The 72,089-nt window shown below is 36.9% G+C and overlaps 1 protein-coding gene and 2 long non-coding RNA genes across 4 annotated transcripts; 1 reads left to right on the top strand and 2 right to left on the bottom strand.

Moving 5' to 3' along the window:
• Positions 1 to 10,698: 10,698 nt before the first annotated feature.
• On the top strand, positions 10,699 to 15,653 carry LOC127181730 (uncharacterized). Its single transcript, XR_007829803.1, has 4 exons — positions 10,699 to 10,834; positions 14,288 to 14,359; positions 14,708 to 14,839; positions 14,932 to 15,653. It is a non-coding gene; the product is annotated as an uncharacterized LOC127181730 (long non-coding RNA).
• Positions 15,654 to 15,836: 183 nt separating this feature from the next.
• On the bottom strand, positions 15,837 to 18,868 carry LOC127181731 (uncharacterized). Of its 2 annotated transcripts, none has more exons than XR_007829804.1 (3): positions 18,701 to 18,868; positions 16,835 to 16,941; positions 15,837 to 16,072 (listed from the first exon to the last, which is right to left on the bottom strand). It is a non-coding gene; the product is annotated as an uncharacterized LOC127181731 (long non-coding RNA). The 2 variants fall into 2 exon arrangements; XR_007829805.1 differs by lacking the exon at positions 18,701 to 18,868 and adding an exon at positions 17,703 to 17,764.
• Positions 18,869 to 25,425: 6,557 nt separating this feature from the next.
• Positions 25,426 to 49,733, bottom strand: oprd1a (opioid receptor, delta 1a). The gene is made up of 3 exons (XM_051136626.1): positions 49,123 to 49,733; positions 29,769 to 30,124; positions 25,426 to 29,660 (listed from the first exon to the last, which is right to left on the bottom strand). Exons 1-3 carry the CDS (start codon positions 49,359 to 49,361, stop codon positions 29,131 to 29,133), a joined length of 1,125 nt encoding a protein of 374 aa, XP_050992583.1. The 5' UTR covers positions 49,362 to 49,733; the 3' UTR covers positions 25,426 to 29,130.
• Positions 49,734 to 72,089: the final 22,356 nt, after the last annotated feature.

Genomic DNA, 72,089 nt, shown 5'->3' on the forward strand with positions numbered 1-72,089 from the left:
AAATTTTCTTAAGTGTTAATTGCACTAAGCAATTAAATGCTATTTACACTAAGTGAAAATAGCAATGGATTCTATTTACACTATGGTAAAATAACAGAATTTTCTGCAATTTATACTTCTTATTGCAAATAGTGGCAATTATCTGCACCTCACTACTGTAGTACATTTATAACTTATAATTTTAATTCAAATTATTAAATAGACGCCACCTTATTGGGACAATAAAGCCCTCCCTACACCTACCCTAACCCTCCCCAATACTTTTTTCTCAACTAATCGATTATTTCCTTCATTTTTTTTTAAATAAATGCTTTTCCGACATGATATGACATTTAAAAAGGGAGAAAAAAAGTTTGTCAAAAGGCGGATTTGAACTCTGGTCGATTGCGTCAAAAAGACTACGGCATGCGACTGGAGCTGTTGACTAACAATTGTCTTTTGTAGTGCTGACTAGTTCAGTCACCCGTCGTTGGGTGGAGTTAATGTAAATAGCCTCTGCCAACAAGGCTATTTGCACTTAGTGTAAATAGACACTCCAAATTTTATTACCTGTACATTTATATATTATGATGCATATTACTGAATATAAAATGACATACGTTATGATATATAAGTGACAATATTGTCACATTTTTCAGTATATGAAAAGCGTCAGTTCCTTATGTATTATTCAATATATTGGATATATTAACACAATATATTATTCAGCATATTTTCAATATACAATAAATATTATAATATATAAGAAAATATATTTTTTGTGTGTAAGGGTTCTGAGGTGATAAAGTCACTTTTCATGATAAACAGAGCCAAATTTCAGTGCTTATTCTCTTTCAACTCAAATCATTCATGTATGCTCATGGCCAAATCAAATAAGGTGGCATTTTAGTTTCATCAAACATGAGCTGGTGAGTCAGGTAACTTTGTAAAATGTGCCGTGAGATTCTTGCGCTCTGTTCCACTCAGTTACGCTGCATCCAGCTGCTTTCTAATGTAGGCGCGTGTGCTGTGTGAACATCTTATTATTCATTCATTCTCTGCTGCTCTGTGGTTGGCGAGGTTTGGAGCGGCGTTGACTTTGAGCTCGCCAAAACATGAAAGGTGGCATTTCAAGCTTGAATTACTCAGATAGTAGGGAAATTCCTTGTCACGGAGTTTACTTTTTGACACGTAGGCATGAATAATAGTGTTTTTATTTGATGAATTAATCTAAATATTTATGAAATGTCTTATACTACAATCTAGTTTACATGGGAAGGTGTTCTTTAGGGAATTTGGCAGTGTGAGCACATAAGTATGACTATGCATTAATCATAGCAGGTTCTCACTCATGAGAACAGAAATTTTTCATGAATATGGGCCTGTCTTTCTCCTGAGAGATAAGTTCGCTTTCAGCCAAACTACCCGCTGGATGTCTTTGAGGATGCATTCCTTAGTCTTGCTGTCTTTCATATTTGGTCTGATACGCACATGCATGTGCCAGTTTCTGAGTGTGGCATGTTTTGTTTTGGTCTCCTTATCCCTGTTATACAGCAGCTCAACATTTCTTTCCTTTTATTCTCTCTTTCTCCCTTGTGTCTTCCGCAGCTGCGTAACCCTCATGAATGATGCATCCTGCTGCTTTCTGATAAGAGACCTGCTGTGGATCCAGCAGTGTGAACACGGCTAAGTTAAAAAACCTGGTCGTCAGGAGCTGCTTTCATGTTTCTTGTTTCCATTTGGCTCTTTTCTCTTCAGTTGTCTCTTCAGCTTTGGACGATAAAATATTACTGCACATGATTATTAATTAGGTTTATAGTATAACTGTGCTACAATTGCCAGATGTTTGTTGTAAAAAAGATTTATTTATTTATTTATTTTTTATCTCAGATGAACCTCCTGGTCAAATAAAGGGAAAAAAAATTGAGATTCATGTTTTATTTGATTTATTAATCTTATCATGAAGTACTTTATGGATAGAATTACTGATCTGTTTTATTTGAAATAAATAATGCTTATGTAATCACTTTATTATTTACATCCCAAACACATTTTTTGTCTTATTTAAAATAGATGGTGAAAATATTCTGTCATCAATCTGAGTGTTTGCGATGGGGCTTCAAGGAGTTTTTGAGAAAAGCTAATAATTAGTGAAATCATAGAAATGTAAAATTAAAGTATTCACACACACACACACACACACACACACACACACATAAAATAGGGCTGCACAAACCATTTTATGGTGCTAAAGAAATGAAAGCACCTAAGCATATGGGTTTGGAATCACATTAATGTTAGGAAATATTTATTTTTGGTTAAACTATTCTGAAAACATCATTTAATGGTGTCTATTGAATTCTAAATGATCAAGATTCCCACTAGGGTTCTTGCCTCAATCGAGCGCACACATTAATGCTCTGTTTGTTTTATTATGCAAAACAACATTTTAATATACTCATCATGTCACTCTCTTTATCTTACAGTGCACAGGTCTTCCTCAGTACTCTTAGTTACCATGGTGAAGCCTAGTCTTCCCAGCACTGCAGACCTGTACGCTGTTCCTCAAGAGAGCACACCAGTGAAGAGGAGTGTGTCTGTGGATTACATAGAGGTTTAACAGTCTAACGTGTGTCATGTGGCCAGGGATGAAGAAGCCACTTGAATGAGGAGCAATACATTCTCATACAACAGAACATCAGTCCAGTAATTGAACTGATATTCTAGAGTGACCTGGAGTGAGGATATCCATGAGGGGGGGGATGATCTCTGTAAACCCGTGAATTATGCAAGTTCATTGAGTTTAGAACAGCTCTATGATTTTTACCTGATCTTGGATCAGTTTCATCAATTTGTAGACATTTTTAACGAGACATTTGTGTAATTAAAAGGATGAGAAGCAGTTATAAGTCTCGTACCGGCCTCTATATTAGAGCTGTAATTGCCTTAAAGGGGTCATCAGATGCCCATTTTCCACAAGTTGATATGATTCTTCAGGGTCTTAATGAAAAGTCTATAATATACTTTGGTTAAACATTCTTAACGGTTGTGTAAAACAACACCCTTTTTACCTTGCCAAAATAAGCTCTGCAAAAAATCATCTCATTCTGGTTGTGGCTGCTTTAAATGCAAATGAGCTCTGCTCGCCCCGCCCCTCTCTTCTCTCTGTGGAGTGACGAGCATGTTTACTTTAGCCGCATTTAGCCGCTAAACTTGCTAAGTAGCACATTATTAGGAAAGGCGATCGCAAAGATTCATAAAAAAAACCCTTATACTCATTTCTGCTGTAAGTGAAGCTGGATCACGAATGATTCACACGAACATAGACGGATATATGTAGATCGGGAGGTGCATTCCCTTCACAAACAAACGTAACCTACTGCTTTCTCAGCGGCTCAGATGTCGGGAGTAAATGACGACCACTATGTTCATTATTACATCCAGCAACACAACACCTCAATCGCTCAATTGGAGATATTCTTGTCTAACTTACATCCCTGCTCCGGCATCGAAACAAAGAGGGCGGACTGTTACAACTGATCTGAGGTAAGACACTCATGTCAATCAACTATCGTGGGAGCGGCCTCTGTCGGTGTGACGCCGACAGGCATCTGAGAACGGCTCGATTTGAAAAAGGGGATATTATTCTTACAGATTAATTTAAAACCACTGCATGGATTTTTATCATTTTAGGGTAGATTTGTACATACACTGCCACCACACATTAATGTTCAAACAACATGTAAAAGTGAACTTAGCATCCGATGACCCCTTTAAAAGTTAGGCCTGACAGGGCCCGAGCCCAACAGAATTCGGCCCGAGCCCGACAAGTACATTTTGATTGACAGCTTTTTAAAAGACCGAACCTGTTTACAGCCCGACATTATTCAAATGTGTGCAAGCACACAGCTCTTTTGCCTTTTGTCAAGAATCAGTCATTTATACATGTTTTAACATAAGTTATTCATGACTAACATAGGCTATAGGCCACTTGGAAGTTGGAACACTCTAAATAGGCCTAGGCATACATCCTACTCAACACGCCAATAAAGATGAATCTTAACAAATTAAATTAAGATAAATTCTAAATTAAGATGGGTATTTGGCAATAATGAAATTAAGATGAAGGCTCCGTGGGATTAGGCTACATGTTTTTGTGGAGGAAAATTAGTGAATCCACTGTAGATGGCTTCAGTGCAGTCCTGTATTCACTGATGGTGCTTCCAGCTGCACTACTGGCTCATTATTCTCATTATGCACATGGTCAAAACTTTTCCACACCTCAGACTTTGCTTTAGTTGCTGGTGCAACCAAAACGTAATCGCCAGAGACAACCCTCTGTTTCACCTCCTCAGCATCCATTTCGTATCTTTCTCGTGCTAATCGTAACGCATCACATTTACCGTGAAAGCCAGAGCGCAGGCCCGAGCCCGTGTAAAATTATATAAATTAAGCCTGAACCCGTCGGGTCCTGTCGGGTTACGTTGGTTTCGGCAAAGATCTTCAGCTCTGCTCTATATACCAGCTCTCCATAAAACAAACAAAACAAGCCCTGCAAATTAAAATACAATATTTTAAAAGCAACAGAGTATACAGAGACTTAATATATAATGTTATCTCAATATCTTTAAAAAGCTGTTTTTAGGCATGTTTTAGCTTGAGTTTTTGTTGAATATACACACTTTTGACCAGCAGGCGTCACCAGCGTGTGGCGTTTCAAGCGCTTCGAACCAGTGAATCATTTTGCGAAGCAACTGGTTCAATTGATTTGAAGCTTCGAAAAGGTTTGTTTTAAGGTTTGTTTGTTTGTGTATTAAACAGAGCAAACAGAAGTCAAAACAGGCAAGGTTTAACATCAGCAAACAATAACATACAAGGTGTGACAAAAGATATATTAAGAAAATGGCCAGGGCAGGCAGCAAACATTTACAAAAATGCAAGGATACCATCCAGGATCAAATCACAGACAAGGCAAGGGAAACAACGAAAACAAAGGAAACACTCAGTAATGTCCACAATGCTAAACAATACTTCACAATCAGAGTGTGAGAGAGTGGAGCTTAAATAGTCCTCCTGATTGGAAACAGGTGAGTCTGTAATCAGTTCCTTGGGAGAGGATTATGGGAAATGCAGTTTTCAAGACTAATTAATTTATGCACTGGAGTGGTGTGGATTATTGTGATGTTTTTATCAGCTGTTTGGACTCTCATTCTGATGGCACCCACTCACTGCAGAGGTTTCATTGGTGAGCAAGTGATATAATACTACATTTCTCAAAATCTGATCTGATGAAACAAATTCATCTATAATTTGCAGCAAATTTTAATTTTTGGGGGAACAATCCATTAAATTTACTCGTCATATACTTCTCCAGGTTTGCATTTCTGTTTGTGTTTTGTCAAAATCACATTGCTCCTTGGTTTGAATAAATAACCTGCAAGTGTTCATTAACGATGACCTTGACTTGCAGATACTAGGCAATGCTGCTATACTAATCAGTCATTACTAATCAGAAAAGAACTATTAACTCACTTTAACATCAGATTTTGATTTCACAATAACATTTCACAATAAGGTTCAGCTTAGTTGAGATATTGGTCATACATTGTATGTAGGCAGCAGTAGTGTAACATTCTTACAATACAATCTCTGTGACATTTACAGTGCCTGATAACAGGTCCCTAAATGCGATGAAGATAATGTCTCACAGCTGACGCAAATGTGCATTCAAATCCTTATGATCACCTGTACTTACAGACATGCATGGTACTGAACTGTTCTGAATGTGTGAAGAAATGAAAGCTGTGCAATCAGCCTCTCCATTAAAAAAAAGGCCTGATTTTAACAATCAAACTAATCAGGTTCAAGGACTAAATCAGTATTGAAAGAATATGTATGCCAAGCTACTTCTTATGTCCAAAGTATACTTTGGTATTTACGCATACACATTTTTTTTCACATGGTAAATTTCATCATCAGCATAGTACATCCAAGCTGTGCTCACACAACCAGATTTTTCTATCCTGTGTGCTCAGCTCACACATAGCCCCAAAATGGAAGGCACCAATAATCTGATGAATTTTTGATTTCAATTTAGATGTATACTTAGCTGCTCCATGATATCCCACTATCCTGTACATGTGATTCCACTACAGCTGAACTGAGAGAGAAAATGTTTCAGAAATTGCAGATGATGGGCAGTTTGTGTAAGTTTGTGTGAATCTGATAGACATTTTATGGGATTTACAGAGATTTAATGCAAATTCAGTTGAATTTCTACCCTGCACAGATAATTTCTAGAATCTGCACACTAGCAGGACTATTGCGGTCATACTATTCCATATGAGCAGTAGGTAAGATTGATGATATTACGGGGGTAAATATATTTGATCTATGGTGTTAAAGTTTAACTAGCAAACACTAAATCTAATGGGTTTATACAGTAGCTAGCAGGTATGCTAAATAAGATAGCTAAGTTCACTGACAATTATGAGGCTAGCTATGATGGTTCTAGCTAGCTTATGCCATTTCTTCAGCTAGCCAGTTTTGTGTTATCAGAAGAACATGGTTATAGTTTGATTTAGCAAGCTGATTAAGAAATGTTCCTCTATTCATTTTGTCTACTTCTATTGATTTGTCCAGCATCAGCTGTAAAGTATTTATTCCATTCCAGAATACTCCAATCAGTGCATGGCACTGCATTTTTCCATTTTTTCCCCCCTAATCTTATTCTACAGAACAATGCCACATGCCCCAGACTTTTTATATTTATGTTTGTGTATGATACACTTTGTATAAATAACCCCAAATTGCCTATCAATTCCCTTTAATTCCCTTAAATTCCAAGTTTGAGTTCCAAATCAACAAAAAATATTTTCCATGAAATCTGACACAACAGATCAAGATTTAAATTAACATTATAGGTTTATCATAGTGAATTGGGCCAAAAAGACATATTTTTTTTTTAATGACTATCACTATTACTATTACTAATCTCACTTGTTGATTCTTCTTCTTCTTCCGTACAAACTTCTGCTATTAACTCGTCCCACACTGTTAGCCATAGACCCATTAACAAGTGTGGCTTATTGGGGAGAGGTATGCTATGACTTTATAAGCTAATAGCATGCTAGCATCATGCTAATGATATGTAAACTATATTAGCATAATAGTAACCATATTAGCATGTTGTTAAAAAGTTAATTGTGTTATATTCATGTTAACAACACGTGGATCATGTTAGGACAGGGGTAGAGAGCTGCTGTCCTGCAGAGTTAAGCATCAACCTTAATGGAGACCTATTATGCCCCTTTTTACAATATGTAAATATGTAGTCTTAGGTGTCCCCAGAATGCGTCTGGGTGTGAAGTTTCATTTCAAAATACCCCACAGATTACTTCTTATCATTTTGAAAATGCCTATTTTGAGTGGAAGTAGGAACACGCTGTTTTCTTGCATGTCTCTTTAAATGCAAATGAGCTGCTGCTACCCAAACTGTTTTCCATAATAGAGCTGTGCCTTAACAGTTTGTACATCAGATACTCTGACCAAAAAAAAAAAAAAAAAAAAAAAAAAACACACATCCAAAGCACAAGCAAAACGGCTGTCACACGTCATGTGAGATTGTGAGTACTAAACTAATTGCGCTTAAACTGTCAAATACACACAAGTTTGTTAAAAACACACAGGAGTTACAAAAATTAGCTGAAAGTAAACAGCTGGGAAAGAAATTGTATGTTTATGTTAGATCTGTATGACAGCAGTGTAATATTCAGTAAATAAATCAATAAATCCACTGCTCTCTTGTCTCCTCTGAGGCTGGGACTCCAAATAGTTTTGTGCTTGTCTATGCAGCCAAAGACAGAACAGTTAGCATGTTTTGTTCAAATTTTTACCATGGCGTTAAAACTGGAACACCATGTGTTGCTCGCATCATGCTAATCATTTAGCATCTTCTTGAAAACATGCTAGTATCATATAATCATGTTAACAACATGCTAATTGTCAGGTCAGTGAACTACAATTCACAGCAAGCACCTCAGACTTCAAATATGCCCACCAGGACTCCATATCCCAGAATACTTGGGAGTGCTCTAAATCACCTGACTTCTGATTAGATGCACATGCAAGCAATTCACACTGATTAGACACCCCATATAAAGAGACTCTCAATTCCATATGCTTGTGAGGTACCAACTCTTTACCTGGTGTTGTAACTTGTCTATGCCTTTTGGATACGTTGTGTTCTATGTTCTCCTGATGTTTTTTGGACTAAGATCTTTGGATTATTGCTCTCAGCTTCCTGTTCATCTATTGCCTGACTACTGCCTGCTGTGTTGGATTATGTCCTTTGGATTTGGACTATTTTGGATTGCTTTATTCTCAATAAAGAGATCATACCTACAATTGCATCTGTCTACTGATCCATCCCTGACCCTAATCATGTTAGGATGTTGCTAGTATCATGCTAATCATGTTAACATCTTGAAAACATGTTAGCAACATGCTAACTGTGTTAACTTCATGTTAACAACATGCTTGTCTTGTTAATATGTTGCTAGCATCATGCTAATATGATCAGCATATTGTTAAAATGATGTTAGCACAATTAGGTTAATGCCTAGTGCTGAGTTCTGCCATGGCAAGCACCAAAATTTACATATCTAGTTATTATTCTTTTTTAACATACAGTTATGGTACTTAATCCATAAAATCTTCTGTAGTGTGGTTAAATCAACTATTTTTTATTAACTGTTCTGTATGTGAAAGGATAGTATATGGGGTAAAAAGCCTTTTTAGAGCCTTTAGGTTCTTAAAAAAATATACATGTACTTAAAATGTAACACCAAAGTATACACTGTCTGTGTATATCAATGTGCAATCAAAAGAGTTATTCTGCCTTTTAGATGCAATATACACCGGTTCCAACATGCAATGTTATATGCTTTATCGCAAATGATCCTAGAGCAAAAACCATTTTCAACACATGATGTCAAATCAGCTATTTGACGTTTGTGTACTGATGCTATAAATGTAGCAGTCCTAATGCTGTCACATAATAGACCAGCAGGGACTGTGTGGACCTTGGGAGCAAAAGCACTTAATGGAGCATGCAGCAGCACTAAGAGGGCTTGAGGGTCGAGGGAATGAGCTAAGTCATTTTGCAGTTCAGTTCTGCTTGTCTTAGTGGATACCTCTGTAGTGGACTTTCTGAAATGAGTAAAGTTCAAAGTTTTCACTCTTACCTCTTTTTTTTTTTTTTTAATCCAATGTAAATTGATACTCCACTTAAAACATTTCCCAGGTAAACTAAACGTAATAATATTTGTAACACTATATAGAAATAAATTAGTATTTTACACATTGCTGTAACAGAATTGTGAAATTGAATTTCAGCTTACTTTTATTAAAACAAAATATAAATATTTTTACGCATTATTACATGTATTTTAAAACATGAAGTGAGCTGCAGTTCAGCTAATTCTTTTTAATTTACTTTTTCTTTTTGGATCATCAAACCTTGGTAAACACTGCAGGTGTCCTGATAGGTACAGAGATTTATCTTTAATTTCAGCAAGCTGAGTGCTCACTTAAAACCCTCACCCAACATTAGTTCAAGTTTGATTGGAAATAACAGAAAGCGGTGATATCTAAGTGGCTGAGTTGTTTACATACTTTGTAATTAGTCTGTGCATTACAACACTTTGAGTAATTCAGGTTGAGCGCTCACGAACATGACAGGCAGAATTTATCCTGTAAACAGCTTAAAACACCTTAAAAAAAACGCACACTAGATTTGGTCAGGAACTGATTTTTAATAGTATGCATGTGTGCAGTATGAATGAAATCTGGATGTGCTACATCTGCCATGTTGGCTTTGTCACATGCCATGATAACTACAATGCAAGAAAGTAAGTAGACGACTGGTAGCTCGAACGATTCATCCAGTTAAGATATGCTATATACCATATATTTGAGCAACGTTTATATAATTTGCTGTGATACTGAGGATTATGAAAATGTAGCAAATTAGCTCAAAAGGGAATGCATATAAATAATTACAATTAATTATGATTAATTAAATTTTTTTATACCAGCTGCCGGTAGTAACTGTAGCAGAATTAAATTCCCATCAACTAATCTGTTTGTCCAGTGAACATTCAGTATAATTTCATATCAACTCTAAAGGTCATTGCACACTGAAGCCCGAAATTTTCATATGCGTTTTTTTCATATTCGTCTTTTTCATATTCGTCATTCTAAAAATTCATCACACACAGAAACCTTGCAGACTGAGTCTGATGCGTATTAATTCATCCATTGTGAAAAAAATTCGCAAAACAATACACAATGGAATCTTCAAGCAGTGAGGATAATTTTGTTGTTCACGCTCTTCTTAAAAGAGAAAAAGAAAGGACATATTGGGTCCATCCAATTATAAGATATAGAGAGGAAGGAGAGAATACTTTTTGTGTCCACCTCCTTATGGGGCTGCGGGAATATCCTAGGCGATTCAAAGTTTACTTTAGGACGTCAGTAGACTTTGATGCTTTGCTAACGTTACAGGAGCCACATAATATAAAGAAGACCACTAATTTCTGTGAACTCAGGACCTTTACTGTGCTTTGTGCTGTGAGACAAAGTGGATAAACTTGTCAGACGCAATTCTGGATTTTGGTGTTTGCTTGTATGGTGGCTACCTGAGCACTTATCTGAGGGCAGAAAGGAAAATGATTGGTTTATAGATTTAACCAATGAAATTGAAGCAGAGGCGGGGTCAGGAAATTTGGACGTGTGGAGGGAACACTTCAGACAGAAACGTTATTAATGCTTCGTGGGAGGCATTTGCTGCAAGGTAAGTGAATTTACCATGTATTTTATTTAAAAAAAAATAATAAATCAACATAACTCTAACGTTTACTGAGATAATTAGCCGGCAAAGACGCACAGAACAAATAATCATGACTACATATCATATCCTATGCATTTTCATTCAACTGCTTTATCAGTCGATCGCACCAAAGCTGCTTATGGGGTAGATTGAGTAAAACATGCTTTTACAATACTACCGCGCTGTCTGTGATACCGATATGAGCGACAACAGAACTCGTTCAAATCTCCGTGAGATTTAATTAGTCAGTTAGCGCTAGTATTAACATTAGCGCTGCTCTCAGGGCAGGAGTAAAAATAACAGTACTAAACTGAATTATGCGCTGCTCTCCGGGCAGGAGTATTCAATAGGTTCGTATTACTGTTATTTTTTACTAAACTATGCCTTGCTCTTGGGCCAGGAGTACTCCATAGGTTTGTATTCCTGTTATTTTTACTAAACTATGCGCTGCTCTCAGGGCAGGAGTACTCAATAGGTTCATATTACTGTTATTTTTACTAAACTATGCGCTGCTCTCAGGGCAGGAGTAAAAATAACAGTACTAAACTGAATTATGCGCTGCTCTTGGGCAGGAGTATTCAATAGGTTCGTATTACTGTTATTTTTTACTAAACTATGCCTTGCTCTTGGGCCAGGAGTACTCCATAGGTTTGTATTCCTGTTATTTTTACTAAACTATGCACTGCTCTCAGGGCAGGAGTAAAAAATAACAGTACTGTTATTTTTACTAAACTATGCGCTGCTCTCAGGGCAGGAGCAGGGTATTACTGTTATTTTTACTAAATAGGTCTCAGGGCAGGAGTACTCAATAGGTTTGTATACTGTTATTTTTACTAAACTATGCGCTGCTCTCAGGGCAGGAGTAAAAATAACAGTACTAAACTGAATTATGCGCTGCTCTCAGGGCAGGAGTACTCAATAGGTTTGTATTACTGTTATTTTTACTAAACTATGTGCTGCTCTCAGGGCAGGAGTAAAAATAACAGTACTAAACTGAATTATGCGCTGCTCTCAGGGCAGGAGTACTCAATAGGTTGTATTGTTATTTTTGTTATTTTTTAAACTAGTGCTGCTCTCAGGGCAGGAGTAAAAATAGGTCAGTATTACTGTTATTTTTACTAAACTATGTGCTGCTCTCAGGGCAGGAGTAAAAATAACAGTATTAAACTGTTATTTTTATGCGCTGCTCTCAGGGCAGGAGTACTCAATAGGTTCAGGTATTACTGTTATTTTTACTAAACTATGCGCTGCTCTCAGGGCAGGAGTAAAAATAACAGTACTAAACTGAATTATGCGCTGCTCTCAGGGCAGGAGTACTCAATAGGTTCGTATTACTGTTATTTTTACTAAACTATGTGCTGCTCTCAGGGCAGGAGTAAAAATAACAGTACTAAACTGAATTATATGCTGCTAGGGCAGGAGTACTCAATAGGTTCGTATTACTGTTATTTTTACTAAACTATGCGCTGCTCTCAGGGCAGGAGTAAAAATAACAGTACTAAACTGAATTATGCGCTGCTCTCAGGGCAGGAGTACTCAATAGGTTCGTATTACTGTTATTTTTACTAAACTATAGTATTACTGCTGCTCTCAGGGCAGGAGTAAAAATATTACTGTTATTTAAACTAAACTATGCGCTGCTCTCAGGGCAGGAGTAAAAATAACAGTATTTAAACTGAATTATGCGCTGCTCTCAGGGCAGGAGTACTCAATAGGTTTGTATTACTGTTATTTTTACTAAACTATGCGCTGCTCTCAGGGCAGGAGTAAAAATAACAGTACTAAACTGAATTATGCGCTGCTCTCAGGGCAGGAGTACTCAATAGGTCTGTATTACTGTTATTTTTACTAAACTATGCGCTGCTCTCAGGGCAGGAGTAAAAATAACAGTACTAAACTGAATTATGCGCTGCTCTCAGGGCAGGAGTACTCAATAGGTTCGTATTACTGTTATTTTTACTAAACTATGCGCTGCTCTCAGGGCAGGAGTAAAAATAACAGTACTAAACTGAATTATGCGCTGCTCTCAGGGCAGGAGTACTCAATAGGTTGTATTACTGTTATTTTTACTAAACTATGCGCTGCTGCTCAGGGCAGGGTAAAAAATAACAGTACTAAACTGAATTATGCGCTGCTCTCAGGGCAGGAGTACTCAATAGGTTTGTATTACTGTTATTTTTACTAAACTATGCGCTGCTCTCAGGGCAGGAGTACTAAGTAATATTACTGTTATTTTTACTAAACTATGCGCTGCTCTCAGGGCAGGAGTACTCAAAATATTACTGTTATTTTTACTAAACTATGCGCTGCTCTCAGGGCAGGAGTAAAAATAACAGTATTTAAACTGAATTATGCGCTGCTCTCAGGGCAGGAGTACTCAATAGGTTCGTATTACTGTTATTTTTACTAAACTATGTGCTGCTCTCAGGGCAGGAGTAAAAATAACAGTATCTAAACTGAATTATGCGCTGCTCTCAGGGCAGGAGTACTCAATAGGTTCGTATTACTGTTATTTTTACTAAACTATGCGCTGCTCTCAGGGCAGGAGTAAAAATAACAGTACTAAACTGAATTATGCGCTGCTCTCAGGGCAGGAGTACTCAATAGGTTCGTATTACTGTTATTTTTTATGCGCTGCTCTCAGGGCAGGAGTTTTACTTATGCGCTGCTCTCAGGGCAGGAGTACTCAATAGGTTATATTACTGTTATTTTTACTAAACTATGCGCTGCTCTCAGGGCAGGAGTAAAAATAACAGTACTAAACTGAATTATGCGCTGCTCTCAGGGCAGGAGTACTCAATAGGTTCGTATTACTGTTATTTTTACTAAACTATGCGCTGCTCTCAGGGCAGGAGTAAAAATAACAGTACTAAACTGAATTATGCGCTGCTCTCAGGGCAGTAAAAAAAACAGTACTAAACTGAATTATGGGCTGCTCTCGGGGCAGGAGTACTCAATAGGTTCGTTTACTGTTATTTTTACTAAACTATGCGCTGCTCTCAGGGCAGGAGTAAAAATAACAGTACGTTTACTGTTATTTTTACTAAACTATGTGCTGCTCTCAGGGCAGGAGTAAAAATAACAGTACTAAACTGAATTATGCGCTGCTCTCAGGGCAGGAGTACTCAATAGGTTCGTATTACTGTTATTTTTACTAAACTATGCGCTGCTCTCAGGGCAGGAGTAAAAATAACAGTACTAAACTGAATTATGCGCTGCTCTCAGGGCAGGAGTACTCAATAGGTTCGTATTATTGTTATTTTTTACTAAACTATGCGCTGCTCTCAGGGCAGGAGTACTGGATAGGTTCATATTACTGTTATTTGTCATGTACTATGTCCTACGCACGTCAACGTATTTCTGTATGACTATAGGCCTGTCGTTGACTCTTTCATGTAGTTTTTCTTCTCTTTGCAGAAAAACTTCTTGGAAAATGCAGAAGTCGTCACTGGTCCATACTTGGAGAAAGGGAATCTCTGGACTTTCTTTGTAAGTTCATCTAGTTTTAGTTGAGAATCTTGTTTTTTTTTGAAGTGCCCATATTAAGTGTCAGAAACTCCAGTCTCACTTCCTGTTACCAATTACCTGTTAGGTTTGTTTGCATAATTCCAGCCTATGGACTTCATTAGCTCTCCCTCAAACGTCTACTCTGATCTGCCCTCAATCATTGTGGTTGTAGCTGAGGCCAGAGTATAGTAGGCTCTAGGAGTGGCAGGGTTTAAAGATGTATTACACGTCTTTAAGAAATTGTCAATTTTGAGGGAGTTGTAAGTGATGTTTATCTTTAATCTTATGATTTTGCTAGTAATTCTGTTTGTTTACATTGCTGTATTTCAGATGCTGTGCAGTGAGATGGTCAGTGATGTAGTGTTCCTGGCATGGAAGTTTCCTGCACAAAAGAAAGTGGTCCAGAAAATATATGAAAATGAGGATGTTCATGATTCAATATCCCAAACTAAAGCCTTTAAAGTAAAATTCTTTTTTTTCCCTTTCTTTCTATTATCATGACTGTCAGTGTAAATTGAAACAAAATTTTCAATTTTTCAAAATTTCAATTGCAGGAAGACCTTACAAACATTTCTGGAGACTTTGAGAGACCGGTTTTGAGAAGATATTTGGCAAAGCAACCTATGACCTTGGGCTTGGTTTAAAGGGAGCCTGTTCAAATTTGTTGACTCATGTCTAAAAAAAAATAAAAAAATAAAAAACTTAAAAACCTCTAGGAATGATGATATCCACTAGTTAAGACTACAGCAGTTTAATGATATAACTTGCTTAACTTTTTTGTTGTGAAACGTTCCTTTGTTTTATAAATGCATTTAATTCACTGGATTTGATTGTAATTTGTAATTGTATAAAAACAAAGAAGTCATAATTAAACTTATTTTATTGTAATATTGGACCTGTAAACTGATTATTTTCAATCATTATTTTCAGTTCTTTCATTTTGTTCTTAAACAATCTGTACAACAGATATTGAATGATACAACATTAACAACACGATTATTAAAAAATAAATAAAAAACTCACAAGTTATAATTAAAATTACAAGTCTTAATTTCTCTGCAATAGTCCATGGGAGGAACATTAAGAGGTTGCACAAAAACTGACTGGTACCTTTTGTAATCACATTTATGTATCACCAAGTGAAATCTGTGAGAGAAGCCCTATTCAGACAGTAGGAACCTATGTAAAAATTTATGTACATGGCACCTCAGTGATAAAACTCATGGATCTGATTTATTCACAGTGTGATTATATGAACCCAGGAATGCACAGCTCATATGGCCTGTTGCATAGTTGTCTGCTATAAATTAAATATCACATGCTTGGATTAAGAATAAATTTAAAAATATGTTGTTTATTTGAATCTCAAGTTCAAAAATAGACCCACTATAGCTGAAATGGTTTTCTTAAATTTTATCTCTCAAAATGATAGGGTGTCATGAGAAATGTGAAGATTAGCAGAAATAAGTTGCATGCAACCTCTTATTTACATGAGGTAAATCAATCACATTTATTTATACAGCGCTTTTTAACAAAACAGGTTGTGTCAAAGCAACTTTACAGTTTTTAATAGGACAATAGTGTGTCAATAATGCAAAAGTTCCATGTTGCAGCAAAGTCAGATTGCAGAGGACTCATTTAGGACATTTAGGGATGTAGAGGTCGTCTCTAGGTGCTGATCCATCATCTGGTGACCTTGGAATAAGAAAGAAACAGACTAATATTAGTGTAGATGCCATTCTTCTTACGATGCAATGAGTACATCAGGTGTTATGGAAATTATTCCCCGTTCTGGTTGACCTAATTAATGCAGCCTAACCATCCTTTAATGGACTTGAATTAAAGAAATGTGTTAATGTGTTGTGTTGGCTGGGTTAAAGAGATGGGTCTTTAATCTAGATTTAAACTGACAGAGTGTGTCTGCCTTCTGAACAGTGTTGGGTAGATTGTTCCAGAGTGTGGGCACTAAATAAGAAAATTATCTGCCGCCACAGTTGATTTTGATATTTTGGGTATTTTCAAAGTTTTGAGAATGCAGCGGACATGAGGGACTATAATGACAAGGCTGCTTGGTTAATATTTTTATGTATGTAATTGTAGGCCTATATTTTAAAATTTTATTGCATACATAATACTGCCATAATAATGACTAATTTAAAATGTTTAAGTACTTTTCTTGTCTTTTTGTTCTTAACAGCTCCTATCCGCTGTGCTGGAGAAGTTATTAAATATTTTTGTTGTTCATTTTGAATCGATTTCTTCGACCACACAACTTTGGTGCCTAAAAAACAGCATGTAATTTTGCTGGGAATTTTTACGAGGGTGGTGGGAGAAAAACACCAATATTCTGGATTTGGATGGCCCTGTAAATGTTGAAAATCGCTTGCGTCCCCATGATTAACAGTTACCGACTGAATCTGGCTATTATGTGCTTTTATTAGGTGGATCCAAACTTACATCATTTTTCATACATCTCCATTTTTGCACCATTTTGGACTCGGCAGTATCAGATCTTCAGTGTTAGCTCCTTTGATTTGTCCAGATTTTGCAACTCCTCCAGGTAGCTGAAGAATAAAATAAAAGATCAATCAATCATACAGAAATTGTCTACTGTTTTATAAATATAATGGTAATGTAATACAGAACCAACTGAGTACTACTGCCCTGAGAGCAGCGTGTAGTTCACTAAAATAACAACGAAATTAATTACATTGAGTACTCCTGCCCTGAGAGCAGCGTAGTTCACTAAAATAACAACGAAATTAATTACATTGAGTACTCCTGCCCTGAGAGCAGCCTGTAGTTCACTAAAATAACAACGAAATTAATTACATTGAGTACTCCTGCCCTGAGAGCAGCCTGTAGTTCACTAAAATAACAACGAAATTAATTACATTGAGTACTCCTGCCCTGGGAGCAGCCGGTAGTTTACTAAAACAAACAATGAAATTAATTACCTTGAGTACTCCTGCCCTGAGAGCAGCCTGTAGTTCACTAAAATAACAACGAAATTAATTACATTGAGTACTCCTGCCCTGGGAGCAGCCCGTAGTTTACTAAAACAAACAATGAAATTAATTACATTGAGTACTCCTGCCCTGAGAGCAGCCTGTAGTTCACTAAAATAACAACGAAATTAATTACATTGAGTACTCCTGCCCTGAGAGCAGCATGTAGTTCACTAAAAAAACAAACAAATTAATTACGTTGAGTACTCCTGCCCTGAGAGCAGCCTGTAGTTCACTAAAATAACAACGAAATTAATTACCTTGAGTACTCCTGCCCTGAGAGCAGAGTAGTTTACTAAAAATAACAATGAAATTACCTTGAGTACTCCTGCCCTGAGAGCAGCGTGTAGTTCACTAAAATAACAACGAAATTAATTACATTGAGTACTCCTGCCCTGAGAGCAATGTAGTTCACTAAAAATAACAACGAAATTAATTACCTTGAGTACTCCTGCCCCAGCCCTGTAGTTCACTAAAATAACAACGAAATTAATTACATTGAGTACTCCTGCCCTGAGAGCAGCAGAGTAGTTTTCTAAAAATAACAATGAAATTACCTTGAGTACTCCTGCCCTGAGAGCAGCCTGTAGTTCACTAAAATAACAACGAAATTAATTACATTGAGTACTCCTGCCCTGAGAGCAGAGTAGTTTACTAAAAATAACAATGAAATTAATTACATTGAGTACTCCTGCCCTGGGAGCAGCGTGTAGTTCACTAAAATAACAACGAAATTAATTACATTGAGTACTCCTGCCCTGAGAGCAGCGTGTAGTTCACTAAAATAACAACGAAATTAATTACCTTGAGTACTCCTGCCCTGAGAGCAGCGTGTAGTTCACTAAAATAACAATGAAATGAATTACGCTGAGTACTCCTGCCCTGGTAGCAGAGTAGTTTACCAAAAATATCAATGAAATTAGGTTAAGTACCCCTGCTCTGAGAACAGCGTGTTGTTTGTTCAAAAAAAAAACAGTTAACTAGATTAAGTTGAGTACTCCTGGCCTTAGAGCACATGTAGTTTACTAAAAACAACACAGCGATATGAACCTGAGCACTCCTGGTGTGAAAGTAGCGTGTAAAGCACTAAAATTAAAACAGCGATTAGAGTATATACAGTGATCCTGCTCTGAGATCAGCTCTAGGGCGGGAGATGTACAGTTTTTATCGATTAAATGTTGTGACGATTTCGACGAACTCTGTTGACGTATACATCAACTCCACAGACAGCGGGACAGCATTGGAAAATCTTAGTAAATATTTTTAGTGGAGTTTATCTCTGAACAGTAACAGAATATACCCTAAATTCACCTACCTTACAACAGCAACCAATCCCACGAAGTCTCCAAAGTATCTGTGCTAAGTCTGCGAACTTTTTCCTCCACATTTCAAAAAGCCTAGGCCCCGCCTCTGCCGTAATTTCATTGGGTCAATCTGTGAACCAATCATTTTCCTTTCTGCCCTCAGAACATCTTTGGATAAGTGAAACTCTAATCTGCTGGCTGCGATCTGTCAAAACACTCTCAAAATGCTTGCTACGGATGCGAAAAATGCAGAAAATCGAACCTGATCAGACTTTTTTTTATGACGGACAAAGTTTTGGAGGCAGTGTGTAAACGTGATTGACAAAATGAAAATGTTGTCATTAATCACTTACCCCCATGTCGTTCCAAACCGTAAAAGCTTTGTTCATCTTCGGAACACAATTTAAGAAAATCAGGAGGCTTGTGACTGTCCCATTGACTGCCAAGTAAATAACGATTTTATTCAACAATTAGCGCCATTTTGGAGAGTATCCTCTGGATGCCACGACTGATACAGAATGGCGTACACAGTTTGCATCCAGCTGATAGTCTCCAAAATGGACAAATTGTTGAATAAAATCTTTTTAGTATTCTTGTCGCTTAATAAAATTCAGATTGAACCACTGATGGCTGATGGACTATTTTGATGATGTCTTTCATACTTTTCTGGGCCTTCATAGTGTTATTTACTTGGCAGTCAATGGGACAGTCACAAGCCTCCCGGTTTTAATCTAAAATATCTATATAATTGTGTTTCAAAGACGAACAAAGCTTTTACGGGTTTGGAACAATGAGTGATTAATGACAAAATTTTCATTCTCGGATGGAGTAACCCTTTAAACTTTGAGTGAAACCATCAGCAGCATTTTACAACTGGGGCTACAGCTTATATTCAACCTCTGTTTTGTTTAGTTAAATGCACTATACTTGCGTTGCCTTGGTCGTTGATGAGTGTCCGGATGCGGTCTCAGATGAAAATCAAGGTTTCAAGGTTTGGACTTGCGAGCATAGTATTTTGCATATGTAATTCGATTGGGTGTTGCAAAACTACTAAAGAACACTAATATGTTGCATAGATATCAACATATATATAGACCATCTTTTAAATAATCAAAATACAAATTCAAAGAGACCAAACATGGTATATGTGGGGTTATACTAATTAGTGATCTATCATAACACATGCATAAAGCAGTATGCAATACAAAATACAATATACAAGAACAGTAATAATATACACAATGACCTGAGGATATGCGTGTGTTCATAGAAAGGTTTGTCTAAGAACTAATGAAAGAAGTCATTTGTTCTAGCAGTATGTGTCTGTTTTAGAGAGAATGAAGTAGGGGGAGATTCTCTCTACATACTTTTAGGTCATAAAGGTCATAAAGTCTGGCAAAGGTGTCCTATTTGCCATATTAACCAGGGGCCTAGTGGGCCATTGGAGACGTCCCAGCACCCAGTGTGGAGCATTGGGTGAGGGGGTTAACAATTATTTGTTAATCTAATGAATAATTTATTTGGCAATCTAATGAACAATTGTGTGTCTCACTGGCCCAAATGCTACAAAAACGATAAGGTTTTGGTTTTAATGTAACATTTTGGTATGGTGGCAAACCTATTTGCTATTACTGTAGGTGATAGCCACAATGTAATGCCACATATAAGACACACTCCCCTAAACAGAGAAGGTATTTGAAAGTCATGCCACAATATGTTTATCTTTAGTCCCCCAGTGTGCAAACCAAAGGCAATTATGGAAAGGGATAGAAAACTCCATTTGATGCTGGATAATGGAGAAATGTGGAATTGCATGCTTCACTGTTTGCTACCCAGGCTCAATGGAAAAATGCACGTGTGGCGACATTTCTGCAAAATGATATTATATTGCTTCTTGCATGTTAAACACTTTCAAAGTGAAATGTCAAGTAAGCGGTCACTCAGTTTTATGCAAAGCAAATGAACCTGAAAGCTACACCATAGAGGCACTGAGTCTTTTTAGATATTTGTTTTTATCCATTACATATTGTTTTCTACTATAAAGACAGCCGCGCTGGGTAAAATGGGAGGACATATGGAGTTCTGCAACAATCTGCAGGACCTTCACCTATAACTAACACTCATGCAGAGACTGGAGCTGCTGGTGAAAATGACACACTGATGCTGAGAAAAACATGTGGCATTCAGATTTGATTTAAAGAAAAAATATATATCTGCCTACAGGTATTACTGGCATGGTAAATTGTACCTGCCTGCGAATAGATACGCCTTCAGTTTTGTGAATGACAGATGGCATTTCTGATAGGTAGAAGTGTGAAAAACACCAGGGCTGTGTGACAGACATCAGACTTGAGCCAAGTATAACACCATGCAGCACAACATGAGCTCATGCCACCTGTGGAGGTTCTTCTATGATTTTTGTTCATTATAGCCTGCACTGACGATTTTTTTCTTGTGTGGATACAGTTGCAATGGGAGGAACTAATAAATGTAGCTACACTGCTTTATTTCATTTGTTGTTTCTATGCATTGTTCAGTGTTTAGCTCTTTTTTATTCCATGTCTCTTTGGAACATCCAGTCTGGATTGGTCAGTGGCATTATTGAACACTTCACTATTTTCTTCCTGGAAAAAAAAAACAAAACATGTCTGTGGCTACATTTCTGCAAAATGATATTACATTACAGCTTGCACGCATCATGAAACGTCCAAAGTGAAATGTCCAAAAACAGATGAACCTGAATGCAGTAATGTTTTATTACGTTGTTTGTTATATGTATCACAGCAGTTCCGAAATTAAATGTCCAGAGAGTGATGTTAAACAGTAAAATGCTCTATCGCACCACCAACACATAATAGTGTTGACAAAAGCAAATGTGAGGAAAAACACATTTGTTGAAATGACAATGCCGTTTTATTAAACTTCACTTCACATCACAAGTGCAATGCTGTACCGAGTGAGCTACTGAGCAAGTTTACTAAGTCAGAAATGTTGTACTCAGAGATCCAAATTAACCAGCCAATTTGAATACTAAGTTTTTAAGTTACCTGCCATTCATAAATTCTACTAGCCAGAAAAATAAACAAGAAATAAACCAACAGCTTGGGCTGTCTACACTGGACGTGACCATTGCATATCATTTTGTGTTAGTATGTCATAAATAGAACGAGGCATCAATTTACTTTTCGGGATTTACCATTTCACGCCACATCCAGTGTAGACACAGCATCTCTGATTATAATGGGTTCTATAGTATTCTGTTGCTTGGCATCGCTCAGCTTGTGTCCGGTGTAGACACAGTGTGAGTATTAACCAGTGTGCCATTAATGACAGGTATGTTCAAGTAAGCTAGATGTGTGCAGATGCTGTGCAATTAGGCTGAATTGAATATATCACGATGCAAAGTTTAGTATTTGCGCTAAATCTGCACAGATTTGGCTTGCATAAACTTGGTTTGGCTTATATATACTGGTGGGGATTTAAACCTGAATACACACAGACTCATGGGGACTCACGGTGTCACGGTGGGGACAGATTTATTTATTATTTATTTTTGAGAAAGTAAAAATGGAGAAAGTTTCCTGTGACAGGCAGGTTTAGGTGTAGGATTGGTGTAGGGCGATAGAAAATATGGTTTGTACAGTATAAAAACCATTATTCCTGTGGAGAATCCCTACAAGGATAGCTGACCAGACTGTCTGTGTGTGTGTGTGAAGAAACATTTTGGTAATAAACCATCAAAAATAACATCCTGTAGGAAGAACAATTGACTCTTAACAAACCAAATGACCTGATAAGAGAGAACATAAGATAGAGGCGTACTGTAGGTATGCTACATTGTAACTAAATATTGTCATCTGTCTAATACAAAAAATATAACTTAGACTGTAATTGCACTCACAATAAAATATTAAAACATATTCAACTGAAATCAGTAATTTATTCAATGCATATTTTAATTTGCTAAGTAGCTGTGGTATAATATCATTAGACAGAGTCGTTATCACACAATAAACCTATTTTCTGATAAACGGCATCAATTTAAACTCAGAGTAGCTTGTAAAACTATACAGGATAGATTTTCAAAGTAGCTTCCCTGACTCTGATAACTCTGTAAAGGATACTGAACAGGACATTTGCAGGCAGAGAAAAGTTCAATGCAGCTTCAATAGACTATTTAACAAAAGAGTGCTTTTTGGATGTGTTGCATCAGTACTTGACACTACAGTGGTTTACTCATTTCTGATGAGATCAGTTGCATTGCACTACATTTGGCTTACGGAAAAGATTTAACCTTAGTGTCTTTTGGCTCGTTTCCACCGAGATGTACGGTACAGTTCCGTGCACAATTATGTCCGTTACCACTGTAAAAAGTAGTGAATGGTACCAACATAGCAAACCGTACCTTACCACTTATTTGGTACCCTTCCGTTGGGGTACCTAGCACAGCAAAGGATACCAAAAGGGTGGAGCTAAAATCACTGAAGAACATTGATTGGTTGACTAGAATCGTCAGTTATGTGTACTACAAGGGGATAAAGCGTCTTTTACTAGTTCCACTGTGCTGTTCATGCGTGTTGGGTTTGTTTACATCAGAGTGCGCAAACACCAAAAATTCCAAGTATATATAACTGCAGACCGGAGATCTCCAAAATGAGGTGGGAACTCCAAATGTGGGCAGAACCTTTAAAATGGGGCGGAGTCTCATCGTGCAAAGACTTTCCCCATTGGCTCTGGCTTCAGCCTATTGTTATTGACTTACATTTCAAAACTAAACTTTATAAATTAAACACTGTTTGTAGTCGATCACAAATAAAATAAACTATGCTATATAAATAAATATGCTCAGTGAGAGCAGAGCCCCAAAGTTCGTGGCCAGTGGTTAATGATATAAATGGGAATCACCCACAAGCTCTCCCGCAAGCCGTCCCAGTGAAGTGCATGGGAAAGGTTTTACTCTATCGCTTTGTTTTAAGCAACGGGAGTCTCCCAGGGCTTGAAATTCGCAGGGTAGGAGGGGGTAGTGAGGCTGGATGTAAATTAAAAAGGTCCCATTTTCCGGTGAGGTCTGGCTGGGGAGCTACAGAACGGCCTGGCAATCTCATATCGCAAAATCTTATTAACTGTTTGTTTATCTGCCAAGCTATTCAGCACCAACCGTGCAGTCATTGCCCAAAACCTGCCTAATTTTCAAAATATCACTGTTATTGTGTCATGAAATGTAGTCTTAAGAGTTTTTCAGGCGAGAATGTAAACTCAAATCTGCGGTTTATTTGTAAAGATAGCGTCTATTTGAAAATTTGCTATGCCGGTTTCGGAGCTCCAGGCGATCACCGGGCGCTCAGTGCTCATGTATCCACCTAGAGCAGCTTTTTTCTCAGCTAGTCCCTCTGACATTTGCCGCTGTCTCTGATGTCTCTGTAGTGATTAAACATGACATACAATTTGTTTTGCGCTGACTTTGTAGCATACGTTTGACTGAATTGTTTGCTTTTGTCTTTTTTTTCCCTCATATATAAGCCTCTTATACTTTGTACTTATACTTTTATAATGGCTGTTATTGTTCATTAAAACTGACATTTAACAAAAAGAGGCAGAGTTGTGCTCATTGTTGCTACTTTCATACACCACGCCCATCAAGTAAGGGTACTGTTGGCGGTGGAAATGCAAGCTGGATCAGGATGTTCGGTCCCAAATTGTACTGTACTGTACTGACCCGTACCGCTCGGTGGAAAGTGAATATGTTTAGGACAGATGAGAATATGCATAAATATACATGACAACTCTGTGCCAATGATATATTCACTTTTTTTCTTTTGTCTTTGTCTTCAGCCACAAGGTTTTTCCTTTTTTCTTTTTTCTTTTGTTCAGGACTTTTAAGAATAGGAGGATTTTATTATCTATATTTTATCATAGAGGTCTCATTTACATTTTTTTAATGATGTGTCTTCTCTTGGATCAGTGAAACATGTTTTATGAAGTGTCACTGGATTATGAACATGCTGCTAATGATGCTGTTCATTAGGTGGCATGTTGAGCTCATTTATCTTCACTGGGATTTCCTATTGCTTGTCATTCAGTAGATGACATAATATATGGCTACTCTCAGAATGAATTACACTTCACTGTAGACTGCACATTGCTTACTCTTTCCAAAATGTGCTCCATTTGTTTGGATGATGATGTTGTAGCTGTGGCTGTTTTGTCAAGAGACTCTCTTTGTCAAGAGAGTATGCTCTAGTGTTTCTTTAATTCATTCAGCTACAGTAACTCCTTTGTGTAAAACACCCTCATTTCCATTAGCTTGTCCACCACTAAATGGTGCAAAGGCCTAATTAATAAGCCTGCGACAACTGTAAAGTAATACAAGAAAGTGGCCCTCTTAACTAAAAAAAGAAACACTTCAAATAGTGTCGTCACACAAAGACCATCAGGTTCTTTTTGTAGTTTGTCTTGTTCATATAACAATAACAAAAGAAATGACACCACAAAGTAATGCAACCCATCCAAAGTACAAAGGTCTAATGACCTGCCTATGTAAGTTTACTGAGGGTAAATAGAAAACCACAATTTTTTGATTAAACTTACTAAAACTTACTAAAGCTGGAGCAAGTAAGCAATGTTTAAACAACCTGGACTCATATATTTTTGTAGTCAACCATTCACACAGAAAGCCTTGTTGAAAGAGTTGCCAATTATCAATTCTTAGTCAAAAGACAAGCATGATAGCATATGCTTTTATTTAATTGAATATTAATCTTTTCAAGGATTTGTACAATATATGCAGAACTTGTGCAAGCTTATGAGAAATTGTACAATTATGGCTTGCGGACTCACGCAATTATACACTGGGCACTGTAGCACAACCGATCTAGAGATATGCAAACAACATAAATATACTTTCAGTTCTGCCACATATTAACAACCAGCAAAGATAACAGGATTCAGACTCTTTGCTATCTTTTGATCAATAATAAATAATAATGAAAAAAGCCAAAATAACTGCAGATCATTCTACAAAAAATGTAAAAGCTTCTCATCAAAAATTGAACAAATCTAGAAATAAGACAGAATATCATAACTCTTTTAATACATATTATGCAGTTCTTATGGTTTTATGGTGAGCGTGTAGCACTGAATTTTGATACATAAATATGAACTTAGTTCACCCAAAAAATGAAAATTCTGCCATCATTTACTCACCTTTAAGTTGTTTTAAACCTGTTTGAGTTTCTTTCTTCTGTTGAGCACAAAAGAAGATATTTTGAAGCATGTGTATAAACAAACAGTTGACATATAATATGGAGAAAAAAAATACTATGGAAGTCAATGGCTACCGCCAGTTGTTTGATTACCAACATTATTCAAAATATCTTCTTTTGTGCTCAAATACATGAGAGCGTGTGAATAATAAGATTTTTTATTTTTATTATTATTATTATTTTTTTTTTTAGGGGTAAACTATCCATTTAATGCAAATGTTTTAAAACAGCAGTTCTCATTTCCAGTCCTGATGCAGTTTGTATGTCTCTTTGTTAGTGAAAATTTCTCTTTGAAGTGAAACTGCTCAGGGAATATACAGTAATGAACACTGCATTGTGACGCAGCTCAGTTCATGAAGTCTCTCCTAAAGACCAAAGTATACTTTTTATGTGTACGCGAGAGTCCACGTACAGTGTGCATGACACAAATTTCATCACCAAAATAGTACACATACTGTACACACACCATCTGATTATTGTAACCGCACATACTTTGTATGTAAAGGTCACACATTCACATTTAATTAGTTTTGCACTAATCTGTTGTTCCACAAGGTGGCAGCACTGGCCCGGGCCGTTGTTTCACAGTAGGAAATTAAACTAAAGAGACAACATAATACGCTAGCGTACATGTACAAAAACAAAGTATACTTAGAGCTTAATGAGCTGATGATCTCAATTATTGGTAAAACTGGAACTAAAACCCACTGTTTTAAGATATGTGACTATGAAAAAAAATTATGCTGTAAAACTACGGTGACCATACATGCCATTTTTCCCATACACATCTTGGCCAGGATTTATATTGCCTAAAATATCCAGGTTTTGGCTTTGTTTTCCTGTTTTCATACTTGCTGAAGGTAATGTTCGAAAGGTAGTTTGACTAATAACATGCAGGCATGTACATAATTGAGCAATTGTGCAGTGTGAGAACATGGGATTAGTCAAAGCGATGCAAGTACGTGTACATATTCAGTGTGTTTGACTTGAAGCGGCACTGTGCAGACAAATCATTGCATGACATCACCGTGAGAGCAATTTGAAAGCATAAGATGCCGTCTGCTCTCTATAGCTCGCACAGTACTTTGATGTCATACATCATTCGCTCTGCACAGCGCAAACAAAGGCAAAACCTGGATACTGGGTAGGATGTGTCCAGAAAAAATGTCAGTATGGTCACCCAGTAAAACAAAACATGGATGTCGGTTCTGGTAACCACAGATCTACGAAATTATGTCTAAACAACTCTTTTAACACCATATATGAAATTTGACTTTAACAAATTTAGATTATATTTCTCCAGATGTTTACTGACATCTGCAGTTTCTTATAAACACATTTTTGTCTCTTTCTTAAAAATGCAACACAAACACAATTTCACTAAAACCACTTATCATCAACAAAATTACAGCTCAGTACAATTACCAGTATCATAACAATAAAACAAGTGACTCAGTGAGACAGTACAGCTAGAAAATATCCAGAGGCAAGGCATCAAAAACACTTACTCTTGAATTGTGAGTCATCTAGTAAGCCTGTGCTATTTTTAATTAAGATCAAAATCAGTCCAGTTATTCGACTCAAAAGATGTACTGCAATTAAAATTCACCAAGCATTTATGAGGAATATTCGGTTCACCTCTTAAAAGGCAAAGCCATCTCTTGAGATTTTGAATGGCATTTAACAAAATGGAACTGCCAACCACAATGAAAAGTCTCAAATAACAAAACTGACCTATCTACAGACAGTCTTCTTTTGCTACACTTTTGACTTGACCATAAAAGCACAGTGATTAAAAAAACAAAAAACAAACATTTGCTGTTTTGATATGAATACAAGATATAACATCAAATTGCTCAGTGGAATCATTACAGATTGAAATCAAAACATTCAGAAATTACCATTGAGTCCAAGGGCTGTATCATGTTCCACTAATACTCAAAATAGTCAGTATATATCCTTTATCAGGAACTCCAGAGCAAAAGCCAAGCCAATCTAATGTAATCTGATGTGACATTCAATAGATCATTTATTCCAACACTCTGAATGGTAATTTAGAGTATTTCTTCAGTTCGGTTTACTTTCCCTTTAAGTAAACCTTATTGAAAATGAAATTGGAAAAGTTTTACTTCTTTTTTTCAGAAGTCTTCCATGTGCACCTCTATCCATTAAAGAGGAATGGCAATGTTAGAAAATACGTTTGTTCATGGACAACAGTGATGCAGTAAATTGTGGAGGAGGCCAGAGAGTTGATGCAGAGTTTGGTATCATGAGCTGGTCTTCAGCAATAATGGCTAATAATCCATCAATGTTGTTTCCAGATTGCTAAGATCAGGTGCAAGCCACACACGCTCTGGTCTACATGTCATAACACACCACTTCTCTTCACTTTGCTCCAACCTGACAGCAGTCTATTCTGGAGAAAGACATATTTTTCCATCATTCCCCCCGGAGTTTCCATCACTGAGGTTTAACAGACATTTTAGGAGAGTTTTTACATCTGTTTCCCATGTTTGTTTTATTTTTTTTCTGTTTCCCAAAGGTTAGTCTGCTACCAGTCCAGTATCTCTGAGGGATAGAAGTAATCAAGTATATAATCAACGCTGAAAATACTTTTCATTTCTGAACCAGTTTCCTGCAACTGGAACCCATCTCCACTATTTGCTTTTGTAGCCTGTCTCAGATTACATTTTTTTTGATGTACCGGCAGCTATTTTCACTCAGGAAATTGATTCATCCATTGTTTACAGACTTTCGGTGAATGGTCCTTTATTCAAATTTTGGTATGTCCTCAGAACCAGTAAGATTTCAAATCCCGAAAGTCTACCAGACCATGAAAGACTGATAATTTACCCTGTTTTAGACAGTGGACTCAAAAGATGCTCATCATTGTGTTTGCATTTTTTCCCAAAGGAATACTGGGGGCAGTCCATAATACAAAGTAATACATGGTGCAGAAGAGGAGCTGCTCAACTCAGTCTCTCTGGTTACCTTCTGATAATGCAAAACTTGATGATATAGTATTAAGTACTGTGGAGCTGTATGCTTTTCAAGATGCAAGAAGCGGCCCTTCCATTCTGTTACTAGAATTCAGTAGTGGAGATTTGAGTGACCTCAGATTGCAGGTCCTGCTGAACTCTTCTGGACTGGGACCCCCGTGGGATCCTCTCCAGGCCTAGTCATACTGGCTTCTTTCCTGCCTCCGAAGGTGCACAAACTGAAACTGGCTCCCTTGTGGCATTCCTCGCTCGGTTAAGGCTATTCTGGTCAGCTCTGGTTCGGAAGGGTGGGCAGAAGTCTCGGAAGCATCTCTTGAAATTCTCATCCAAGAAAGCGTAGAGGACGGGATTGAGGCTGCTGTTGGTATAGCCAAGTGCGATACACAGGTGCCAGCTGGCAATCACAAAGGGGTTCTTTTGGTTGACATCTACAAGTGTTTTGACAATGATGAAGATGTGGATGGGTGTCCAGCAGATAATGAAGGCGGCCACCACTACCAAGACCATTCGTGTGATTCTACGCATGTTTCTGTCCTTCTCCTTCGAGCCTGAGAGAAGACGGACACTTCTCAAACGTAGGATCATCAGACCATAGCAGATTGTGATGACTAGCACTGGTACCACAAATGCAAAGATAAACACACAAATCTTTGTCACTGTGTCCCAGTACCAGTCTGGATCAGGGAACTTCAGCATGCAGACAGTTGCACCTGTTATAGAAAAAATGTAAACAGTATTAATTTTGAACAGGGTTAACGTTTAATTGATTATATCAAGACACATCTTCCAACAAATACAACTTTTAAATATGTACTCACCTTGGTTTGTCACTTTGGTAACTGCCATGACCATGATTGGCACTCCGACAGCAGAGGAGAGAATCCAAATGCACACATTGATGATTTTGGCCTTGATGGGGGTACGAAACTCCAGGGCTCTCACAGGGTGGCACACAGCAATGTAACGGTCCACACTCATCATAGTGAGGGTGAAGATACTGGTAAACATGTTGTAGTAGTCAATGGCTATGACGATTTTACACAGAAGCTCACCAAAAGGCCAGGTGTTCATTAGATACTTGGCGCTTTGGAATGGAAGTGTACTAGTGGCCAGAGCATCTGCCAGTGCCAAATTGAAGATGTAGATGTTGGTGGCAGTTTTCAGCTTGGTGTATCTGCAGACACAGAAACAACAGAGAGGTTTGTTAGGAAACGTGTGGGAAATGTGGTCTTATACTTATACCTCTGTGGTTTATATAATTGGGATGGCACATTGGCTCAGTGGGAAGCACTGTCACCTCACATCAAAAAAAGTCCCCGGTTTAAGTCCCAGCTGAACCAGTGTATGTGGGGAGAACATGCAAGTCTGTCTCAAATCTCTGGGTGCTTATTTCCCCCACAGTCTCTGCCTGTGGGCTTCAGCTGAAGGTGGTAGTATTCGTTTTCATCTCAATAAACATTTAATAGTCAAAAGTTTGGTTAGAGATTGGGTAAATTCAGTGCCATCCAAGTGTCATGTCTCCAAAATACTCTTACTTATTCTGCAAGACCTGTCATTGAAACACCAGACCCTCCTGTACACTATAAACTCAACATTGCAGGAACCACAATTTTAAGTAGGTTTGGGCAAAACGTATCTTGGAGAGGAGTAGATCACATCAGCTATCTATGGGGTACCTCAAGGATCGGTGCATAGTCCTTTCTTTTTTTCACTAGGCAGAATAATTTAGAATACTAATGCCATTTACATCGGGCAGGAACCTATAGATAGTGAGGTGATTTTTATTTTTTTTTTTTCAGCTGATTGGCATTTGATCAGTTTTCTGTGTACTGACTTTTTCTATTTTTGTGACTCGATATCTGGAACCATTAACCAGGCAACATCCACTCTTATTCCACCATCCACCATGTGTGTAACTGCCAGCTAAAAGAGAAGAAAGGAAGAGCTAAGAAAGATCCACACAGGCTAGGCCAGTGTTTCTCAACCCTGTTCCTGAAGGCACACCAATAGTACACACTTTGGATGTCTTAGAGCAGGGTTCCCTGGTGAAAAAAAAACATTATATGCTGGTAGGTATGTTTTAATGCTGGGATGCTGGTTAGGTATGTTTTGATGCTGGTTTATGCTGGTCCTTAGCTGGTTTATGCTGGTCCTTTGTTGGTTTAAGATGGTCCTTGACCAGCAACATGACCAGCTAAGACCAGCATAAACCAGCAAAGGACCAGCTTAAACCAGCATCAAGACATACCTACCAGCATATGCTATGTTTTTTTACCAGGGTTGGTAAACTCCGGTCCTGGAGAGCCACAGTCCTGCCGAGTTCAGCCTCTAACCCTGATTAAAAATGGGCATGTATGTAGCTTTTTTGTAAGCCTTCAGACCTTGATTAACTTGTTCAGGTGTGTTTGATTAGGTTAAAGAAAAAAATCAGTAGGACTGTGGCTCTCTAGGACCGACATTCCCCACCCCTGTCTTAAAATTTCTACTAACAAGCTAATAAGTTGATTCTGGTCTGTTTGATTATGAAGAGTTCAAAAAGTTTACTGTTGGTGTGCCTTCAAGAACAAGGTTAGAAAATACTGGGCTTATCTGTGTAGCGTGATGGAATCAGACCAAGGACCAAGTGCTAACCAGCTCTCTGGAGTAGTGCAGCATCCGATCTCTATCCTTGTACTGGGTAAAGTGCTCCAGCTTCGGAAAACGTTTGGTTCCAGTGCAAAAGCAGAGGTGTCCAATAATCTTTATGGACTTTGGTCCAGTTGCTTTCACTTTGCACATTAAGAAGATGTTTGAGGGATAGAGATATAATAATAACCCCTACCACTAGTTGCACACCATCTGGATGATAGTTTATGTGCTGTCATCTGCTCAACACCTCATCAAACTAATCAGAAAGGCCAGCTACAAAGCTTAATTGCTGGGGTCAATGGAAGAGAGAAGGACATTGGCAGAACTGTCAATTACAACTAGCTCAAGCCATCATTGCTAGCAAGCTGCATCATGTCTGGTAACTGCTATGTGACTGTTTAATGCCTCTTCCTCTGTAATTGCTGTAGTACGAAAAGCACACTTTTTACATGTGTATTGGCACTGCCTGCTCTATTAAACTGTAATACACGTACCATTTGTTTATATAATAGTTGTCTTCAAGTCTGATTAGCTTGAGAGCTTTAACACTTCTTTTCAGCATTTTGAGAGGTGAGTGAATTCTGACCAACTAAAACACCTCTGATTGGCCATTGCATTTAAAAAATCAACAAATATCTCTGTGATTGGCTGCATTGCTTAATGCTGCAAAAACATGTAAATAGTAACTTCTGACACTATCCAGAGTGCAAACGCAAATATGCACTGGATAGTTTTGATAACCCACACCCCAAACCCCCCCAACCCCCACTGATATTGCACATGCTTAGTGCCTTGCTACCCTGAGCCTGCCTGATTTCGCCTGATCTTGGCAGCTAAAGGTGAGAGTTTTTGGACTAATTCACTGAAATTTCAATACTGTTATTGAGACCTAGCTCCTTGCAAATTAGCTACAGATGAGAGCTGCCAGTGAATTAAGTGACTGCAGTAAAACAACTGTTTTTCCAGATTCAAAATGGTAGCTGAAGTTTCATGACATGTTCTTATCGCATTTCTGGGAAAATAGAAACTGAATCTTGAACTAGCTAGATCATGAACTAGTTGAAAATGAAAAGAACCATGCTGGATGGAAATTTTGTTGCTCTTTGTCCATTTATTTACATATTTGTTCCATTATAGAGTTTTATAAAAGCAATATCACTTGTATTCCTCCAATCTTAATGTTTTAAATAAGTAAAAGTGTCTGCTAAAAGGGCAAACTTATGTAAATGTGTCCTAAAATGCTTTTTATTAACAATCACTCAAACATGGTTATGGAGACATGCTAATAAACCCTCCTCCCCCTCCCCCATCTCTTCATTATTAGCCATTTTGCTGTCATCTTACATGTGCTTGCAAAGTGAAAAATGACTTTACATCGAGGCAACATCATGGAAGAAACACTTAATGTTATGCAGTGAGTGAAAACTGTTTTTGTTCCAAATATTTGTTCAAGGTAGCAGAATAATTTGGTCTTAATTAATTAGATTAATTAGAATGCTTTGCGAAGAGCATAACTGTAAATATAAATTGTTCATGCTTTTTTGGACCACTGTCAAAGCTTTCACAGCACACTCTCACCATTTGTGCCTGTTAAATATATATCAGGAAATGAAATGAATAAACAATAAGCAAAACCCTACGATGGAAAAGAAAACATCAAATGTATAGGTGTAGGTCTATCATTTTTTAAATGCAATATACAGTTTGCAATATACATAAAACACAGCAGAGAAATGTTTAATGTTGTGCTAAAGCCTATATCTAGCCTAAATCTAGCCTGGTGCAGGTCAATGAGGCATAACACAACAGCTATAGTTATTAAAGCGAACACAGCTGGTATTATATAATAGTTATGCAAGTGCAGAGCTCGTATCTTGCCGATCATACGCTGACTTGTGGTACAGACGACAGGTTGTGGGTAGAGGTGTTTTTGTGAAATGCTGAAGAGATGTGATTTCCCAAAGGAGAGGAGCATTTTCACAGATTCCACTTATTACAGCTCAATTTATTACTCCCAGCTGTCTGGTTGACATGAAGCTCAACCTTAAAACCACTGGAGATTAAGACCCCCAGGAAAGTCTTTTAATCATACATGTTATTTGAGGATGTAATCGCAGGGTTTTTTTGAAGTGTTAATTGGACAGGCCACACAACACTGGCCATATCAACACTGAATTCAATTCTTCCTTTTTCCCAGCAACAAAATGAACCCAACATTTAAAATAAATCATCCCCAAGGCAGACAATTTGATCTCCGTTTTTCCCAGGTAATTGGCAGTTATGTAAATATCTATGAATCACATTTAGTCCGTAGAAAGAGCTCTAGAGAAAAACCATCTCATTTCATGCCTATTCCCAGAGCAATTGTCCAGAACAATTGGCAGTGCAATATAGGCTCTTGCATTCTCCACTTTTTTATGTTCATCTGAAGCTATCAACACAAAACTGCTCATTGCTCAGCGAAATCTAAAGCATTTGCAGTATTGAAAGGTGTCTAGAAGAAGACAAGCACATATGAGAAAAAGGCTTTGGCTGAAAAATATTATTTCATTTGTGTTCATGAGCTGTTTGTTTTATTTTTATTTTTATTATTCGATACCTAATGTGTTTATAAATAAGCTGCTAAAAGGACAAAATGTAATGCCAGTGTCTGATATGTTCCAATTACATCCATTGTGGGAATCCAGATTTCCTTGAAGTAGGTTAGAATGGTATTTTATTTTTTTCTTATTTTAAAAAATAAATAAATAAAAAGAATATAGTCCTTCAAAGACATGGCCTTCAAAGACAAGTGGAAATCGCCACTCTCAGCTTAGAAGCCGTGGAAGATATTACCCAACAGTACATATACTTTTACCTATTTCATAGTTCAGCATTGTCATATACATACACATATAAAATGTGAAGCCATTACTGAATTGTCAAAATAATGCATCCTTTAAAACATCTAGAAGATGTTAATGGATTAAACTGATTAAACTTGCAAGGTATATCAGCAAGCAAGTCATTAAATGTACAATAAGCCCCCTGGTTGTGCTATTGTTCTAAAACAATGTTTTAGTTTAGAACTGAAACAGAAATGGTTGACAAGACCATTTAATTATGACTAAATTAAATTATGCGTTTTCTTTACTCTTCAAATGATAACATTCTATTCTTTCCCATTTTTTTATACTTGAAACATCACATCAGATTTTACCCTGCATATTTTTTTTATTCAAAGGTATTCAGCAATATTTTCTAAAATGTACACCCTTATCTTTTCAAAGTCAAAAAGCTGAACAGCATGTGCTCTATTGTGTTTTTTTCTTATTAACCGTCGCACTGAATCACCAACAACAGATGAAATCGTCCTTACTCTGTGCCAACCCAGCCGTCAAGCGTGTTAAGCCACTGTCAAGAAAACATTCATCTCTAGACATCTCAGACATTCAGCTGAGATTCAGTTGAGCAGTTCCTATAAACACCAGTGGGATGAAGAGATTTGGATGACCTGTGGTCTGAGGACAGTCTGGGTGGATTCACAGAAAAACTGGAAAACTTTGTGTGATCATGTGGTGTGTCAGCACTGCAACCTGTCTTTTACAGTTGTTCTGCGGAATTGAATCCAGTTATTTCAATAAGAAGCCAAGGAATTTTGTAAGAGGATGTAAAACTCCCCCACCCGGATTTTCCAACAGGATTAAGTTTGGTAACGCTTTGCTTTGATAGTCCATTTTAGACATTCTACTAACTATTGCTACTAACTTAAAAAAAGAGAAAACAAAGAAGACATTCTACTACCTACAAGTAACTTTTTAAATATGTCAACTAGCAGTCATTAGAGTATTAGTAAACTTTCTGCTTAATATCTGCTAACACTTTATTTTGTCTTCAACAAACATGCTGAATGTCATATATTCTACTAACACAAACCTAACAGTCTACTAATACGCTAATGACTGCTAGTTGGCATATAGTTGCAAATTATGAGAGTTAGTTGACAAGTAGTTGCAAATTGGGTTTTGCTTCTGTTGTTCCCTCCCTATTTCTTTTGTTATTCGCTCTCTGTAGGAGTTGTAGATATATAAATCTCAATTTCGAAAAATTGACACTTATGACTGGTTTTCTGGTCCAAGGTCACAAGTGATCTTGATTGTGATCTATAATGTGAGATGGGTGCCGCCATGTTTGTTTGCGCCGCCGTTCAGAGAGTCCTGTCATCCAGATTTACAGCACGCAAATTCATCAGTTTCTCCTGAAATACATGCAAGTAAGTGGCTGGTGAACTGGGAGAGGAATAGAGTGAACTTTTTAGTTACTTACACTATGTGTATGTGATATTTATAAAACACATCTGCAAATTATATTAGAATGGATTGTTATTTGCTGCTTCCATAGACATCTGTGTGTATTTCACTCTAAATTTAACTCTAAATGAATTGTTTTACTAGTACGTATGTGTATTTAAATAACTGAAACTTAAAATAAGTGTTATGTGGTTAAAAACACTGCATAGTTGTGATTATATCACAAGTGCAGAGTTCGTCTCTCTCAAAGCACGGAAGCATAGTTTGATTTTGTTAGTTGCATGACGTCACAGAACGTTCTAAATGTGGGACCGTACCGCTTAACAGGTTAAGTCATAGGACTATTTCATTATGTTTGCTCCTTTTCATACCCTGAGCCAATGTGAATGTTTTAGAGTATGTTTGGTAAGCTTCGATCGTGCTTAAGTTTATTGAAAATCTGTCATTGGACCTTATTGAGAGATGTCGTAAAGAAGATGACCTTGTAGTAATAGCTGATAGCTGAAAATGTTAAAATTAAAACTCTTGTTTTAAATGGACTTGTGGAGCAGTGAGGACATGACCAGCGAAAGTGCGGGGGCTGACAATGAAGTAGATAGGCTTGTGGATGCAGACGGGGAGGCTGAAGCTAAAACAGGCCTGCCCCCATTTGAGCCCTTTTCTCGGGTTACTTACAGACTTGAAATAAGAGTAACCTAATTTTTTTCACAGATTTGCCATGTTGACCAACATTTGGCTAATTTGTTTGCACTTTTATTTACTAACCACCCACAATCCAGTATAACCAGGTACCATCAGCACTGACAGCCGTGGATGTGTATCTGCATAAACACATTTCTTCAATGCTTTTCTATAAACTAGAATCTTTGTAGATAGCACCTTATTCATAACTGTAGCCTGGCTGTATATAACTGTCACGATTGCCAGCTGGAGTGTCCATGAACTCCACCACGGACTCTGGTAATTGTTACCTGGACTCCATTTCCCATGTGTTCCTTGCCCCTCATGTGATCATGCCATGTGCAAACCTTGTCTGTGTGTTATGTTCTGATTGGTTCCTAGGTTGCATGTGTCTTGTTCTCATGTCTTGTCATGTCTTTCCTAGTTTCCCTGTGTTTTGACCCTGGATTGTTTCCTTGTTTTTTGATTGTTTGTTGCCTGCCCTGACCATTGCCTGTTTATTGGATCACTCTTTTGCCTCTGCCTTGGATTACACTGTTTGCTGGTGTTCGACCCTTCCTGTTTTGACTATGCCTTGTCCAATAAAGCCTTGCATTTGGATCCCCAACTCTGTTGTCACGACTCCTATGTTACAATAACACTATAGTTAAGCCATAATTCATTTTCATGAAATGATGGAGAAGTGTTATAACTGGTTGTATAATCCATTGCTTAGTGAACCGCTTTAGAGAATTTGATGTTTCCCCATTCAAAGAGATGGGAGCTGTACTCGCATGACTGAAATAGTTGCCCAAGAGGCGTTTCAAAGATGGCCATCGAGTGAAATGACTTGCCTTTGAGTTGCTTGCTCCCAGAACAGACGTTTGGGCAGAGCGCATGAAAGAAACAGAAGCCATTCAGCCTATTACAAGTCAGTGAACCATTAGAATCATTTTGAAACCGATATTTCAAGGTACAAATCAATAAATAAAAAATAATAATAATTAAAAAAGCCTGCCATTTTGTACAAGCTTGCAATTAGGAGAACTGTACATGCAAGTTGTGTTATTTATTGGGCATGTCTGCACAGTTACTCATTTGCATTATTCATATTTGCAAATCAGGTGGTAAATAAACGCTAACTGCACATGCAAATAAACAACGTGAATTAACTGTGCAGAGAGAGCAATTCATTCACTGTGAATTCCCCGTCTGTTTCCATTCATTTTTTTGTATCGTTGCATGATATAACTATAAACTTGAGAGCTCGAATAAACTGGCTATTTTTGTATTGTTTATGACAATGTCATATCAGTGTATTGTTTTATTTATGTTTTTAGATCATCATTCCTTGGAAAATACTTTCAGCTTGTATTTTAGCCCCATCAGTGCAGCATCAGATGAAAACGCCTCCTGATGTCTGTGTTCATGCTGAGTGTGTGAAGATGAATTATATAAAGTGGTTTTGTTCAGAATTAGCTCAATGTGAGGTTTGTTCAGCTTGACTCTCCTGTGAACATATCTGTCAGCATATAGAGTTAATTACCCATAAACACAGACTCCTGTCTTATTATCACAGAGGACCAGAAGAAAGCCTGACAGCATGGGAAACATATTTGTACTTAGTGGATGGAGAAAGAAAAAAATGATGTATTATTAATCTGTAAAGGTTATATGCATCATTTCTTCATCAAATTTCTAATGATTTCACAGCAAGAAGGCATCTGGTTTGATGTTCAAAAATAACTTTTTAAAGTTGGTTTCATCTACTCAGATAAGGCCCTTTTTTATATCATTGTAAACATGGCTGACAGGGATGAATGAGACATGCCAAGAGATTCCACCCCAGGTGTATCGCCAGAGGACATAAACAACGTGATGCAGATGAGCAACACAAGGAACCGGCACTCTAGTGACTTTCATCCTGACCATCAAAACATCACTTTTGTAACAAATGTCACTCTGTTATTCTACCACATTTTAGTTCACAATAGGACAATAAAGGGGTTTTCTAAATATCAGAGCAGCTAAAAAAAAAACCCTGAGTAAAATAAGTAGCATACAATCCAAATAAACCATTTGTATATTTGTAACCATTGTATATTCCAAGTCTTCAGAAGCCAGCTCTGTGTGAAGAAAAGACTGCAATTTAATCTTCATGCACCAATAATCATCACCATCACTTTCAAACTTTATCATTTGCACTTATGTAAGCATTCAGAAGTGTTATTAAACAGGTCAATCTTTTTGAATGAGACATTATTTGCCTTCACTGAGAGGATCAAGGGAAGATTTAGAGGGCATGATTAACAAAATAAATTTCTCACTCTTCCTCATACAAAGCTGTTGTACGCTTTGGAGAACTTGGAATGCAAAATAAAACTCGACTACTGAGTGTTGTTATTTTTGTGTGAATACACTATTAGTAGTAGTAGTAGTAGTAGTAGTAGTAGTAGTAGTATCACTGCTATTGTCATTTATCTGTCTGTTATGGTTTAAATATTGTTGAGAAGTGGTTCTGTTAAGGGGTCGGGATAGGTGCTTAAAATATCTATCTAATAGTATAATGAAAACTAATAACATTCATAGACATTATGCTGTGTCTCTGACAAAACACTCCAAGGGATGTCTTCAGCAGAATAACATTAGTCAGAACATTAGTCACAACAGTGACGTTTCATTTATGGGATGAGGAAAGCCAAATGAAGGAAGCAGAGTCAACTAGCACTGTTATGTCTATGTAAAAAATGAACAACCTACAAAAATGTACAATTTATATACTTTTTAACCTCAAACGCTTGTTTACTCTCTGCTGTCTACTCTCTGCTCTCTCCCTCCAACTTCAAAATTGTGCTACATCGCTGCAGAAGTACCGACCCAGTGTTTGCAAAGTGAACGTGCAAAGAAGATCAAATGCCCTTTACAAAAAAAAAAAGGTAAAACAGTGATGAAGGACGATTTTGAAGTTGGAGGAGAAAATGAGATTGGACTTTTTTGACAAACCCTAACTGTATCGACCCGGATTACACAGAGTTTACATGCACTTTGCAGAGAATAGACAAGATGAGCATTTGAGGTTAAAAAGTATACACATTTTTTTTTTTTTGGAAAATAACCTTCTTCCTCGGCTGGGATCATTTAGCTCTTTGAAGCTGCATTGAAATTGTATTTTGGAAGTTTAATCTCACAGGCACCATAGAAGTCCACTATATGAAGAGAAATCCTAAAATGTTTTTCTTAAGAAACATTATTTCTTTACGACCAAAGAAAGAAAAACACAAACATCTTGGGTGACAAGTGGGTGCGTAAATTATCTGTGATTTTTTGTTATGGAAATGAACTTCTACTTTAAGGGCCATATTTACTAAACAGGGCAAAATTGCATTAGAGCGCAATTCCATAAAAGCGCAAATTCTGCACAGATGCAATGTTTAATTTCCATAATGACCAGTCTAATCTACCAAGAGCAAGGCAAATTATTGCCTGCTTTAGGACATGCTTTTTTTGAGTGTTAAATAATGGCGAAAATACCAGTGATTTGACAAATGTTGAGCACAAATGTTAGTAAATCACATTGCGTGATTCATTGTAATACTCTCCTCCCATAAATTCTGCATCTGAAAGGGAAATTGCTACAAATGCATATTCAGTAAGGTCAGGCACAAAAATAACGGTGTCCATGCCTTTTTAGCGCTAATTCTTTACTGCACGTCTTTAGCAAATCCTGATTTGATCCTGCTATTTTAATGCCAAAAGACGGTTTGCGCTGGTGCAAGCTGTTAGTAAATGTGGCCCTATTTGTGAAGAAGTGTTATTCTTATTTTCAAAAGAATCCTCATTTCTAATACATAAGCAGTAACACTTAAATTAGCTCCATATCAAGCTCAGGCTGATTCAGTGCACTTTGTTATATTTGTTAATTTTGTGTTCATCTGTTCCAGCTACTTTATTTTATGCCTACAAAATGAATCCAATTAATTCTGGTATGTGTAGAGTAACATAGTATACGTCTAATGGCTCTTAAATACAGGAGCTCTGGCTCATGGCCACTTACTGAGCTTGATTCTGAACACTGTGTAACTGAAATGCTGATAAATCTGCAAGTCTCAGTACATTATGTTTCTCTGAGAACAACCACCCAGTGTATTAAAGCATTTCAAGCCTTGATAAGTCACGCTGTTTAAAATTCCAGGAAATTATTCAACCAGTTAAACAATTAACAGGATCATTAAATTTCTAAATTACATTCCCAATAGTGTTTTTTCGCAATATGTGTTCATACAATTCTTATTATTGCTGACAACCTGACATATGTAATTGGGAGTACATTTTGTGAGTGTTTTTTTTCCTGTACTGTAGTCTTAAATTGATAAACGTTTTAGTACACACTGACAGCGTATGCTGATATTTGTCAGAGGGACACGTATGTGTTCAGTGGTTTTGTTTTTTGAAGTCAGTGTGTAATTCATAAACCCCTTTCATTACGCACATTATGATTCACATAAAAACAGTTCATGACACATGGCCATATGCTGATCATGCTCCAAAGCGTGATTGTGATGCAAGTCCACTAACAATTGGTTTAATCACATATACATCATGTATTCATTTATGTCGGTTCAATTTTTCTATGGAAGAACAATATGGTAAACAACAGAGAACAATATCTTTGGCAAATATGCTGTTAGTGTGGATGATTTTGACGTCATGAGCAGGATGTTAAGTTCGGACCGTCTGCCCGGTTGGCTGATCTGCAACTCACACACGCAGACACAAACTGTGCTAAGAGGGAAACACGCTGCGAGATGCTGCGGTGAGTCAGACCGAAACACGCACACGCACAAATATGTGTAATGAAGACATTATGTATCTCTCAGCTGCATATAAACATATTCTGCACCTACAATCTCTATCTTTGACTTGTATATTGGATTGCTTGCTCATTTTGTACTGTTGTCAAAATCCAAGAAAGAAAGAAAGAAAGAAAGAAAGAAAGAAAGTACAATTAAAATGATCCATGTCACTCATGCACTGTATTTAAGGCACTCTGAAGCCATATTCAGTCTTAACTGTCTCTGAAAATCTGTTCAATGAAAACCTTTCATTTAATATTTCATCTCAATTGTGCATGTGCTGTGTTTGGTTACAACACAGGAACCAAGAACTGGACAGCAATGATATGAAACCAGGTAACACATATCTAAAGGACCATATCTGAAGTGACTTTGTGTGCTCCGGTGGAGGGTAAGATTGTAGTAAAGTGGATTGTACACTCCTCAAAAATTCTCCTTTGTATTCCACTGGAAAACAAAACAAAACAAAACAAAACAAAAAACAAACAAACAAAAACAAGCACACAGGTTTGGACAACATTGGAAAAATCTGCCTCTACCTAGATACAAACCTCTAAAAACATACCTATACAGTGGTTTTCTGAAAAAAAGATGTGAAGTCCTTACATATTTCATGTTTTTTTATTATTATTATTATTATTATTATTTATTTTTTTTATTTTTTTTTATGTCCCAGTCACATTTTCTTGGTTAACATCACTTATAAACATCACTTACACTACAAGAAACAAAATATATTTTGTATTTTTACATTAACAAAATAATTAATAGGTTATATTTATTAGAATTATATTTTATTTATTAAGTATAAATCTCATCAGTTTACTGTTTTTAAGTATTTTACAATTATTCCAAAATAATAACTTTTTGTCGTAACAATCTAAACAATATATTTTAACAATTACATTATTTATTTATGAACATATGTTTAACTGTTTTTTTCATAATAAACTTATTTTCGGATCATAAGTCATCAGAGCTTAGTAAACATTGGTCACAGATGTGGAGATTTACTATAAATTTCAACAAGCTGATTGCTCACTGAAAAAAAAAAAAAAACACCTCAGATAATGCCTTCTGGCCATTTGAAGATTGATTCTGAATTGACAAAGTGGTCATATTTAAAGTGACCCTATTATGGATTATGAAAGGTTCATATTTTGGTTTTGGGAGTCCCCAACAACAGGTTGGTCAAAAAACACTTTCATTGTCTTACAGTATGCATTTATTTGTACCTTATTTGCTTAATGACTCCCAAATGGTTCAACTAAAGATTAATTTCCTCCTTTGCATAAAGCTAATCTGCGATGATTGGTCCGATGACCCAGACTGTTGTGATGGATCTACTACGTGCAGCGCATGTCAGAAACCCAACTTATGTGTCAGCCCAACGCAGAAGCGTATTGATAAAGCACTACAGTTGTACAACAACGTATGGCTCTATTCTTTATCATAACTCCAAGTAATAACAACAACACACATCCACTATTCATCGCCACATTTCTAGACAACTGCAAGGGAACAGTACACGGCACAAAAGGCACAAGCTGCGCGGAGCGAACACAACACACACAACTAAATATATATTTTGCATGCTACGAAGTACATGTGAGCAAATATTTTTAAAGGATTACTCTACTTTCAGAATAAAAATGTTCTGATAATTTACTCACCCCCATATTATCTAGGATATTCATGTCTTTATTTCTTCAGCTGCAAAGAAATTAAGTTTTCATTCCAGGATTTTTTCCATGCAGTTACAATGCAGCTTCAAAGGGCTTTAAACGATTCCAGTCGAGAAATAAGGGTCTTATCTAGTGAAAGATTGGTCATTTTCTTTAAAAAAATGCTTAATCACAAATGCTCATCTTGTCTAGCTCTGCGATGCGCAAGCGTACTCTGCACTCCATTTCAAGACAGTTAGGGTATGTCGAAAAACTCCCATCCTATTTTCTCCTCCAACTTCGAAATTGTCCTACATCACTGTTCTTTGCCCCCTTTTTTTGTAAAGGGTGTTTGACCCTCCTTGCACATTCACTTTGTAAACATTGGATCGGTACGTCTGCAGCAATGTAGGACGATGTTGAAGTTCGAGGAGAAAATGAGATGGGAGTTTTTCAACATACCCTAACTGTACCTTAATGGATTTACCCTCACAGCGTCTTCTCAACATGACGCTATCCACAGGAATTTGCTACAGTTATATTGCTCATTCAGACTGATTCACGAAGGTGCAGGAACACAAGAGGCGGGATTTATCGCATGAACCAGTTATAGACAATCATAACCAGTCATGTCCAGTTATATTCTGCAATGGAGATATTGTCTCCTCTCATGTGACTTTCACCCCTGCCATTCTCAATTACCCCCCCAGCAAACCCACCGCACAAAAAAATGCCGTGTTAAGCGCCTTTTTGACAGCTTACCAATACCAAGCCAGTAGCAAGACCTGACGTTTCCATAACAACAAGAACAACAAGAAAAAACGGAGAAGGTGCTGGCAGATAGACTTTTTTAATATTCTAGTTGTGAACCGACATTCTCCTCCCCGTTAACATCAAATATTGGCATGTAGCATCGTTGCGCTTTGGGATCGTGCGTCCGTTTTTTTGAGTCCCAGCTTGCAGACCCTTCCCGATCCCGTCCCCCCCCATCTCTCTCCCTCCCACCTCACTTCCTGTCTAAATACTGTCCTATCAAATGAAGGCAAAAATGCCAAAAAAAACAAAACAAAAAAAAAACAAACAAAAGCCAACGCAACAGTGAGCTTTTTTCTATTCTCTACTTTTTTCGGCATTCATACTGTTGCAGCTGTTGTTATAGCAACAAAAGACGCCCTCAGCTGCAACTTTTTTGCAAATTTTTTTTGTTACTAAAAAGCACCCTTGTCAACTTTTTCTTGTCAAAAAAGACGTGTGAAGTGTGAAGATAGCCAAAGGTGGTCTGTTAACCCTTTCACACATATGATCACACTGGTGTGATTGTTCTTGGCTGGTCCCTGAAGCGTACGATCACACCATTGTGATTCGAACGTTCAGCGTGTCACATGATCAGCTGCTGAATTCAAATCTGAGCGCTTGTCATATTATCACAACTATTCAGTGTTTTCAACCATATGATGCTTATTTTAGGTTCCAGACATTTAAATACACATAAGTACTAGCAAAACGATGCATTTATAGTTTGCAAAATACACGCCGATGTCTACTGAAGCGGCAATAATGATCCTTACAAACGTTATCTGACGACATGTTTTATTGATATCATATACACATTGTGTAGGTAACTATAAACTTTACTCTGCTCTTCTCCCAGCACATCAGAGACTTACTTTAATGTTTTCGGGAGGAGAGGATGAATTTGCGTCTTGTAAATCCCACAGCTAAGATTCAGCGCGAAGTAACATTCAGAATTGGAATATCAGATATATTTCATAATACAGTGAGCACGTTTGTGAATATTAATAATAAAAAAGGAAAAACGATATAAAAGTGATACATGTGTCATACAGCACTATCGTGCCTGCGCTGTGTCACGTGACAAACACGACGCGTCGCCATGGAAACAATAAGGCGATAACTGGGGGCTCAGCTAGAATACTTTAAACTCACGTGTGAAAGGGTTAAAACTCAATGGGCTCAAGGGAGGCGAGAGAGACATGGACCTCCGCTGTAACTTTACCTGCTGGTGTCGCTGTTGGAAAGTCTTACTTTAGAAAAACAAGTGATTTATATACTTTTTGTGCCATATTTTGTAATATCTGTATTGTTTTATTTTTAAGAAGACACTACCTCCCATTCCTCTTTGGAGGAAACACCTCTGATATACATGCAATGAGTTTTAGTTAAACACTAGTGGCATTAAAACACAAACAACATTTATTATTTTCTGCATAAATTATGATTATGGGGCAGATTATCAATGAATAAATACTTAATTTTGCACTGTTCCTTGAGGTCTATGATATGACTTTGAAACTATTTTTCTATAGTACATGAATTGTAAACTTATACATGTGGCATTACATAACCAGCTCCATATGTATGGCTTTTTTGTCATAGTAAACTTGCTCAGTTGCTCACCTTGTACAGCACTAACCTTTCAGCAGACATTTCATTTTCAAACTGCTGCAACCAGTGTAATAATAAATTAGCCAAATTCATGCTCATGCCACTCACTGGACTTTTCACTTTGAAAGTCCCATGAAATGTGCAACGAGGTATATAATATCATTTTGCAGAAATGTTGCCACAGGCATGTTTTTCCAATGAGTCTGGAAGAATATGAAGGAGATTAAATGATGACAACATTTTTGGATGTTGGATGAATTATTCCTTTAAAAAATATCACCTATTAGGTTTTCCAGTGAAAATAAATAAATAATATAAATGTTTCTCTCCTGTTGGGCTTTAAAAAAGAAAAGCCAGAGCATTAATATATTTTTTGGACATAGATGCAGCACATCTGCCTGTGGGTTTGTTTGTTCCAAATGGCCACCACTATATAGTTGAACAACAAGACAAGGTGATTACAGACATACATAAAATGAACACCAATTACAGTCGAGACTCTTTCCCTCACAAAACAAAACACCCTCTCCGCCCGTTCCACCTTCTACCTATAACCTGTGTACTGATGCTGTACCAGACAGGCTCATTTGCTAGGCAGAATAATGTTTTTGTTGTTGCTGTTTTTAAAGATTGTACCAGCACTACAGGCTTTCTAGTCCAGCCTTATTAATCAGACGCAGATGCAGAGCTCTCAGTGACGGGTGATGAAAAGACCTTCAGACAGACGACTGACAAGTGCCCTGAGCTTCAGCTTAATTGTGTGATCCGCCATCATTATCAGCCTTATAGCGTTGACGCCCACCGCCTTCTAAAGTCTGCCTGCATGAGGGTATAACCTGGTTGTACTCCAATGTATTTTTCTTTTGCCTTCATTCCAAAATGAGCACATTTGTTTTCTTTCTCGCTTCTCCCTCGATCTATCATTTCCTGTGTTCAGGCTTGCTCATAAAATAATGCTTAGAAGATTGAATTTTTACTGCTGCAATCTCAGCACATTTCATCCACTCCCAGTTGCTGGTGACCACTACTGCTAAATGACTGTATATTTCTTCTTATCTGCAGCGAGGCACTGTTCGTATGACAAAAGAGCTTTCAAACCTTGAGAACATTGTGAAGCAGGGTTGAGTATAATATCAGGCTTATGTAAACTGAATTTGTTACATTGCAAAGAATGACAGAAAGAGGAATTCATAGAATTGCTAGTAGATTGCTAGGTGAATTGCAAGTTTCCATCTTGTAAGATGCTCCATTTTGAACACTTTGAAGTAAATTAGAGCATTTAGGAAAATAAAGTGTTTTTACACTATGGCAATTAAAGTAAGTAAATAAATAAATAAATAAAATTACATATACACACTACTAGAAATAGTTAATTATGACACTATTTTAAACAATTAAGATTTGTTAATCTTTTAGACTAAGTCTCTTATTCTCACCAAAGCTGCATTTTGATCAAAAATGCAGTAAATAATAATAATAATAACATCAAAAATGACAATAATAATACATTAAAGAGTAATATAATTATTACAGTGTAAAAGAGCCTTTTTCTGTTTTCATATGTTTTAAAATGTAATTTATTCCCTGTGATGCAAAGCTGTATTTTCAGAGATATGTCTATGTATATATACATATATTAACATTTTCTGTATTTTTGTTCGTTTGTTTGCATTTTAAAATATTTTAAAGCAGAAAAAGATGCTTGTAAGAATCTTCATGTACGTACATAAATATACATTGTTTTAATAATATTTCCTTTAATTTACATAAACAAAAATAGATTACAATACAAATTAAATTGCAATCCTGCTTTAATTATTTATTTGAACTGTGTTTTATTTATTTTTTTTATTTTTTTAATTTTACATTTTTAACATTCACTTCTGTTTGCTAGAAAAACACGAGTTCCAAGGTCTTAATATCTTTAATCTTAAAGCGAACAATTCAGATGTAGTTCACATAATTAATCTTGATAAACTACAAAGCTTAATAACAGTTGCTTATGTTTTCACTGCACTCTTAATATATCTTTATCAGTGTGCAACTTATAATTTCCTAATTATTCAAAGTGAAAGCACCTCGTGTTAAAGCTAAGCTCGACTCTACTCTGAAGCAGAGAAGAATTAGCACTCAATTAGTATGTTGATTAAAGCTGTCTGTGCAGAAGCACCTCAGTACCAGGAGAATAGAACAATTACTGTCATTGTGACAACCCACAGCTGCTGCCGCTCCTTTTTACACAATGTCATTTTCCAGACATCCCAGCCACTTGAAGACTCTCGCTGTGGCTGTCAACTACAAGCTGATAAATTAAAAGATATTCCGCTTCGCACAAAAAACTGCTTTTTGTAAGGAATGAAAGGCTATTAAAACAGTGAGTCAAGGCTCACAGTGGCGTTTGATAGATCTTTAGTTTAAAAGGGTGAGGTTAGAAATGCCATTTAAGCACCTCCTCTTTGCCTCCACTCAGACAGAGCACATATTACCTCACAGAGAGATATTTATCACATCTGAATGCCACACTCTGGAACGAAATGGATCGGGCGTGCACAAAATATGAGGTGGACTGTCTCTTGAGATAGTCATGTTTGTGCCCATAATGCTATTTCCATCAGATGGTCCCAAAATGAGGTCATTTCCTGTCCTAGCTCTCTTTGCTAATGGTTACATCAGGACCACAGCAGTGAGCATCTCCTCTCTCAAGACTTGACATCTGATAAAAAAGCAGACCTCTAGCACAGCCACCCAATTAAAATCGGGAGAGATGCACATCTATTACAATCAGCGATGGGACCACTGATCAATACCTGATAATGCATCTTTGTGTTCATCCATCCCGCTCATTACAGTCTGAAACGAAAAAGCTTATTGCAATCATGCTGATCCCCATAGTCTAAAGCATTAAACTAATTACATAAGTAAAATTTACCTGCATGCTGTGGGATCACAAATGGTGAGAAATTTGCTGTAATGATTCATTTTTCACAGTGTGACTTTTTAAGCCGGATATCTGATTCACATATTAATTTAATACACCCAAACCAACACAGAAAGTGAAGTAGGAAAGACCTGGGGCAGGTTGTCACAACAGTAACTAGAATGTTTACAGTCAAAAGACAAATTGCAAAAATGCATGTTTTCTCTAGCAGTGGTATTTATATATGTTGGTATCAGACACCTACTTCACGTATATTTCTATTTCATAAATTAACAGATAAGTTGGTTAAACAAGTGAACATCATAACTGAAAAGGGCAGGCAAGAGTTGACTACATAATAAATGTTTTAAAAGACAAGAACTGTTTTCAAGATAAGTATTATTTTGAAATATCAGGTCAAGGGAGGTTGGCACATAGTTTGTTTCATTTATTTCTTGATGTTTAATAATTATTTTACTGTTTACATTTTGATTCAAAGCTTATTATAGATTATTTAATGGCAGATTTCATTTGTGACAACTTACCCCATATAGTGTGGCAACAAGCGTCATTAAAATGTCATAAGGTCAGTATATATTTAATGAACTGTATATGTTGTTGTTGTTTTAAGGCAATAACTGGAAAATGTTTTAATTTAAAGTAACTATTCATAATTAGGATAGATAGATAGATGATAGATAGATAGATAGATAGATAGATAGATTTTAAGCGTGTTTATGTTTTGCCTCGCTCACCTGACCACTCCATACATCACTAGGATGTTTCCCAAGAGTCCCACCACGCAGATAACTGAGTAAAGAGCCGTGATGGAAATGGCGATGATGATTCCCGCGGGGCTCTTTACCGGGTTAGGCTCGGTGTAGTTCCTCCCGTCGGGAACGAACCCCATCACCTCGTCAGGAAAAGTAACATTAAACGGGTTAATGGAGTAGAGGTCGGACATGTCGGCACCGGGGATGACGGACGGCTCCATCGCTTCAGTGTCGTTGCCCGCGCGCTCTCTGACGGGCGGGAAAGTTGCGCCTCACGATCTCAACTTCCCTTTCTCAAAGCGGGAAAAATGTAAAAGTACAATATGCGGTCGGTTTGTGCAGGAATCTTCAGGCGGTTAGTATAAACTAAAGTCCAATCCGGTGAGTGACAGCAAGAATGAAAGTTTCCCTCTGTTCAGCAGCCGTCTACAGGTGTGAGATGAGCTCTGCTCTCTGAACGGATCTGCTCGACTGCTCTAACTTGTGCTTTCTTATGTGAGGGAGGTGAGTCGGAGGGAGAGCTTTACTACGTCAACCTGCTGTATTCGGATTCCCGACATACATTCGACTACTTATATAATGAAACTCCCCATGGGATTCATGACCGAGAAGGCAAGATATTTGACAGCGGCAGCAGAAAAAGCGGAAAACTGAAAGGTGAAATTGGTCGCAGTAAACCAGGACTTAAAACATCTGTCACGTTTACTTGACACTAACGCTATAGCAGCCTACAAAACAGGTGGCATCTATGTCTTTTTTTTACATATGTGTAAAAATAAGTAGCTTATGCTATTATAGGTATGTTATATCTATCTATCTATCTATCTGTCTGTCTGTCTGTCTGTCTATCTATCTATCTATCAACCCAGAGGAAAAACACATTGCTTATTGTTGCTCAGGAGAATTAGTTGTAATTCACATATATCTCTAATTTTAGTATCAACAGCATTTCAGATGTTTCTCCTAAAATTCCTTAGGAGTAGTAAAAATACACACAAATGAGACATGATAAATATATGACATGTTAAAGAGGGCCTATTATGCAAACATCACTTTTATAAGGTGTTTGAACACAGTTGAGTGGCTGCAGTGTGTGAAAACAACCAGTCTATAATGGTAAAAATCCACCCACCCACGCATTTTTTTTTTTTTTTTTTTTAATAATCCTAATAAATCATCACTTCCAGGAAAAAAGAAATTGTGGTTTTTGAGGAAAGCATTTCAGGATTTTTCTGCATATCATGCACTTCATTGGTGCCCCGATTTTGAACTTCCAAAATGTACACTGTAAAAAAATTCCTGTAGAAATTACAGTAACTTACTGGCAGCAGTTCGCCAATAACTTATTAACTTAATAACTGTATTTTACTTGTAAAATATACAGTAATTTTATGTTTTTTTCTCAAGTAATGTATTGCAGCACAAGAAAAAAAAAATGAAATAAAAATAAGCAATGACAACTGTAACTTTTAATGTTTTTAATTGTTCAATTGTTGCAATAACCATTGCAATAACATTAACATTTTCACAGAATCAGTTAAACTATAGTTTAAATGCAGCTTCAAATGATCGCAGCCAAGGAACAAGGGTCTTATCTAGCGAAACGACTGGTCATTGTTTTCAAAAAACAAAAATTTGTATACTTTTTAAGCACTCATGTAGCACAGGCTCTGGGATGCGCATTCTTGAACGATTCGTTTATTTTGAACAAATCTTTAATGTGACTCAGGAAGAACGAGTCATTCGAGTTAGTTCACCTGTTTCGAGTCTTCAGGTTTTTCAAGTCGTTCATTTATCTTATGGGGCTGTCATGTGATGCTGATTTTGCTAAAATGAACAAAATGAAAAAGATTAGTTAATTTTGCTTAACGAGACTCAAAGGTCCGAGTCAGTAAAATGATCCGAACTTACTACGAATGACGTCTTCGAATAACCACAAGTTCATCGTCTGTGTACTCCGCCTCATAAAGGCAGAGTATGTCGAAATACTCATGTTATTTTCTCCTACAACTTCAGAATCGTCCGGCATCGTTGTACCTTTTTGTTTGTAAACAACATTTGACTTACTTGCACTTTCTTAGTCTTTGCACATTTGCTTTGTAAACACTGGGTCTGTAGTTCCGCCTACGTCCACGAGACCTTCCGATGTGATTCAATAGTGCGTTGGACGCGCATCCCAGAGCCTGTGCTAGACGAGCTTTTGTGCTTAAAAAGTAAACAAATTTTTATTTTCCGAAAAAAAATGACAGATCGTTTCGCTAGATAAGACCCTTCTTCCTCGGATGGAATCATTTGAAGCTGCATTTAAACTACATTTTGGAAGTTCAAAATCGGGGGACCAATGAAGTCCATTATATGGAGAAAAATCCTGAAATGCTTTCCTCAAAAAACATAATTTCTTCACAGCTGAAGACAGAAAGACATGAAGAACATGGATGACAAGGGGGTGAGTAAATTATTTGTAAATTGTTGTTCTGGAAGTGGATTTCTTCTTTATTAAGCAGTTGCATATTTCTCCCTACGAATACATCCTCATAGGAAAAAAGTCCCACCCATTTGTGACCATCTCTGTCCTATTAGCATAGACACAGCCCTGAGTAAGAAACAGCAGTCCACCATTACTGTTTTCTTGCTGTAGCTGCTGGAGATATATAATGTCAGCGCCGAAGAGGCATTACAAGTTGTGTTGTGGGATGTGCTTGTGTTTTTGGATGCACCAATGAGTCTCCATAGACTCCCTCCATCTTAGCCGCTGAGGACACTGTGGTTAAATTTCGTAGGAAATATACCAGAAAAAAATATGTTTAGGGATCAATACCAATGCTTTTTGCGCAAACGTCTAGACAAAGACAAAGTAAGTATCACGCGTTTGTTTTCCAAATTACCTTTCTGGAACCCTTGGTACTCTGTAAGGCTAATGTTGCTAAAGCTACTATTGTCTCTGCCTGTTTTCACTGATGGTGCCTTCACGTGCTACCAGAATGATCGTAAATAGAAATGTGGTAGTTAATTGCATATGAAAGCAATGAGAAGTCGACCGCTTGAATTTGTCAAGCTCATAATCACAAGTGGGATTTCTGAAGTTTGTGATAGTGCGCGATGGCACCATGAGACCAGCTATGTTATTTTTATTGCGCTTCCCATCTGTGTAATTCATAAACGTGCATTTATTGTGCACACTGCAATCAGATGACCGACTTTTAAAACGATTTCTGTTCGAACATATAAGGCTGAACACCGCTACTGAGAGTTTCTGACATTTTCAGTGCGTGATATTGTCTTGTTTTGTTTTCGTCGGCTCTTAAAGCTCTGCCCTCTTCGAAAAAGGTGGCCGGGAGCACCAGCTCATTTGCCTTTTAAGGGGGCAAACACAAAAACAGCGCTTTTTGGCTCACACCCTAAAAGTGACAGTTTTAATAAGCTATAAAAAATTATCAATTGGGTATTTTGAGATAAAACCTCATATACATAGTCTGGGGATATCAGAGACTTAGTTACATCTTGTTAAAAGGGGCATAATAGGTCACCTTTAAAGACATCTATCTATCACACAAAACTTTTGGCATTTTGGGGGGAGAAAATTGTATGATTTTAAAACTTGTTTCTTCATGGGGACCAAAAATGTCAAAATGTATTGTTTTTAAAATCGTTGTGGGGACTATCAATCAAAAATCATACAGTTAATACACAAAACGAATACACTGCCACAATGTAGGAATGTTGTAGGTAGTTTCCATTGGGTTGCAATGTAGATGCAGAGGTTTTTTGAGTGGTTCCTACAGTGCTCTTTTGTGGTTGCTAGGATGTTCTGTATGGTTGCTATAGCATTGCTTGGTTATTGGGGTGGGTGTTTACTGTATCGTTGCCAGTCTGCTAAAGTCAAAAGAGTCCACTTAAGTCTGGTTATGCTATTATGCTATTCTGGTCTCATATGGCTGAGAATCTTGCTTTACTGTAAGTGTTTTTTTTTTTTTTTTTTTTCTCATCATCCATTAATCCAAAAATATTTAAATAAAATGTGTCTGGGTCTGAAAGTTCTTTTGATTGAAAAAGATCTGAATTTAATATACCGTAAAAGAAGAAAAGCGACAGATAATAAATAAAGATTGTACTACTTTGGCTGGCTTGAGAATTAATGCAGAACAGCACAAACAGGACACAAGTACAAATCTATCTGCACCCCATTATTCACTGTCAAGTAATATTGGCATCCTTGGTTTTTGCCTTTTATTCAAGACTGCATTCAGTGTTTAATTTCTCTGTTAGCAACATTGTTACTTTCTTAATCATTGCAGTCAGATGATAAATGTCATATCCTTTATCGTTATTGGCTTGAATGAGCAGTAACAGCATCATTGTCATTTCAGCCATGACAGTGATTAGTTCGGCCAATCTGGCAGATTAGTCTAACATTTCCATGTAATGTTCAGTGGTTTATTTCTCCAGTCTGAGAGCCCATGCTGTAGCATTCTATACACTGTATAAACCAGGTGCGCCTTACTAAAAAAATTTCATCTTTTTTAGATAGTTATTATAGTGCTGATCTATGTGTAAGAGTTTGTTTTTCTGATGAGTTTGCTTTTAGCTAATTATTTGAATTATATGATTGTGAGTTTGCAACTGGGTCTGCAGGAATTTGGGTGGGGTTTTGATACCGCTCGGGCTACAAACGAATCACTAGTGTGCAGACACACGCTCCAAATGAACTACTACTGCGCAGACTCAGGCTCTAAATTAATCACTACTGCTCAGACTCAGGCTCCAAATGAATCACTACTGCTCAGACTCAGAATCCAAATGAACCACTACTGAAAATAATCTGGCTCCAAATCAATCATTACTGTACAGATTTGTGTTTTAAATGAATCACTACTACGCAGACTCAGGTTCCAAATTAATCACTACTTTGCAGACTCTGGCTCCAAATGAATCACTACTGCTCAGACTCAGAATCCAAATGAATCACTACAGCTCAGACTCAGGCTCCAAATGAATCACTACTGCTCAGACTCAGAATCCAAATGAACCACTACTGAAAATAATCTGGCTCCAAATCAATCATTACTGTACAGATTTGTGTTTTAAATGAATCACTACTACGCAGACTCAGGTTCCAAATTAATCACTACTTTGCAGACTCTGGCTCCAAATGAATCACTACTGCTCAGACTCAGAATCCAAATGAATCACTACAGCTCAGACTCAGGCTCCAAATGAATCACTACTGCTCAGACTCAGAATCCAAATGAACCACTACTGAAAATAATCTGGCTCCAAATCAATCATTACTGTACAGATTTGTGTTTTAAATGAATCACTACTACGCAGACTCAGGCTCTAAATGAATCACTACTGCACAGACTCGGGCTCCAAATGAATCACTACTGTGCAGAGTTGGGTTTTAAATTAATCACTACTGTGCAGACTCAGGTTCCAAATGAACTACTACTGTGCAGATTTGGGTTTTAAATGAATCACTACTGCACAGACTCAGGCTTCAAATGAATCACTACTACTCAGGCACACGCTCCAGATAAACCAGTACTGCTCAGGCTCCAAATGAATCACTACTGCTCAGACTCAGGCTCCAAATGAATCACTATTGCTCAGACTCAGATTCCAAATGAACTACTACTGGGCTGAATGGGACTCCAAATAAATCACTACTGCTTAGACTCGGGCGCCAAATGAATCACTACTGCACAGACTCAAGCTTCAAATTAACCACTACTGCTCAGGCTCAGGCTCCAAATGAATCTAGTGCTCAGACTCAAGCTTCAAATGAATCACTACTGCTCAGAATCAAGCTTCAAATGAACAACTACTGCGCAGATTCAGGCTTCAAATTAATCACTACTGCGCAGACTCAGGATCCAAATGAATCACTACTGCTCAGACTCAGGCTGCAAATGAATCACTACTGCACAGAGTCAGGCTCCAAATGAATCACTGCTGCTCAGACTCATGCTCCAAATGAATTACTACGGCGCAGACTCAGGCTGCAAATGAATCACTACTGCTCAGACTCAGGATCCAAATGAATCACTACTGCTCAGACTCAGGCTCCAAATGAATCACTGCTGCTCAGACTCAGGCTAGAAATGAATCAATACTGCACAGACTCATGCTGCAAATGAATCACTACTGCTCAGACTCAGGCTCCAAATGAATCATTACTGTGCAGACTTTGGCTCCAGATGAATCATTACTGCACAAACTCTGGCTCCAAATGAATCATTACTCATCATCAGAGCAGGATGACACTGGCCGTACCTGGGTTGTTTTGGTTTTACTTTTCTACAGCAGAAGGAAGTAGAGATGCGTTGTTTATCTTTTTACAGTCTATGGTATAAACACATATATACACAGAAGGCTTTGGGCCTTTGAAGTATCAGGCATAAGAGGATCATCAGAGTAAGATATGTGCCTTAATATTCAGATTAACAAATGAGTTTCAATGGATGATTCTTTGTCAGTAATATGTGGTTAGATCCTTACAAACCAATAGGTATTTATCATTATCTTTAAACTAAACCATTATAAGGCACCCAAACAAATGCGACCAAACCTCATAAAATCTTTTCAAACCTTTTAAACATCATCCAGTGGGGGCGATTTTGAAGCCTTGGGTTGCTACGGTTACAGAGCAGAGTTCTGGGTAATGGCTGAATTAAAGTGTAATCGTGTTTCTTCCTTCGCCTCAAACTGTCAGATGAAAAGGACTTGCACTGCTGTACTGCGCTGGTTATGATAAATTCTTCTTTTAAGTGCAACAATTACTAAAATGTTTCAGAACTAAAAAGCTTCTCACGTTACCGTGGCAACTTTTTTTTTTTGAGAAAAAAAAAAAAAATAGTGGAAATCATTGTCAATAAATGAAAGAGATAAGATACTCAGTAAATGACCATTTACAATTATGCAACATTCTTGTTGGAGAAGATTGCTTGTCAATGCTTGGATCCTCCGGTAGTGATTTAAACAAACCAGCAAAACTAATAAACATCAACATGTGCTGTACTGTGCATCATATAGTACATTAATAACACTTCAGACTGTGCATCTGGTTGAAGAGAGATGAGCTATTTTATAAGCAATCAGACTTTCCATTATAAAGTGGTGGAAAAATCCTTACACAGAAGCAGAGACTTCAGACATAGAATATCATGGTAAAATGGGGATGGATTACCTTGACTTGAACCATTTAGCAACCATCCAGAAAACCCCTAGCAAATGCTTGGACCTTAGCAACATATATATTCTTTCGCTGATCTAAAAATCTAGTTTTATACATCACATATGTTTATGTATCGACTGCAAAAGGTCTGCAGTCTCTGTCCCGAATCAAGGTTGTTTCTAATGTTGTAGACTTTTTTTTAAAATCATAATGCACTTTAGATTGTTTTTACCCAAAAAGCAGTGGTCTAGGCAGTGAGGTTTGGTCTTGAGACTTCTCAGAATAAATCAATAAATGTGTTCTGGAGAGCATTATATGTGAGTGCTAATGACTACAAACTAAGACGAGATAAATAAACCCACAATAAGACTTGCTTTTAAATGGCACTTAGCCAATGTTGGCCATTTACGGAGTATTTCATGTTTAAAATGCATGCATACAAAAAGCCACTTAAATGTCAGATTTTCTCTGAGCAGAAAAGAGAATCTTTCTTTCAGAGAATGTTGCTTAGAACACTTTCGCCATGACTAACTCAACAATTAATTATGCAACATAGATCTGATCTGATTTTAGGCTTTTAAAATTAGGCTATCTGTCTGTCTGTCTGTCTGTCCGTCTATCTATCTATCTATCTATCTATCTAAACAATGAAGAACAAGATCAGTGGATAATTGCGCAAGAATTAAGTTCCAGTAAATGTCAACTAAATCTAACTTATAAGCATATTTAACATATAATTTACATAATTGCCATATATTAACACATACATATTATTACAGTTTTTCTCAGTCGCTTTGGTGCATTTCTCACAACACTATTTACATTTGCACAACAGTTAATGCATTTCTCAAAACAATTATTACAAACTGCAAAACCTAGTTGATAACCTGCAAAAGCGTGTCACTTGCTCAAAATGGATAGCTCATTCCTCAAAAGCAAGTATTCATGTCAATGAAAGTGTCAGTGTCATCAAGATGAAAAGTCCTGACACCACTGTTTATGAACAAGATAGTCAAATGGCTTTGTCATGTTTTCATTATGACAGTTTACTCTGTAAATTTTTTTCAATGCAAAAAAGTCAGATTTTGGTGACACTTCCTGAAAATGCTCAAGACAGCACTATATACTATTTGCACAGCCATTTGAAAACTACAGTAAAGTTAGACATTACTGTATTTAGTGAGGTATCTGAGTACAAGACACTGAATATGTATGTTTCACATTTTTACTGCATATGCTCTTTGCAATTCTAATTTATTCAAAGCATTGTGCAAACGAATAAATACACCCTTATTTACAACAAACATAAACTCCCTTTGGGTAGAGCTGTGCACAACTGTAAACAATATTTCAGTACATATTGGAACTGAACCTACAACATACATAGGTCTGTAAATCATTCATGCACATTTGCAGAAATTGTTCAATTTAGAAGACATTTTCAGGAAAAAAAAAAGATTTAAACATTTGTATAAAATTTGCTTGACAGATTTTGACAACTAGTTCAACATTTTTGTATGTAATGACTCAAGCAATGAAATGAGGACTATTAGTTTTATATGGAATGACTATTCAGCATTCACAAGTTTAGTTAATTTTGACTGACATGACATAAGCAAATGATAATGTTATAAAACAGCAGAGAGTTGTATAAAAGCAATTGATGCATGTCCAAAAGCATTTGCAATTTATTGGAAAGAATGAGAAACTGCTACTATGATGTGCACAAATGACTAAATGTTGTGGAGGTTGAAGTAAATGTTGTGCAAATGTAAATAGTGTTGTGAGAAATGCACCAAAGTGACTGAGAAAAACTGTATTAGCATACCAGAATATGCAGGTTTCATCAATATGTTTTTAATGAGCCTCAGCGACATAAACACTCATGAACACACGCACGCTGACCTGCTGTGATATCTGCGGCCAGAATGTGTGAGAAGTCAAGAGTGTGGCAAATCTGTTTTGACGTCTTGCTCATCTCAGATCCATCTGTTTTTCTGTGTACTTTGTGTGTCTGCTGGCGCAATGGAAAGACCTGGAAAACTTTCTCTCCCTCACACACACACACACAAGGTTTTGTAACATCATCCAGATCCAGTAAGGCACATGACTGAAGATGTAGACATCACCCAAACCCAAAATGTACTTGTTGACTCATTTTATTTCGCATCACATTTTTATTCAAGACTTTTCTCTATTCTTTTTTAGCAAAATGAACATTCAGAGGAAGGAAGCGATGAAACATTAATGGTATCTTGGCAACGGTTGTCACAATTTAGGTGAGAGATCTTGATGCATCCAAATTTTATGCAATATCTCCTTATTACTATTTTTACAGCTCTACAGCTACGTGCTCTCTTTTCCTTTCCATGTTGCATTCTGGATTATCTCTCTGTGGTCTCCAGATGGTGGCACACTCAAGAGGTGCATGTCTGCATGAAACTGGCATTAAAGCCTGGCAGAGGTGCAGGACACCATCAGCAAGATTATTTCTCATCTGTGACAGAGCTACATGCCCAGTGCTTTAACACGAAATCAAGTGTGGCGGTTGAATAATGGTTGGCTTTTTCAGAATGGTGAAATATTACTAGGAAGACATTAAGACAACGAAGACATTGTCTTTTTACCATACTTCACCAGTTAATATTTAAAGATTGTGTTTTTTCAGTTTTACAATCCAAGCTAGTGTTGCCTGATTGGGTGAGCTGTTTTTGATTGAATTTTGTGGGAAAATATGTGCTAGGGGTGGTTCAAAATAAATATATAATGAAGAAATTCAATTGCTTAATCATGCAGCGAAAAAAAATGCTAATGGAATTCTCTTAACTTCATCTTATCTTATTGACAAATGGGCAGTCTGCTTAGCTTGCACCCTGTGATGTAGAAACACAACAGATATTTCATGTGTGTCCTGCTTGTAAAGACATCAGTCCATTACAGGTCACAATCTACTAAAATCCCTTAAATAAAAACAAACTTTTAATTTTACTCAATGAAGTTATGGAAAATTGATTCATCTGAGCACCTTGTGTGTTTGTGTAAAGTTAAACCAGTAGTGAAGACTGTAAAAACATTTTAGAACTGTTTATGTGATGGACAACACAGTTTTGCATTGGCAGAATATAGACAGTATTTGTGAAAATAGTTTCTGGGAATACCAGAACCAATGCCAAAAGGGTTTGCAGTTTCTACCCTGTGAGAAAAATGTGCAAAAATTGTAACAACTTGGGCAGTATCCTGAAAGTGACACCTTTGTACCTTCTTTAGCCCTAATATATACCCCTTAAGGGTAAAGAAGGTCCAGAGGTGACCATTTGAGGATACTGCCCAAGCGACAAGCTGTTATACCCCTATTTTTTTTTTTTTTTCTTTCTGAGAGTGTACCCTGACCTCTGCCGCAATGCACAACACACAAGAAAGCGACTTGGTCAAGGAATACCATTTTTGTAATTACAACCTGTTAACTACATTTAAACTCCTTGTTGAATATGTTTGGTGTTGTTTCATGCAGAGCATTGATGTAGAACATAATCATTTCCTTGAGTATGCTTCAAGGACAAAGAATAAAATAAAGAAATCTGAGGTAAAAGAAACCAGGTAAATGTGATATATGGAATGCCCACGCATGAACCAATCATTTTTCACTTACGCCGACAACATTCGCACATTATAAAAAAGACCCTGGGCATGTTTCCCAAACTCATATTTCTGTGCTTAATTATAATTAGGCATCCTTTAAAGGCTTTTTAAAAATCCCACCTGGTATTCTGCAATAAACCACACTAAAGTAGTTGTTTTATATTAAAGGAAGGTCTGGCCAGTCACATCCCTCCCACCAATGAGAGCTGTGAGCTCAATGCAGTCTCCATACTGGCTTACTGCTAAATGAAGGTCATTAGCGCACATGAGTCAAAGATGAATCACTCACCAAATATGCCATTATAGTGACTCTAGACTGGCTGTTGGAGAAATATGGCTCTTTTAGCACTAGCAATGATAATTACCTGATTGTGTTTCCTTCCTGCATTTCTAATGTGGTTATATGGCTCCTTAAATAGGAGTGTGACTGTCTGAAAACACAGTTTAATTACCCTGACCTCCCAAGTCCCATGAAAGTAATGGCCCATTTAGTAAGACCCTGTGTCACTTTCTCTGTTACTGTAGTCAGATGCTGTGTCACAGTTGAATTTGTTAAATTAGTTTCTCATATTCAAGCAATGCAAAACATTATTCCATTATTCCAGTTATTTGGTGCACTCTGTTTATTTATATAGGCTAAGGGTAAACTAACAAGATAATGTACTTTCCATTTGGAGACATACCACCCACACAAAAGATCAAGTAACTGTATGTGTAATTTTTTGTTTTCACATTCCATACACAGACTGAAAGATGCTTGAACTGCCTACTATAGCAGCAAAATTCAGTGCTTGAACCTGGCTTCCATATGAGGTCTACAGAAGCACAATTCAGTAGTGAGGGATATGTCTAGTGAATATATCGTATTTTCAAGTCATAAAACTCCAAACAGATATTGCTTTTTTTATATATATATATATCAGTTTAATAAACAAGGTTATTATTGAATAACATTTTATACACAGTAATGCCAGTTACTATTTTTGCTTGGCAATGAAAATATTCCCAAACAAAGGCCAAACAGACAACTGCACTTCTCTAAGCAATTCTCAGTAGTGGTACAGTATGCTCATGAGACAAATGTCATGGATGAATCAGTCTTTTTAAACTAATTGGCTGAATGGATAATTCAGTTACTCACTATGACTGTGACTTGTTGCCATCTACTGGCAGTTTGTTTTAGGTTCATATAGTATATAATTTTTGCCTAGAGGGTGCATTTTCAAAACAATTAACCACATAACCTTTATGCAACTCAAATTGCTGTGTAAATGCATTTATGCTACTTCTGAGCTGCACTGTTGGTATACTATTTATATATTTATTTTTAAGCGCAGCTTACACTTGTTGGAGAACATGGGGGGGATTTGTGACTACATGCAAAAGAATGTGGTCATTCTATTGTGTTTACAAAGCAAGCATTCTAAATCTATTGATCTTGTAATTGGAAGTTTTGCAAGTATGTCAGAAATATAATGGGTATATAGATTGGTTAGCTGGCCCGGTGTGTTGTGATTCGCTAAACCGTTAGTGTTTGTTCAGAAATGTCATGCCCCTCACATGTGCTCCGGTTGTATTGTAAACAATGGTGTCGTCAATAGTGCTTATCAGTTTGAGGCCGAATGAGACCCAAGAGAATATTAGTGAAGAGGATCGCACAGTACCTGTGCAAGCACGACTCTTACAGGATGTTTCAGAATGGTATGTTTCTTTGTTTTCTTTGCAATTCATATATGAATATATATATTTTTGTGCATCCCTAGTTTTGACGACTCTTCCTCTTCTTGCCTCGTCCCCTTTGTTGCATGCTCCCGGGGGTGGGGTTTATGTAAATATCTGGGTTTGTGATATCACAAACACGTGATTTAGCTCGTTGTAGTTCCTACGAGCCATTTTTGTAGGCATTAAACTGCCATAAATTTAAAAGACAATATCTCAGTTTGCACTGAACTTTAAGCTTAAACTTTTCAGATATTGTTTATGCTTAAACAGCAACATTACACCCTAACTGAAGTAAGAAAAGTGAAATAACAATCAACCACCCCTTTACACAACACTCCCAGTGGCTTAGGTAGTAAAACACACAACAGTGACTTTTTTTGACGCGTTCGACCCGAGTTCAAATCCACCTTTTGCCGGAATCGTTGTACCCCGGTTTCACATCACATATCAGATCAGAAAGGCATTAATATTCAATTAAATGAAGGAAATAATCAAAAAGTGGAAAATTAAGTGCAAGGGGGTTATAGTGGGAGAGGGCTTTCTTGTCCCAATAAGGCGGCATCCATTTAATAATTTCAATTAAAAAAGGTAATGTACACTCAATATGTTTATTTTTATTTTATTTTATTTATTTATTTTGGCATACTGTTTAATTACATGGTGTACATAGAGTCTATAGCTATGTGCACTTAGTGTAAATAGCATAACGTTGAGAAAATACTGTTATTTTCACTTAAATAGAATCTTTGCATTTACAGTAAATAGCATCTATCACTATTTGCACTTAGTGGTAAGCTATTTAATTAAAAGGGTCATCGGATGCTAAGTTCACTTTTTCATGTTGTTTTAACATTAATGTGTGTTGGCAGTGTATGTACAAATCTACTCTATAATGATAAAAATCCATGCAGTGGTTTTTAATTAATCTGTAAAAATAATATCCCCTTTTTCAAATCGAGCCGTTCTCAGATGCCTGTCGGTGTGCCGTCACACCCACAGAGGCCGCTCCCACGATAGTTGACTGACATGAGCTCTTACCTCAGACCAGCTGTCACAGTCCAGTAACTTTCCTTGTTTCGATGCCGGAGCAGGGATGTAAGTTAGACAACAATATCTCCGATTGAGCAATTGAGGTGTTGTGTTGCTGGATGTAATAAAGAACATAGTGGTCGTCATTTACTCCCGACATCTGAGCAGCTGAAGATGCAGTAGATTACGTTTGTTTGTGAATGGAATGCACCTCCCGATCTACATATATCCGTCTATGTTCGCACGAATCTTTATGAATTTTTTCAATCGCCTTTTCCTTATAGCGTGGTAGTTAGGAAGTTTAGCGGCTAAACGGGGCTAAATGCGACTAAAGTAAACAAGATCGTCATTCCACAGAGAGAAGAGAGGGGCGGGGTGAGCAGAGCTCATTTGCATTTAAAGGAACAACCCCTTAGAATGAGATGATTTTTGCAGAGCTCATTTTGACAAGGTAAAAAGGGTGTTGTTTTACAAAACCACTGAGAATTTTTAATCAAAGTATATTAGAGACTTTTCATTAAGACCCTACAGAATCATATCAACTTGTGGAAAATGGGCATCCAATGACCCCTTTAAAGGTGCAGTAAATAATATTGACAGGTAGTGGATGAATTGGGTAGTGCAGTAAAATTCAAAAAAATTGTTTTTTCCACCCCTTCCTCTTCAGACTAGATCCTCAGACCTGAGTTTCCAGATTAAGGACATGCAACAGGAATGAGCGCAACTGACAGTTTAACACGACAAGTCTAATGAGTTGATTTATCTGTGTTTTCCTTTGCCTCAGTTTTTCAGATGGAATGTGAAGCTTTTTAGGTTGAGTAGCATTCCTTTTTTTTTGGAGAAACAAGTATGTGAACTGTTTGTTTTTCAGTATTGAACTGAAATGTTTTTTAAATATCTGCAAACTTTTTTTTTCTTCCTTTCCTTCTTTTCTTAATGGTTCAGTGCATACCACATTTTAACCATTGCATTTGTTTAACACTCACAAATATAATTTGGATATTATTGTAAGGAACCTGAATAATGGATAGACAGGATGGCAAGTTGTGCTAGAAACTGATGCTAGACTGGCAGTTATGGACCATATTTTGCTAGAGCTGCAATAAAAATTAGCAGGCAATGGACTGAGTATGAAAACTCCATCTAGAATTCCCAAACACTAGCATTTGTATTCACATATATCATGAACGTGGTCAGGGGAAGGCTATTCACCAGCCTAACCCACCCACCGCACATTGAACTCATGACCCTGGGTCTCGTTGGTGTCAGTGCTGTACCAGCTAAGCTACAGGAAGTTCCAGTGTCAATTATGTTGCAAGGCATCTGGCAATAAATAAATAATGACCTCAGTTGATCTCCCTTGCTCTTGAGGTAGATTACTGAATTATACAGGCTTGTGAATGCTTCCATAAAAATGTCAGTTACCTATGCGGATGCACAGTGAGTCTGTGCATCAAGCTCGATTGACACAGCTGGACTGTCCTCTTACCTCTTACACTGAACTTTGACCTTGAGCTCTAAACATTGATTCAGTGCTTTCACAGTGACAACATCACCCCTCCAGAGGTTCATAACCCTTCTCCGGGACTCATTTCTCCAGTGCCTCGTTTATTGTTTTGTTCAAGAACAGCCTCTCTAAGGCATGTCACCTCTAATCTAACTGTATCTGTAGTCACTCCTTGAGACATTTCAGAAATGTCATTTATGATGTAATGCTTTCGCCCCTGGTTAAGAGATTTAGACTGGGCTAAACAAGGAACTACTTTTCTGAAAAGAATGCAGATAATCAATATTTAACTTCCAGAAGCCTCTAATGATGCTGCAGTCGACCAGTTTCATTATTTCCTCTTTTAATTACTTCAGTAGTTGATTTATTGGAACACACATTGGTAGAGTCTACTGAGACTAAATCTGATCTGTTAGAAAATGGAAAACTCACTCAGAAATGTTCCAAACCCGTAAAACTTTGGTAACACTTTACAACAAGGTCCCATTATTATCCCTATTATACTAAAAATCAGCAAAACATTTATTAATCTTTGGTTAGTTAACTAATGGAACAAATGGAACCAAATGTTTTTCGAACTTGGACTAAATGGACAAAAAGCATAATTATAATCAGTTCACATGACTCTTGCTCTTCATTTCAAGTCTTCTGAATAGTAGCTTTGTGCAGGGAATAATCTCCTGTGCTGTAGCTATCAAATTTAATTTGGGTATTCAAATATTCATGTGTAAACATGCCAAATGCCACTGGTTCTCATGTGTGTCATAACTATTCACAGCATATCAGGTATGAATATGTGAAAATGCACTGAAATTTAACTACTATATTTAAAGAGAAAGCTTTCATTTAAGTCTGTTTTACAAGCAAGGTTTGGAAAGACACACACACAGTGATCACACTGAGCTCCTGTTTTCTTCAGGTTCATTAATAAATAATTCTATTCGTTATTTGCACAGAACCAGAAATAAACTATTATTTTCTTGATCTTGGAATAATTTTAAAAGAGTTTTCAGGACTGAACATTACATGCAAATAACATTCAGTCATGAATATAAAATATTGATTTCTGTGCACCCAATACAGAGCGTGTTTTAAAGGTTCTCAAGAAGAAGAGAGAAACCTAATTATGCAGGGTGCCAAGAAGACTGCCAAGATGAATTCTTTAAATTTGCATCACACTATCTCTTCAAAGACCCGCCTGTGAGCCAAAGATGATTCTCTAACAGCTTGTCAAAGTCCCATATAAGTTAAGAGTAAATTACCCTTTTACTTCTTGCATTACATTTTGTATAATAACCTTCATAATTAGCCAGTGTTAATTAAGATATTATCATGAAGGTTTTATAAGATGGAAAGCATACAAAAATGTTTTTCATGACTTTCATTCTATATATTCGGACTTTTATTCTGTATATTCAGACTTTTATTCCGTATATTCTGACTTTCATTCTATATATAATCTGACTTTCATTCCATATATACAGACTTTGATTCTATATATATACTCAGACTCTCATTCTATATATTCAGACTTTTATTCCATATATTCAGCCTTTCATTCCATACACTCAAACTTGTGTAAAACTCTTATTTCCTGAATGGCATTCCATATATATATATATATATATATATATATATATATATATATGACACATAGATAAGATAAAATAGAGGCGAAAAACTTAAATCAGGAGAAGGCCACTGAGAAAAGGTAAGTTTTCAAGGCAGATTTAAAAACTCACAAGGTTTCGGCAGATCTGATGTAAGCCAGAAGACTATTCCATAATTTAGGACAGATGACCGCAAAAGCATGATCACTCCTGTTTTAAGTCTAGTTCTAGGAACATAGAGTAAATCAGAATCCCCTGATCTGAGTGATCTAGACTGTGAGGGCAGATGTAGAAGATTGGATAAGTACTGTGGTGCCTGATTCCACAAGGACTTAAAAACGAATAACGAAACTTTAAAATTAATTCTGTATTTGACCGGTAGCCGCAGTGTAGTGAAATCAAAACTGGTGTAATGTGTTCACTTTTATGCTTCCCTTTGAGGAGCCAAGCTGCGGCATTTTGAGCTAACTGTGCAAGTGTGTGACACATATCTGAGGGGTACCAATGTACAAAGAGTTACAATAATCTAGTCATGTTGTTACAAATGCATGCATGACAGTTTAACTTTTTTTAGCAGACAAACAAACAAAACCCCCAGATTCCGAACACAGGTGGTACTGTATGCTAACAGTGTATTGAGATAAAGTCATGAATGTTACGATCATTTGAGCCAAACAAAATAATTTTAGTTCGTTCTCACTAAGACTTAAGAAATTACTAGCGAGCCAGAGTTTTAGTTCATCCAAGCAGTCTAATATAGGCTTTAAAGCAAGGCTTTATCACGCTTTATACATTTGTGTGTCATCAACGTACAGATTAAAAGATACACCATATCTAGATAAAACAGAACCCAAAGGGAGCGTGTAGAGAATGAACAGTACCGGGCCAAGAATAGAGCCCTGAGGAACACCAGAACTTATATGTATATCAGAGGAGAAATAGGGCCAGAGGCAGACAGAATAACTCCTATTAGTTAAATATGAGCGAAACCATTGTAACACCATACCCCGAAGGCCCACACATGCTTCTAGGCGTGATGAGAGAATATTGTGATTGACCAAGTCAAATGCAGAGCTGAGGTCTAGCAGGACCAAAGCCATAGATTGCATCAGTGGTGAGCATTACATGATTCATGACTCTTAACAAAGCCAATTCAGTGCTTTGATGGGCTTCAAAACCAGACTGAAATTTCTCATGTATATGGATATCATTCAGAAAGGACAGAAGTTGGCTGCTTTTTCTAAGATTTTGGAAAGAAAAGTAATTTTGAGGTTCGGCAAAAATTACTAAAAAGCATAGGATCCAAATTATTATTTTTTTTAAGATGAGTCGGGTATACTCCCAGTGTAAAGACATTTGTTGATGACAGACAACAAATCTGGGCTGATGACTTGAAAGACTTGCTGTGGGAATCACATCCTGAGGACAATTAGTAGGTTTTAAACCTGCAACAATCTCATTAAGCGAGTCCAAGGTGATAGTCTCAAAGACAGACCATGTAGAGGAGCAAAGGGGGACGTCAAGTGGCATATAGCCTGACAAAGGCATTAGAGATTTAATCAACGAGATCTTAAAATTAAAATATCTTGCAAAATCCTCACAGTTAGAGACAGATGTCTCAGAAAAAAATAGTAATAGTGGGATTGAGAGCAGAATCAATTATTGAAAATAAGGCTTTAGGCCTGGTGCTGTTGGATAAAATCAACTCTGAGAGATATTTACACTGGTAAACTAGTATTAACTAGTCATGACTGTTTCCTAAAGCATGAACCACATTGGTTGAACAATATCAGATCATTGTTAACAATCTCATGTGCAGATGCTGAAGTAATTATATTAAATCAACAATTATTTCAATGTTTCAGTTCAGTTCAGTTTTTATTTTCATGAACTTGCCTGTGTTCAGCTCTTGTTCCTTTGTTTCCCATGCCTGTTCTGTTTTTTTTTTCTTCTTTTTCTTTTCTTTGTTCTTCTTGTTCCCACTTCTTATTAGTTGCTATGTTCATAGATTGCTTTGCTCATCTGTTTCTTTTTTTTAATGCATGCTATTCCTGTGTATTTTGCCCTCAGGTTGTTCAGTTCATTGTTTTGTCTTGATTTTATTGCACTTGTATTCTCCTTCTTTATTGTTTCTAAATGGATTATCTTCTTTGTTTTTGACCTAAAGCAGCAGATAGATCCTCCTCGTCCTCATTTGACATAACCCATCATGATAGTTTTGAAGTCAAATTTAATTAGTTAATTTACATAAAAAAAAGTTTTGCATGATGTAATTGGCATACAAATTACTCCTATATACATGTAGTTCAATTCAATCAGCCGCATCCTTCACAACATAATTCCTATGAATATTTAGATCACATATATAGTAATGGCTATGCAGTAGAATATATTGCAAGTTAGCTTGCTTATCATAATTATAATTATATTTATAATTATAATAATAATTATTATTATTATTTACGTCCACACATCATACTAACAAGAAACTATGATTCCAACCACAGGTCAAGAGTTGTTACAGCCATGTAAGTATATGATGCTATTTGTAAATATTCATTTGAACTACGGTTTCAAGAAACACAAAATCGTTGAACTATGTTGGTAGTGAAAGAAATTTGTGACCATAGTTGACTAACTGCTAAATGCTTTTGGGTAACACATCCCAGAATACTCTAGCAACAACATAGCAACCATTCAGTACGTGAGACTACTGTAGCAACCACTTGCAACACCTCAAGAATGCACAGTCAGTTATGTATGCTATTTTCACAAAGAATGGCATGTTTAGCCAGCATAGCTTGTGATTTACAGCATAGCTGTATATTGTACAATGTTGAAACAGCTCGACATGAGCAAAAGACCTCATCTACAGCAAAGCAATGTCCTTTGTTTGACATATTATTATTTTACTCACAGTGAAAACTAAATAATGTCACAGCAGGAGATAACCGCTCTGACAGGTGAGCCAGAGGCCAGTGGTGTGCTATTTTCATCTCAAGTGTGCCTCCCTCTGTAGGCCACATAGTTCAGCTGACAAAGTAATTTTGTCTTGACATAACACGCTTGCTAAAATCCATTAGGTTGGTTGATGGCTGATGTAGTAATTAATAATTAAAGGTTATTTTTCAGGCAAACACTGCTTATTATTAATCAAACTTCATTTCATTTGCTTTCCCAAAGGGGAACGGATTAAAATAGCATACCTTTCTCTGAGTTCATTTTCAAAGTTCACTGAAATTAAATGGATATGTTGGAAACGGGTAGTTGTGCTTTATATGGAGGCGTAATTACCTTTAAAATGGATAAAGGGGAAAATGCACTCAGCGTCAACTTGCTTGGAGCTATGGACAAGTCAGATTGGAATAAATATTTAATTTGGTCATACTTTTGCTGTTATCGATTACACAGAGTGAAATTAGACATTGTGTTGGCCAGCGAATATATGCAACAGCTACAGTCTTTCTTTTCATAAACACCAGCAGTGTATTTATCAAAGCCTTTTGCGATTTCACTGGGAAACTAGAAAAAGTCTGTCATGTTATCGATTTAAGAAATATGCTTTTGCTGTTGTACATTTCATTATGTCATTGGTTTGTAAATCTTTAGTGTATTATTGTTTGCCGTGCTAAAATAGTTGTTAATCAAGATCCATTCATACTCATTCCTGGCTATATATCACTGTCAAAGTACTGATGCATTACCAGGCTGAATTCATTACTGGACAGTGCTTTTAACTAAAAGGCCAGATTTGATCAAAGAAGAAAAATCTGTGTTTACAATTTGTTTTAAAACATTCAACTAACTTTAAGTGACTTTGTAACTACATGTCAACTACCTCTCGCTAATTTGCATGTCAACTAGCAGTCATTAGAGTATTAGTAGACTGTTAGGTTAGGTTTAGTAGAATGTGGATGTGTACAGAGTTACTTATAGTCAGTAGAATGTGTGCTGGTGACCATCAAAATAAAATGATAGCAGGTGTGTCTCTCAGGTGTGACTAAATATTCATGGCCATTGTCACTCCCTCGCATACGGCTTTCTATCACAAAACATGTCTTCGAAAATTTACATCAATATATTGTTTTCTGTGAAAGAGTGAGCACAATAATTTTCACATCATTTTGAAGTAAATATTCTAGCCTACAAGAGTGATTACTCAAATGCCTTGTTCAGGACTATTCAGTATGAGTTTTATGGCCTTATTTCAGCTACATTTATTTCCCCAAAACTTACTAACCATCTTTTTTTCTTTTCTAAAAAAAAAAATTCAAACATGACATCCGTCTTGGGGGGCCTCAAAATCACCTCAGACCCCAGAGGGTTAAACAGGAGGTCTATTGATACTCTAATAACTGCTAGCTGACTTGTAATTTCAAAGATATTGGTAGCATTTGGCTCAAATGAAAGTTTGCAGACAGTTATTGTACCAACTCACCTCACAAAGATCCATTCATTGATATTTTAAAAACTGATAATAAGGGCATCTGGGAATTACTATTCATGGAAAAATAGTTCATTAACAAGACAACCGTCTTTCAACCTCATAAAGCACAGGTGTCATTATCTAAAGAAAAAAAAGAAAATCTGTGGGTGTCACACAAAAGTATAAAAAGAAAACTCAGTAATGCATGTTACGTAAAAATCTCTTGGAGTTCAAATGCTGGGAAAACTTAGTCTCCTGCTTTTTATTATTATTTTTTATTTATTTATTTATTTATTTTTTAAATCCTTAATCAATGAACTGTGGTTCAGAGAGATGAACTCAGATTATTGCTAAAGCTTTGAACACGGTGTTTATACCAAATGCATTTATTAAGCAATTGAATCCACAGCAGTAGATAAACAAGATTTCTAGCAATTAGAGTTATATAGTGCAGCGATTCCCAGTTAGGGGTATACTTGTACTCAAGGGGGTACTTGGCAAGAGTTTGATTTTGCTTTGTTTATAAACCTATAATAAACACGACTGGCTTCTGTGTTACCAATTTGTGTGGATGACACTAATAGAACACATGTCAATATCTATAAAGATTTCAGTTTCTGTAAACATCTCATTAAACAAGCTCAGGAGGCTCATTAAAAGGAACAGGAGGTACTTGGTGAGTCTGTGCTTCGGTCACATTGACTGGTTTGAGTTTCAATGTACATCACTGTGGTAATGGCCACTTTAACAGCAATATTGATAATACTAAATGATTTGTGGTAAAATGGGGCTTACAGGAACATATTTCTGGTTTGGTGTTGATGAAGGGGTACTTCAGTGTTACTGATAGAGCTGTAGGAGTGCAAAAAGATGAAAAAGTTTACAAACTGACTATGAACAAATATTTAAGGAAGCAGATTTTGAACTGTAGTACAGTTCAGTTTTATTGTCAGACTCAGAATCTGTTGGCAGAACAACACACAGACTAGATATAAATTGCTGGTATCATATGCAGCATTTTTGACCCGATTCTTTTTCAAATTGGACTAAGCTGATTCACAAATCACAAGGACATAAATCTCAAGTTAGGAACTGATTCAGTGATCTGATTGGAACAAGTCAACTGACGGTCCAACTCAAAATGACTGGGAATAACATGATTATAATGCTTAAGGTGAGAAGTAAGTTCACATTGGTATTGAATATTGTGAATGAAGTTTATATTTAGGCTGTTTATGATGTTTATGTGGTATAATGGGTAAGTTGTTTATGGCTAATTTTACAGTATGTGCATTAATGATGTGCATTTCATCTATGTTTAAATGCATTATCAATAACTTCAACTGAAAGTTTTTTTTTACATTTCATATATATATATATATATATATAAATCATACCTGCAAGTAATTACAAATTAATCAAAATTAATTTCTGTAATTACTTTTAAAATTACACCATTGACCCATCCCTTAGACCTTAACCCACCCATACCTCCAAAACCTGTCCTAAACCTTACCCGTATCCCACCTCAATAGCAGAAAAAAGTGTTTTGCCATATAATATGAACACAACAAGTACATTGTACTTATTTTTTGATGTAAGTACATAGTGGGTAAGGCCACCTAATATAAAGTGGGACCCCATTTCATAATATTTCCTAATAATGTCAGACTCCGCTGTAACCTATTTATATGTGGGAGACTCCTAACTAGCACTAAGCAGTGAAACAATTTCTGCCTTTTCCCTTGTTCCCTTTTGTTTGAATCAATGAGAGAACATTTTATAATATCTAAACTCAGCTCATTTCACCTTTAAGGACTGCTGCCCGCAATATATTTTAAA

Source organism: Labeo rohita, chromosome 19 (assembly GCF_022985175.1).
Source record: "Labeo rohita strain BAU-BD-2019 chromosome 19, IGBB_LRoh.1.0, whole genome shotgun sequence".
Taxonomy (NCBI): Eukaryota; Metazoa; Chordata; class Actinopteri; order Cypriniformes; family Cyprinidae; genus Labeo; species Labeo rohita.

What these genes read in the sequence shown, in the direction of transcription:
- oprd1a (XM_051136626.1), bottom strand. Translation starts at nt 49,361, where the DNA reads ATGGAGCCGTCCGTCATCCCCGGTGCCGACATGTCCGACCTCTACTCC. An exon ending in GTGATGTATGGAGTGGTCAG is followed by an intron (nt 30,125 to 49,122) that starts GTGAGCGAGGCA and finishes CTGTGTCTGCAG; the next exon opens with ATACACCAAGCTGAAAACTG. An exon ending in TACCAAAGTGACAAACCAAG is followed by an intron (nt 29,661 to 29,768) that starts GTGAGTACATAT and finishes TTTCTATAACAG; the next exon opens with GTGCAACTGTCTGCATGCTG.